Genomic DNA, 60,948 nt, shown 5'->3' with positions numbered 1-60,948 from the left:
TCTGCAAATAACTGATGAAACAAAAAGCCATGTCCACACCAAAACTATAAAAATTTGTATTGCATTGTTTCCTATCTCTATGCACACAAAGAACTGTTGACAGAAGAAAATGGAGGAAAAAAAATTTGTTAGTGCCATCACTTAGCCTGTGTACTTATTTAATTACATATGTATAAAAGTAATATAGAAAACATTCACTAAATGAATTTAACTGCGACAATAAAATTTTAAGGATTATGCAGCATCAAACCTACTGCCAGAAAAAACAGCTGGAATGTTCACTTACAAAATAAAAAATATCTAATACTGGCTTAACAGCACATTTTCAGGAATTTTAAAAAGCAAAAAATGGAAAGAATACAATGAAGGAGCACTGGTGTTTGCTTTTATACAAAGTATCATGTACAAGCTTTAAAAAGTACCTTGAACAGGTACATATGAAATATACACAGTTTATATTACAGAACATTTTAAAAATGTTTAGAATTAAAGGGATCCATTTCAGTGCCACCCTGAGCCATGGTAGTTGTTCTGAAAAGTTGGTGGCACCTGTGCTCTGTGAATGGGGATCTGCCCAGGCACCGGCGACGCCTGCTGCGGCCCCTGCACCGCATGGGGCAGGGCCACAGAGCCAGGGTGAGGGCAGAACCCTGCAGCAGCAGGCGTTGCAATACTGTTTGGTCCTTGAGGTTGGAGGTGAGGACCCTGACCAGGGAGCGGGCAATGAGGTCCTGTGCCAGCAGGCTGATGTTGAGGTCCAGGTCCTAGCGTTGTGTGATGGGGGGCTTGGGAGGAGTAGGAGGACACGCTCGTGTGAGCACTGGAAGGAAAATGGGGGGGTCCTTGATGAGAGGGGTGGTGTAACCCTTGTGCTGATGCTGGGTGATGCCCCGAGCTTAGAACATTGGAGGGTGGGGGGGGTGGGGGAGGAGGTGCAGCGTTTACAACATGCTGGTGTTGTGCTTGCAAACCTTGGTGTCCAGGTGACGGATGGGGAGGTTGGTGGTGGGGGAGAGGACCTGGCGGTGGAGGCGGCGGTGGCAAATGGTGACCAGCAGCTTGAGAATGAATATGCGATCCAGGAGCTACTGCCACGGCATGAACCGGACCGACAACGTGTGCTACAGAGTGCTGCTGATGAGTACTTTGCTGCTGTACAAGGTGAGGTCCCGGAGCAGGTGGTGGCGGAGGAGGAGGTGGAGCAGCAGACACAGACGCCTGGTGATGAATACCAGCGTTCTGAGATGGCAGGAAATGCCCTGTGGTTACATGGTGTCCCGGCACTGTTTGCTGACCTGTGGTGCCAGGAAGTGCTTGATTTGGTCCAGATGAGAACACAGTCTGTTGGGGGATGCTGCCCTTCAGCTGACTGTAACTCTGAAAGTTTCCAGAGGGCTGCTGGTTTTGATAGTAAGTAGAAGAAGGGGGTGGGGGCGGTGGGGGAGGCGGTGCGCTGCTGTTCAGACTTTGTTGGTTAAACTGGCTGTAAGAAGCTGAAGATTGTCCTGAAGTTGTCTGAGTGAAGAGGGGTCCACTGGCCTGCTGCTGATTACTGGGCTGAAGGGTTGGCGCTGCTGGATAGAAGTTTCGGTGTGTTTCCCTCTGGGGTGTTGCAACTTGAGGTGACTGTGGATGATGAGGTCTGTATGGAGATCCCAACTGCTGTGAGTGAGGCTTTGGTGAAAGATAACCATGCTGCACAGTCGCATGAGGGGTAGAGGACTTGGGAGGATTTTCTATGTGAGGCGAAGGGGGGCAATGCAGCTTCAAAGGTGCAGAAGGCAACTTCTGTGAATGTGAAAGTTGCTCAGCAGAACTGCGCAGATGTGATTGAGATGGGTGATTTTTTGAAAGTGCTTGGACGTTATTTGTCAGCTGTTTTTGCTGCAGCTCAGATTTCGGATGATTCGCACACTCGGCCTCAGGGGCATTACCTGCAGCTTCCCAGTGCGAATCTGGTTTTGTGGGTGTTTTCCCAAGTGACTGCGTTGAAACTACAGGACTTGGCGAAGAGGGCTAGAATGAAAAGAAAATATGTCAGTGCAAAACATTAAAAATGTTTTAATGCATGCACAGTTAACAAAAAGAATCTTCTCAGAATATTGTTCTCTCCCCCTGATGGTGAAAAAGTGTTGAGCCACAGGATATATGTTTAGTTTAAGAAAAACAGCAACAGTAGAAACCCTCAACTTAGCAAGATACTATTTTTAGCAAGTATATCTCAATCATTCTTGAGAGTCAAAGACTAGCAAGTATATCTTAAAGTACTAACAGAGTATGACCCATCAGGTCAAAGGCAGAATCTGTTACTTGTTAAAAGATTTAGATTTCTGAGACTGAAAGAAATAATTCCAGACAAGACCATTTACAAAAACAAAGCCATTTTTAGAGTGATTTAACATTTTAAAACTGGCCTAGTGCAACCAAACGGACTAAACGTTACAACCTGAATTGTTTCATTTAATACTGTACAGGCAGCTACTCAACATCTTTCCCCGTACCAGTGCCTCTACTGAGAGTGCCAAACCCTGACATGGCAAGAGCAAACTCCTGCAAAGGTGGGAAGTAGGTAAATCCTGTCACTACTGTCAGTTCTGACTGCCAGGTCTTCAGCATTCAACCTGCAGGACTGCAGTGATACTGAATCCACTAATACAATGTCTTCTCTGTCTACAGAACGCAAGATCATATATAAATAGGTATGGCTACTGAAAGAACAGAACATAAACCAACTTTTTAGCACGTATGGAGTACCACAAATATTCTTACCAATGTTTAACCATGTTGGATTGTTGCACAGGTAAGTTACATACACACATGTTCAATCTAAGTAATAAATCATAAGATTACCTTTTTAAAGATAAATCTGAGATGTACGTACGCATTCACATGCATATTATACAATACACAGAGGCACAAACACGTATGCATCTGCATAACACTGTGCATTACCTTGCTTGCTTTTGACGGACTCTTACAAGTCTTCTGTGAAGTATCTGGGGACGGACATTCAGAAGTAGGCTCTGGATTTTCAGGATCAGGTTCTACAGACATAAAGCAGAGGTAAACATAAAAATGGGAAAACCAAGTCTTCTGCAAAGATCACTAAGCACTTTATATTTGACTTTAAAAGAGCTATTAAAGCTGTTGTAAGAGACTATTCAATATGTCAAGTGTCATACAAGGTCATCTGCTTACTGACCTTCCATAAATTCTCTGAAAGAAGGGACCTTAAGCTGCAACTGGGAAATGAGATTTGAATGAGATGAAGGTGGAGACTGAACATGAGACGGTGAGCATGGGCTACAGGGTGATGCTCCCCCTACAGATGAAGCAGACCCAAACATAACATTAGAATGATTACGGACTACCACGGGGGAAATGGTTAGATTTAATCGACCTTCGACATGATAAATGAACGCACCACTGTCCTTGTCTTTCCTATGATCACTGAGAAGTAAAGCTCGCTGATAACTTCGTTCCCTCACTTGTTCCACAGAGGTTGATGCAGTCCTGGAAGAGAGAAGCACATTTTAAATTTAAGAGAATGTGCTCGCACAGACCAAGTTTAGGACAATGTATATGCAAATACTAGTCAGAGAAAGTTTACAGTGTTGAGTGCATGTAAGAGTGAAACAACAGGCTGTAATGGAATTGTAATGGCATAAGGAATGCCATTTGTTAAGTATTTTGTATCTATTTTCTCCCGCTTTCCTGCAACCTTGTTGCATTACAAGAACTGACAATTCCTCTATATGGAAACATCATCTGTAGATGTGTGGGTCTGAACAGTTGACAAGTCAAAAACTACACTTCAAAAAATAAAAGGTTGCAGGTACTGCTTCACATTCCCCATTTGTAGAAAACTGTCTTCTTCCAAAGCTGAAAATAGGGGGTTTTGGGGTTTTTTTTTTTCCCCTTAAAGAATTTGCTCTTTAATAGTGGATCCACAGTACACTGTGGACAGTACACAGCACACTCCAAATACTGCACAAGTACAAATACTGCTCTGTTTAAACTTCTGTGTTTAACTTGACAGATAGTGGCTATGAAATGACAGTCGTATCTTCTCTCTTATAATCAATTCCATCTGACGATCACAATTTGATCAAAAACAGTAATGACAGCACTCAAAAACTCACTTTTTCTTTCAGGCAAGAACACACGGCATTACAATACCATTGTAACAAAATAAATTTTGGTGCTGCCTGCAGGATTACTGCAAAAACTTACTAATAAATTCTTCTCTGTTTAGCCTGTTTTCCATGTTCTTTGCTCACAATATAGCACACTAGTTTCTGCATAGTGAATTTACAGCCCATCTTCAGTGAAACTTTGAAGACTGCACTTACGTTCTCCCTTCAACTGGCTCTACAAAACCCTTCTGTTCTGGAATAGCTGGAGCATCTGAGCAGAAGGATGCCACGTCCATCCCCAACACTTAGGCCTTCACTACAGCATAAAGAACATCTGCAGGGTTTATTTTGTGCTAGTAACATTTTGTAGATCGTGTCACCACAGTTGACGATCTACCTTAAGGCTCCCAAAAGTGTAGTGGAAAGTACTGTGCAAAGTTTGTACAGACTGAAGTCATTCTATCTCATCCCCCTTCACACTGTATCTCTCCCCAGGATTTTTGGCTGTTGGAGCATCCGGCATCCAACAGAGCATATGGTCTGCACACAGGTGAACCATTTAATGACCATAAACAGTGATGCAAGTATCACCATACGCTCTCTACCTGTGCAGAAGGAATCGTTAGGCAGACTGCATGTAGCACTGCACGCAAATACATTCCAGCCAGATCACTGAAAAACAGACTTCCCAAGTCTTCTAGAAGCTTTTGCTAATCAATACAGGTTATCCTCCTGTTCCACCCTTCTTCCCTACAGTACTTTGGGAAAGGTTTTGAGATTTAAGATGAAAAATAGTCTCTTCAGCCCACAGACAAAGCAGTGGAGATACAAAGACTTGAGTGCAGAGCCAAGGCGACACTGAGAATCGGACTCAAATCTCTCACACCCTCTCCATCCTACTGCTGCTCCCTCCCTACTACACACCCCTTCGCAAGCACATGCTGCTCAACTTGTGCCACAGCGGAGGGAGCACACCCACTCATTGATGACATTTTCTACAGCTTTCCAAATGTACTTTACCCACGCAATTTTATAATCTACAGAACTAAGCAACTTGTCTTGCTCAAACCAATATGTATTTTGCTCTTAGAAAATAAAAAAGCAAAGCAGAATGAAAATAAGTTAACCAGTATCTTATGGGGAATTTTTCACACATTCTCATCTTTATGAGGCATCTGCTGTATTTCTGAGGAAAGAGGTAAGACAACTCTCTATTAATCTAAAAGAAGGGCTTCCCATCAGTAATCTGCAACTACACCCTTATCGACAAAAACTACATTTCAAATAGAAAAGACTTAAGCAAATGATTCTTCAGCACTTCAGTCATAGCTTACCACTGAACTTCCGGTTCATTTTTCTCAGTAGAAGAAGATTCCTTAGTTGCACAGTTGTTGCCAATGTCTTCTGGAGCTGCATTATAAACAGTAGCTGGCAGTGGTAAAGGTAGGCTTGCTGCGTTATCAGTTGGCTCCCCATTTTCACCACTGTTGTTATACCCATCATTAGCACCATTGTTACTACTTATATTTCCTCCACCAGCAGCATGAGGAGACACAGTAACCAGGGGGAAGTTTTCTGTCTTTGAGCCACTTTTTCTAGCTTCTCGTTGTCTCTTACGGTATTCTAGTAAGGACACCTATGGAATTAAAAAAACACAAACAAAACAAACAAACATACATTAGAAGGGAGTTTTACTTGTTTACTTTCCAACATTTTCAATTAAATGTATTCTTTCAGTAAGACATACCATTTACTTCATTCTAAAAGAAAATGGGGATAGAAGATAATATCACCACATTTGCAGTGAATTTACAGAGTACTGAGCAGCTAATGACTCTAAGGATGATGTAAAGAAAAGCTACTGCCAGAAGAAGGAAGTATGCATTTTGGTTCCAACAAGCAGCAGAAGATGACGCAGGTCAGCAAAAGGTTTGCTGCTTCAACTGTTGGTTGAAGCTACAAGGGACTTCACTGTTTTTCCTGTAACTGCAGCATTAATAAGAGTATAACTATACAGTAAAGCTAATTTTAAGAGATGTTGCATCCTGCTCTCACAGCCTGATTCCCTTACACAAAAAAACGCACCCCGCTTCTGCTTTACTCTACTGCATAAATCAAAAGGATTCTCTAAGCTCTTTATGTATTTTTAACATACAGAATTCGAAACTTAAAACATTCCTTCTCTTCCCACTTTATTATGAATTTGTGTCTTTACTGCACTCTAGAAGAGACTGATTAAGAACATATTTTAATGCTAAATTCCAAGTAAACTTTATTACCAAAAATGATGACACATGAAGAGGAAAGTGGTTTCTGCATTATATAAAATATATATACGTATTAGAAATCAGTACACAACCTTCCATAGAATAGAAAACAGTTTAAATGTTAGTAAGTTACCTTCAGTGAGAAAAATTAAATTTTCAAATGTTTTCACTGTATCTGCAGGATTTGAAGCACAAAGCTGAAATATTGACCTTCATATTCAGTAAGGAAACTAGTTTGGTGGAAATTACATTTAATGACTTTATATCCTTTCTTCTAGTTATCAGCAACCTACTCTGAACCGTATAGCATCCAAAACAAGAAACTAAAGTGCAATAATGAAAAAAATTTGCATTTAAATGGCTTAGTCCTCAATGAAAGCAGACATCCATTTCTACACAGAAAGAGAAACCAAGGCAGCCTGCTTTGTTTGCAGTCCTAGGGGTTTTTTGTCTGTTTTTGAACAGTTCTATCCATTAAAGACTCATCTATATGTCAGGGTAGGAACAGTTAAAAATATTTGATTTTTTCATAGAAGAAAGTTTAGGTTAAGAACTGGATCTGATTTTTCACACAAGAAAGTTTAGGTTAAGAACCGATCTTGCTTTGAAACAATTTATATTATTTCCACATCACATGACTGGGATACCTTGAAGTATATTTATTGCTTTAAAGAAAGCTTAAGTGTTAAAAATGGATGAAATCTATGCAGTGTGGCCACTACATACAGGACCACATTGAAATGGGATGAGCTTGTAACAACAGTGACAGAAAACAGGGAAGCAAATGCCCACAGAAATGTTGAAAACATTCTTTAACAACTGCTTAAGGACATTCATGTCATATGTGATCCTAGGGAAAGGCTTCTATTATTCTCCTACAAAATACCTGAATTCTCACCTTCTCCTTAGATGAGATTTCTCTCCTGCCCTTTTTTAGACTATAAAAACACATTCTTTCAGGGGAACAGATATGATTTTCTCTGGTTGTTTCTGGGACTTGAAAATAATTAACTTTCAGACAAAAAAGAATGTGAGACTACAGATATTTTGGCTTTTTTTACCTTTTTTTCTGCTTTGGTAAAGCAGCAGGGCTATAGTAACATGCATAGGATCTATAAAACTCTCAGGGTCAGGACCAGGTAAGAACAGAGCTCCTACTATCTTGCTTCAATTATGTCTCAGTTTGAAGCAAAGTAAACAAAAATCCAGTTCCAATGGAGAACTTGGGAAGGAAGAATGATGAGTACTCCCCAGCACGATGCCCCCAGAGCACAGGGGAGGAAGCATATACAGAGGGGTGCAATGCGACCAAAAAACCAAAAGCCCACTGTGCATGCATGTACACACACAGGAAGTGGCCCCACCCCCCTGATCATTACTTCCATAAAGAAAAGAAATCACATGTTGCAAACATGAAAGATTACTACAGTCTGTTACAAGATGGAACTGGCAAGCCATTGCTTTGGAGACTATTGCCTTCCACATTTGTCAACCTTTCTGCAAGGAGACAAGAAGTCTAACCTGACAGTAAAGCGCAGTCAAACACAGTTATGCAGGGTAACTTCCAATTCTGGTTCGAGTTGCCCAAGACCACACAACTTACCTACAAGAACTGTTTCAGGAGAGCAGCAAATTTAGATTGTGCTTATTTTTCACACGCAGTAGTTCATAAAAGAAGAAATTAAGCCAAGAAAAAGATTTCTTGGAACTAAGAGTTTCCGTGTAGTTGTAACAGTGAAACCAAGACACCTTAAGTATATAAAAACTGGAATTTTAAAGTCTCAGTATCATAGATCAAACAAACGTTCACAAGGTATAATCCCTATGATGCAAGTTTGTATTCTGTATAATAGAATATTGTAATACTTGGTGGCATAAGCAACCATTTTCAAAGCTGAAAAATTATTTATTGAGCAATTCATTTAAGACTCTCATGAAATAAAAGTGAATTTATATCTATTACTTGGAAAAAAAAATTTCTAATGGGTGTATGCAGCTTTACTCTTCATTATTTCCCCTGAATAATGTCTACTACACTGCAGTATCTAAAGATGAGCCATCAGTTGTGTTTTATTATATTGTAGTTCTTTCCGTTATAGAAATATCATTAGCCGACTATGTAAACCAGACCAAACAATTCTTAAAATTATAACCTTTTTCTTTTGTGGAGGATTCTGGGGTGTGCAATTTCCATCCATCAAGTTGTCATTATTGACAGTCCTTCCAAAGCCAGATGCAATTCCATCTTCTGAAGTACAAAAAACAGATGCTTCCATGAACATGCCTCTAGCATCGTCTTGAATCAGGCACTTTGATTCGCTTATTCTGAATCCACCTCCTACCTCCAACTGATGTGAAGGGGTCAAGTCCCTCAAATTAGAATTCATTGAGAAATTTACACCTGTCCTGTCGGGACTTTTTACCCAGGAAGAATAAATTGTGCCCCGTCCACAATGAGCAGTTTCTAATTGGCTGTTTGAATCAGTCCTATCATGTGTGGGGGCTTCCAGGTTTTTATGCAGTGCACTTTGCTCAATTACTTCGAGTCCCAGCTGGAGGTCTGACACAGATTCCATTTCTCCAGTGCACTGCCGTGTGACATCAGTCCTATTCCTTGGACTGGAATATCCAATAGTCTTTATTTCTTGCAGGCCCATTTCTGTCAGGTTGGAATTTCTGAAAGAATTCAGTGCTAGAATCGATGCTCTGTCATATCCCTGCATGAAGAAAAAGCATGTCAACTATTTTTCCATACTGCAACAAAACTGCAACTATTCTGACATTGTTTTGCCTGTAAGTGGGACTAAAGGCCTTCCAGTACCACAACTCTATTTTTAAGAAACAGTTCTACAGCCAGACACTTATTTCTACTATTGCCGTGCATTAGATAAAAACATTTTAATCAAAGGCACATTAACTAAAGCCAAAATAAACTTTAAATGCCAGGTTTTATTTATGACTGGCAGAGGAAGGGGAGCAGCTTCAGCAGGAACAGGTCCCTGGCCAGAAGTTACAAACAACTTGCTTCAATTCAACATAACAGGGATCCTCAACATCAAAACTTCTATTTCAAGAATAAATAAATTTAAAAAAAGAGAAAGAGCTTTTATGAGGCATTTTAGAATTTTCAGACAACATTAAAACCAGTGTTCTGTAGAGGGGAAAAAAAAAATTCTTAAGTTACAGAAACTGACTTTTGTACTTCTTGAAACTGTACCGTGAAAAACCAGCACATTATTTCCATGGCTGGAATTAACTTTCCTAAACCAACATGTTTTAAGGGTTTCATGAATTCTTTTTAATTATTTGTATTACGAAGTGAAACTTCCTAAGTAAAACCCCTCTTTTTGAGCCAGATAAAAATTAAAATATTCAATTACAATAGTTCAGAATTAAATTCAATTGACAGCTCTGATTGTATGAAAAATTTTGTGTATTTCAAAATTTCTTCAGATTTTGACACACATATATATATATGCTTAACTCCCAGGGGAGAGTATTTGCATTGTTCACTTACATGACTCACAAGAAGTTAAATTCTCTGTTAGTATAACCCATTAAATCTTTTTATTGCTACTTGTTTTTACCTACTCCTTCTAGGTGCCACTAACTTTAGGCAAATTGTGTTGTTATCACACTGAATTCAAGCTCCACGTTGCTGTGGAACATTTCCTCACTCTCCCGTGGCGGGCACAAGGGTCCCTTGTGTAAGTTCTCCTTGTTTCAGAGCTGCTCTCTAATGGCCCGGCCACTGGCCTGAGGTCTCGGCCCCCAGCGGAACACATCCACCCCCCAGGCTGGGAGCACTTGGGCACATTCCAACAGCACTTGCTGCTCCTGAAGTATCCATCTAAACCCATTTATTATCCTTCTGCTCTGCGCTCTCACTGTGAGCATAATTAGGCTCAACAAAAACAATTAAGAAATGCTGGTAACAAGGAGAAATGTTAATTTAAATCTAACTACAGCCTGAAAAGCACAAGTGTGTTTTTCTGTTCTCATCTATAAATTGCAGTAGTTACTCCTTTCCATGACAGCCATCAGGATTTTTAAGCAATGCAGAGAGAGAGGCGAGAGAAATCAGTTTAAAATGGACAATGAAACAGGTGAACTGGAAATATACAATAACAAGCAAATAAAACCTGTAGGGAAGTCACCTTGTACATTCCAGGATACTCACAATGGCTGGTGAAAAGCATTTACTAAGAACAGTACAGCCATACAGCTGAAATCGAGATACCATTTCAGTTTTTGGCAAATAACCTTACCTCTTGACTGTAAGCTCGCCTTTTTATTTCTGGGGAACTATCAGGTGAGGAAATATTCTAAATAAATAAGAAGAAATGTCAAGTCAATTTCTTTTTTAGCCTGGAGAAACATAAAACATCCCCTTGTAGCAGGAGTACAAATACTGATTTACACTAGAATGTCTAAACACATTCTCTAAACACACTGAAATTCAGTATAAATCTCACCTCAAAGTGCATGGTATTTCCATGTATACATGGAGTTACAGGAGTAACTGGTGAATAGATGGGTTTGTAACCATTTCTACAGGCTTCATCTTCTGTTTTTACCCTAGGAGGAGTAGCAAACAATGATGGCTCGGAGGCAGTGATGTCAACATGAGTTGGTGTGGCATACGGAGAAGGAGTAGGTGTGGAGGTTTCTGAGAACGCAGACTCCAACAGCTGATAGAGTCTTCTTTTTTTTAGTGGTGTGGTTAGATCTGTGTGTCAGAAGTTAGAAAAAAGCTAGAAGAGACCTAGATACAGTAATCACTTACAGTTAGGTACCTAAAGTAATGAAATTACGGACCCCCCCATTAAAAAATTTGTATTACAAAAAAAAAAAAAATCTCTTAAGGGCAAGCTTCCTGAAAGATGAACTCCTAACAGCCTACAGACTTCCTGAAAAATAAACTCTCAATAACCTACAGATAGATCAGTAACTGAAATTTTGCGCCAAGATGATGGGAAGAACTGTCTATGTTTCCAGAAAAGGGAAAGTCTACTTCTATGCATTTTTAAGACTGTTCAGCTAAGAAGTGGAAATTCCAAGTTCAGGACTGTACGCAGGAATCATCTGATACAAAATGGGAACATAAGGATATGGAGTGTACTATGCCTAAAAGATTACGCAGCTTTTCCTCTGCGTGCAACACAGGCCCGCTGAATTTAACAGGAATTCTGAATACACAGAACAGCATGGAAAATTAATTTATAATCTAACCTCTTAATATTCATAGTTAAAAACATTAATTTTTGTTGACTGTAAACACTATGAGATATGGTTGATACTTATCCAGTACCAATTATACACTGGGGGGGGGGGGGGGGGGGGGGGGGGCGAAATCGCAACCACTATGCAACTAAACATTTCTTTCAAAGTAAGTATCGGGAAGCAGTGCAAATACCCCTGGAACTTTCATTAACTCATCACTTTAAAAAACATGGTCCTTCATATTTAACTACTTCGACACAGCTCTTATGTACTGCTTGAGTAAAAGCTTCACCTGTTAAAGAACAGCTGTCATTCAGTAACAAAGGACTTTTATTTTCACCATTGATGGCTGGACTTCTAGATCTCTCTTGCGATGGTGAATTAAATCTATCAATCGTTGAACTTTCTTCTTCCAAAGCCTGCTTCAACCAACGCTGTAATAAAACAAGTTGAAATCAGTAAATTAACAGTTTAATGAGAAACTTTTCAAAAACACATTACACAGAACTGGTTTGCCAAGCAGCTTCTTTCTGCCTGAATTCGTGCTAGCAAATAAAGACTTATTTTTTAATTAATATGGGATGGGGAACCATAATGAAGGGAAGCATTACCTTCTTACAAGAGCCAGTAATGTTTTCCACAGGTTCTTTTTTCCTTCTCTTTTCTGAAAGGAATGGTGAAGTAAAACGAATATAGTGCTTTGGAGTTGAATATACATGTGGACTGTAAGTGAGACCTGGTAAAGAATTCAGTTGAGTAGCCAGAACTTCAGGGTCGGTAGTTATGCGCAGAGGCCTTTCTGATAGACTGTCTGTAGGCTTCCCTGCTTTATCACTCTTCTCACTTAACCATTCACTGACCAAGTGCTAAACAGAGAGAGAGAAAAAAATTGGTTTATGAGTGCTTTTATCAGTGTTTTTCTAGTCTAATTATTCACTTATACAACTGTTACACAAAACAGCTAGTTTCCAGGCTGCAAGTTTAAGAATACCCAGGGTAGGAATGAGGACATTTTTAGTGAAGTAATAGGGACGGCAGAAAGAAATTGTATAGATTTGCGCTACGTACCAAAGTTTTGGGGATTTTGGTGGTTGTTTTTGTGTGTGGTTTTGGTTTTTTTAGAACTAACATGCAGTTCTTTTGTATTTAATTCTCACTAAACATACTACACAAGTGTTCAGATGTGAATCATACTTATGATGTGAATTCAGTAACGGAATTCCAAGACAAATTTTAAACTTGTGCTTGAGCACCTAAGCTGAGAGGAAGTAGTGCAACATTAACAGAACAAAGTTAAGTAAATTTCCCATCAGATTTCCGTACTGTCTGGACTCTGCTTCAGTCAATGTGTCAGGCAGACATCTTGAACATTCTTCACTAGTGCAGTTGTATTAAATTACAACACATTTACTACGGCATACTTGTCACTTTCCCAGCTAGTTCAGTGTTTTTGAAAAACGTGCCAGTGGATTTTAGTTCCTATTAACAGAGAACCTAACCTCCTAAATGTTACAATGGTTCAAAGTCAAGGACATGCAAAAATAGCACATTAAATATTACTAATATGATATTAAGGCTTTATATACAGATTATCATAATATATTTAACTTGCTCATCTTTTACAAACCTATTTAGATTTATTAACTAATTTTTTAAAGCAGGCCTTTCTCCTCACTTAGGGTACACTGGGTACAATGCAATGAGACATTTCATAGACATTTATCTTTAATACTATGAAACAGCAAAAAACCATAGTAAAATTCAGACTTCTCAGGTTATCTTTGTTTTTTGCTATGCAACATGCAAAAAAACAGGAAGAGATTCTAGCCTCTCCTCTGACAAAAATTTAATAGTGATGCAATAAGCACTGTTACAGGATGATTCAGGTGGCTTTTGAAAATATAGATATGTAAGTTCAGTACGTTTCAAGATAAAACCATCTTGAAATTGTTATCTTTCATTTGACAAGTAGTTTCAACCTATGACTTCCTCCCTCATCCTCTCCACTGAATAAAATTTTCAGAGGAACTTGTAAATGCTAAAAAAAGGAACTTTTTAATGCAGTCTCTAAAATTTTAAAGCAGAAAGTTTTACTGCTTTATTCACACTTGTAGACTTAGGGGTTTTTTTTAAGTGCCTTTAAATATTGCGGCATTTCTTCAAGCTTTTTGCAATGCATCCAATAAAAAAAAAAGTAAGTAAAAACAAGTACTAAAGAGAGTAAAGAATCTTCCCTCCAAACATGCACACAAATTTTGAGTGTTTAAATCCATTCACTTCAGAACAGTCATCTCAGAAGTACCGGAGGTTAATGATTTCCTTTGAGCTATTCTGTTTGCCACCATTAAAATACCTTCTAAAGCATATGATGAACAAAGGAAGGAGAGGCAACTTATTTCACCCCCTTCCCCACCTCCTTTTTAAATTAACAGCTTTAAGTATGGTTTGGTTATGTATATTATTTCAGCCCATTTAGAAAGTACTTCCCTTAGAAAACATTTGTTCCAAAATTCTTCTGAAAGATGTATTTTGGAAGTTTCTTAAAATCCAAAATAACTTCTACCAATGGATGTTACACATACCTTTTTTAATCCATTTATTACCAGTGAGTGCCTATGTAATGGTGATTTTTAAAGAAATGAGTCAACATCTAAAAAAATATATATAGTTGCATATTGATGCAGCAGTCTAATTTTTTAAAACTCTGTTTTAATAATCCCTTAAGAGACATACCTTCTTTGTTTTAGGATACTTAGTAGGGCATTTATTAAGTGCTGGAGCTTCCATTTCAGCAACCATTTCCGTAACAACAGTTTCTGTTTCAGGCTCAGCTACCAGTGCAGCATTCTCAGTTTCATTATGTTGTGAAGTTACTTCCACATCAGGAGAAGATGGCTGGATATCTGAACACATGCTGACAGTTCTGTGTCGTCTACGTTGTTGTCCAATGTGAGTTCTACTTCGTGAGAAGCTTTTTCTCTGTTTAGCTCTATTAACTTTGGCTGGGGTAGGCTTGGTGGCAGTTTCTTCTTTTGCTGGTTCCTGGTACAAAAGTGAAAGTCTAGCAAACAGATCCCACACACATGTAAAACTTTTTCTCTTTCTTAAATCAAAATGTCAATTCTCCCTTCCTTTACAGGTCCAAAAAGCCTCCATCTCACTTTTGCTATTAGAACTAAAATACTTCAGAGATAGTATTTCTATCCTTCAAGGCAAACTACAACATTTCCTGTATTTTCCTCCCAAGCACCTGATATATCATTGGCAGAGTATTCACATACACAAACTATGCCTTACTAATTCAGTTCTTTTAAAAGGAAAGAAGGGACTGTAATCTGTACCTGAATAACCCACTACAGATGCAAGTTGTTCACCACTGTTTATAAAGGTACCCCAGGAAAGCCTGAGGCACCGTGTGACTGAAGTCAGCATTGGTAAACACCTCCCATCCTGAACTTCAAGGCGAGACTAAATTATACAGCATGTGTGTGTGTGCACATTGGCATAAACTAATGTAACTGAAATTCCTCATAAACAAATTCTATACCCATTTTCTTTAAAAATAAAATCAGAAGGTAACATATTCTAATGACAAAAAACCTATAAGTTTTGGTCAAATATATTTGAGTTCAGAGCAAACAAACAAACAAAGGTATTTCACATACATCCTGAAGTGCAGCTTGACATCCAAACTGATAAAATATGCCATAACATGGCTTTTAACAAAAGCTAGCTTCAAAAAAAAAGTTCCAGATAACTACCTGGATAAATTCAGCATCATTGAGAATCTGTGCTTCCTTGCATTCTGATTTAACCTCAGTTTTTGCTGTGCTGATTCTTTCCAAAGCCTGTTCTCTTCTTTTTTCTCTTTTTTCTAGTCTGGCAAAAGCTTGCAGGATAGCTTCCATTTTCCGTTCTTCTCTTGTCTGGTGGGTTTAATAATAATCATGATCATGTTTCAGTCATAATCATTCACATATGTAAATAAATACTGGGTTTTTTGGTAAGTACTTCAGAACATGTTTGCTGTGTGTTGACATGCAGCTCAATTTCAGCAAAAGCTCAGAGGAAAAGGAGGTGTTACAATGACTGCAATTATCACAGACTTCTGAAGAAAGGCTTGCATTCATACTAACCCTGACAAAAAAGAAGAGGGTCCCACTTTGGATTAAAGAACTTGATAAAAATAGTGATTTACTAGTAAGTCACTGGCCTGTAAGCATAAAAAGAATGCATAGCTCTGAGCCAGTTACTTGCATGTATAGTATCTAAAAAACAATGGAACACTAATGACCAAAAAGAATGAAATACTAACACGTGTGAAACGACAACAGAAAGCTCCATTACCCTCTGACGCAATTTTCCAAGTGTCACAAAAACTACATCAAAACACACAGTCAATATCCAAGAATCATTATTTCAAAATAAGGTAACATTAGCTCTTGCAGAGAAGCTAGATTTTCTGTCTATCCATAATTCAGGTCCCAGTGCCATACAGAGATCTGCTTAAGACAATACAGAGGTGACAGAACTGGGGGCTTCTATTACAAACTTTCTCTAATAAATGTCTGCAGCTCAACAGTGCATTGATAGCAACAACATATTTATATCAAAGAAAGAACACCACCCACAAATTGCTCATATGAATGAATGAGGAACCCAGTTTTGTTTGGCCACTGAACCTGCCTCTGTTTACTTGGTAAAATACAGGCAAACTTGCAGTTATTTGCAATCCTCATAACTGAGCTAGAGTAATAATTATATCTTTAACTACTACAGCAACTCTGCTGTAACTAAGTTTCAGAGAGAACTTTACTGAGAATACAAATGTAAAATGCCCTCCAAAAAACACCCAAAAACCAAAAGCAGCCAGCACATCCTCTGGAGCAAAACCAATACATCCGACAATGTTTGATGAGAATCATTCCTCAAAAGCATGACAAGACACTGTTACATGCTAATGTTAGAGCTCATGCTGTCATTTTTCACATTTCATATTAAAATATACTTTTTACTTGAGCAGATTTTGCTTTCTGATGTTTAATAAGCACAAATCTCACCAATTTTGCTACTGGCAGAGTTGCAGGAAATACTGACCAAAAGGAATGTATACCCCATCCCCCTTTATTTATTTATTTATTTATTTAAGGTCAGGGCAGATGCAGATGGTTTTGATGCCACCTTGAACTCCACTTGTCAGAAGTTCTGTGAGCACAAACAATAAAATCAAAGCTCCAAATATTAGTATTTCATTATAGAAATTGGCCAAGATTTTGATTTCACTAGTAATTTCAAGTATCTCACATTTTGAATGTCTAACAAGAAAAGCACTTTTTAAAATGCCAATTTCCAACAACACTGTTCTACCAACCTCCAAAAATTAGGATAAGACAAAATAAAATCACATTACAAATAACATCCAACAATAAAGAGCAAAGAAAATAAAATCTAGATGGTTTCTACAGTGTCTTTTCTAAAGGCAATAGAAAGTTATATGCATTTGAAAATAAAAGCAAGTTTTTGTCAGAAAGCAATGATCAAGCCAGATGAAATGCTCTCACATAACAAGCCTTGCATTTTAAGTTGAAGTTCATGTAAGGATCTGACTTCATACATACTCAGATTCTACAAGCCTACAAAAAGGCAGCAATTAGCATGGGAAGAGCAGGTGTCACTAAGCCTTAGTGACAACTTTAGGCAGCTACTTGCTTCCCAACTTACCATCTTCCTTTTCCTTTCTGCAATCTGCTCCTCTGATTCCATTTCTACTTCATTGCTAATGGGAGTTTTTTCTTCTATATCATCAATAAAATCTGGCTCCTGAAAGATGGAAATGACTGCTTTACAGAAGCTCTACTACTCTTTCAAACTAGGGAAAACTAAAAGCTACAGAGAACTAAGAATCCTCAGATCACTGCATGAGAAGTAACAAATAAACAAACCAATGAATCAAGACAAAAAAACCCCTAATATCCACTTGTACCATTGTATAAACCTGCAAATATCATCATCTGCCTAGATCTTTTCCATTCTGAGCTTAGACACATCTGTACCTTTTTTCTTTAGCATACTGATCTTTCTGAAGTTTTCAGGTTCCATCCCCACTCCCTCACCCCATCGACCAAAAATTAAAACAAACAAACAAACAACAAAAAAAACCCCCACAGAATTAAACCTCCAAACCAATAGCAACTTCTGGGCACTGTCACTGGCCACTGATCTAGCCACTTTATAACCATTTAAAGAATCAGGAGCTGTACATTACACACCCATTTAAAAAAAAACCCACCCACAGTTTTAGTGAAATAGTGAATGTGAACAGAAATGTTAACAGACAATTACATAGAGCTCTTCTCAGCTCAAAAGTATATTCTATTAAAGTCACATTTTCCATTTAAACTCTCACTGTAGAGCCTAATGACAGTGCCATACCATAAGGAAACACAAGAGTTAGCTAAGTAATAATGGTTTTCTGTTTTGGAAAAACAAACAACCAAAAGAACCCCAAAAAAACATGAAACAGTAACTTTGAAAAGACACAAATGTTCACTAGTTTTATATGCAATTTCACTTTTAAATAAATTACTAGACATTTGTCTTTGAAGTACATATACATTTTCCCATATACTTTATTTTAGTATTATGTATTTTACCCCAGAAGAAAAAGATATTACTTGACTGGCTTCTATGTTTAGATATACATTTTTTAACAGCTTTATTCTTCTCACAATTCCTACAGTTTTAAGTTCAGTTTTGAAAAACAAAACCAGTTCTCCTGTGACTGTTCTACTATTGTATATTGCACTGTATAGTATATTAAAAGCTCAAGAGAAGGTTCCAAATACCAGTTATCACTTGCTAAAAACAAAACACAAATACAAAACCCAAAAAAAAAATCACTGAAGATGAGAAAGTTTACATGTTGTCTCTAGAGATCATAATTTCTAAGTCACATGCCATGCCTTCTGGACTTCCAAGCATTTTTAAACTTTTTAGCTACAAAAAACCCAGAACAATTTGATTATCTTACGAAAACTGAGGGTAAATATGCTCATTTTGACCTTCTTTGATTCACTCTTAAGTGACATTAACAGATTAAGAACTTGGAAATGGCTCCCTACCAGAGTAACTCCTGTCTCTCTGCTCAATTATCAAAAAGCATCATTAAGGAAAAAAAAAAAAAAAATCACACCCCCCCCCCCCCCCCAAAAAAGAAAGGACAGCTAGCTCCTGAAGTAACAGTCCTCTCATTTTAAATACTTAATAGCTACTCTGCAAAATTAAGTTAATTATTAATATCATGGATCTCTCCCACTAGTTTGAAAAAACTGACATATTAGAAGAAAGACTAATTTAAAATTGACTACCATGGTATGAGCCCTCAGCACAGGAAAGACATGGACCTGTTGGAGCGGGTCCACAGGAGGGCCACTAAAATGCTCAGAAGGATGGAACCTCTCTCCTATGAGGACACGCTGAGAGAGTTGGGGTTGTTCAGTCTGGAGAAGAGAAAGCTCCAGGGACACCTTACTGCAGCCTTCCAGTACTTAAAGGGGGCTTATAAGAAAGACAGGGACAGAATTTTTAGCAGGGCCTGTTGCAATAGGACAAGGGGTAATGCTTTTAAACTAAATGAGGACAGATTTAGACTAGACCTAAGGAAGGAATTTTTCAGCATGAGGGTGGTGAAACCCTAGCACATGTTGCCCAGAGAAGTGGTAGATGCCCCATCCCTGGCAACATTCAAGGTCAGGCTGGATAGCGCTCTGAGCAACCTGATTTAGTTGAAGATGTCCCTGCTCATTGCAAGAACACCCCTAGGACTAGATGACCTTTATGGTCCCTTCCAACCCAAAGATTCTGTGATTACGAGGTAGCTTTCCCATGCTATCCAACTATTATCCAGTATTTATTTAGCTTTGAAACACACCTTCCTCCTCCTTACTCTCCAAACCCTATTTAATCTTCTACACAGAGCTGCAGCCAACACTTAATATTCTGGGTTGAAGTTTTGTTATAGGAGCAGAGCTACTTATCTTATTGCTGTGTTTAAAATACTACACTCCTGAGTAGCATATGCAGCCAACCAAAAGACACTTCAGAACAGACTGGGAGCTCCTGAAAGCATGACATGAGGCTTTCACCTTAAGAGACCCACAAAGAAATTCAGAGGAAAAAATGTATAGTTAAAACTGGTATGGGAACCAATGTATCTTTAAATACAATCAAATATTATGGGGATGAACTTTTTAGCAGGGCTGGCTGTGCCAGGATAAGGAATAACTTTTAAACTAAAAGAGGGCAGATTGAGACTAGATATAAGGAAGAAATTTTACAACGAGGGTCATGAAACGCTGGCACAGGTTGCCCAGGGAGGTGGTAGGTGCCCCATCCCTGGAAACATTCAAGGTGAGGTTGGACTGGGCTCTGAGCAGCATGAACTAGTTGAAGATGTCCCTGCTCATTGCAGGGGGGCTGGACCAGATGACCTTTAAAGGTCCCTTCCAACCCAAACTATTCTATGATTAAGGAAAACTGAAAATAGTATAAAAAATATTCTAAACACCTTATCCACCATTATGATTTTTGATAAATCTCCATACCCCTTTTCAGTGATTTGTTAAAATTCCTTAAAGTAATTACAAAAGGAGAGTATTTGTGTCTAAAAGCTTTTCTTTCTGATCATCTTTGTGTCAGTACCTGATTATTAGAAATGGACAGCCTGAGGGGAGAGAGCTTCCTCTGTTTATTATCTGTGATTTTCATTTTGGTGGCTGCTCCTTCACAGTCCAATGTGATGTTCTGATTTTGAGTCTCCTTTTCTCTTGAAACATCTTTTTCTTTCTTTCCCTTTTTCCTTCTGGTTTCATATCCAGTATTGATGTTTTCTGTAGGCTCAGAACGTCTGAGAACTGGACATTCAGGATTTTCTTTGAGGCAAGCACAATCCACTTTGTATTTACTAGAAGTAATTAAATGCAAGAAGGCGTATTTTGATTAGGCTGTACAGCAACAAGACTTTTCAATACTAAATCCACAAGCTGATACATTTCACATTAAATATCTGTTACAATGCAAACCATATTAAAAGCAGTTGACTCAAGTTTTCATCAAGATACACAATATTGCTATGATTCAAAAATCTCATCTACAGGTTAACAAAATTTGCTTAGAAGATGGAAGACATCTAAAACCTGAGTATATTCTGAGTGGAAATATAACCACCACATTAAAGTAATGAACCGACACACACAAGGAAAGTTTTTGCTTTATGCAAAGACAGCAGACAGTTTATAGAACAAGCACACTGGAAAGAACTTGGTGTCACTTTGCACAACTTTAAGTTCCACTTGGATACACAGGAACTGTTATTCAAACACATTCAACTTAACACAGGCTGTCAGCTGCAGGTACTAAACACAACTACTACATACTTTTAAAAGGATAAGTAACAAACCCCCAAAAACCTACCAAGCCAGGTAATTTCCCAGGTTGTCTTCATGTGAGTGATGTAGGACACTACAACACTTAACAGTGCGAGGCATCATGAGCTAGTCTGAACCTAAGTTGATTAATACAGGTAGTAATCTATGGACATAACTAGTTCAGGTCCAGAAGTAGTGAAGGCATGCCTGCACAGCACTGCACTCGAGCTGACTTACGAGCAAACCACAGAAAAGTGTACCTTCGCATAGCAAAACGTGAAAATGAAAGCTGGGCTGCTGTTGCACCCAACCAAGTGCACACACAGAAATAAGCCCTTCAACACTTCAGTTTCCAAGGTCAGTATTAGCCTAGACATTCCTGCACAATGTACCTATACCCTAGAACATTTCCTACTAGTCAAGAGAAATCATTACTACATTATATCACTCAAAGGCCCTATTTTGCCATCAGATTTCCAGGCAGCGTTTGAGTAACAGTTCCTATATATGTGAGTGGAACTTAACCAATTATTTCCTTTACTTAATGGCAACAGTTTATTAGACCCTTCCCCAATTCACCAAAGGAGCAGCAATTACATTCAGGAAAATATGTAATAGGCTATAGAATCTAAAGCACTAAGCATTCAGTGTATTTGAACATTCTTAAATCACACATTAAACAAACATGATTTATAACTAAATTCCACAGACACTGTCTCGATGAAATCATACTACAGAGGCCCTCTGAAATAAACAGGGCATTACCAAATAGCTCTAGATTTTCTTGCCTCTGCTCTCCCCACACAACAGGACACCTATACCTATATATGAGATTTTCATAGTACACCTTTATTTACATTCATCTAAGTTTGTATCTTAAGTAACTGCATCATTGCTGCAATTGGCAACAGATATGCAGTAACAGAAATACAGAAGAAACACTGCCCACACACACAATGTTCATTGTAAATACAATGCTTAAGGAGGCCTATGTTATTAAAGCATGCAAGAAAGTAAATAAAACAAAAACAAGGCCATGCTGAATCGCAACAAAACTTAATAAGCACTAGGTGTATTTTAGAACATTATGCTCAAATACTTACCAATTTCCATAATCAAAATCAAATGCTATAGTAATCTCTGCTCCCTTTGGAATGTTACGGATGGAGTAAATATAAAGATGAATTGTTCCGTCTTCAATTACATGCCTCACCTAGAGAGAGTTCAAGAGAGCATTATTATATTACCATGAATTACTTCCGGGGTTTTTCATTTTCAAATGATCAGCTGGGAAACCTCAAAAAAAAGGGGACTTTAAGTAAATGAAACCTAATTTAACTTTATGCATATGCTCACCTCCGCATTTGGTGTACACGAACGCCTGATGAATCGAGCTTCATTTCCAAAAGTCCTTGCATCAACACACATTTCTAACCCATGGAATTTAGAATAGAACAAAACAAATGGGTATGGCCTGAAAAAAAATACAAGAAAACCAGAGTTTTATAATTTTTAAAGGTGCTAAATATCACTTATTTCTCACATTAGTTAGCTTTGTAATACGATGTTTGGCATGATACACCAAATTTGTGGGTTAACCTGAGAATGACTCATTTTTATTTAAGCTTCATGATTTTTTAACTGGTATGTTCTTCCAATGTATTCCCAGAATACCAGAAGTTTGAGTTACAGCCCTGAATGTAATTCTTCTGCATAGGATCTAAAGTGAGGAATAGTAACAGGGTAAGCACTAGCGATGGAAGACAAGGGTAAAATTCTTCATCTTTTTTAAACTTTTCTTATGGCAGGTCCTAAAATGAAACTCAGGTAGAAATTTAGGTGCATCACAGAATCATCCAAAATAATTGAATAAAGTAACACTTCCACATCCCTGCATGACACCTGCAGTACCACTAGCATCCAACTAATGTTGGATAACCATCTTGAAGAAAGGGGGCACCTAAATACTTTACCAAGACACGCTTTAAGTTCTGCTATTACAGGTGCCAGGGAACCCTTCCATCTTCACTGAGCAAAAGCTCTGTGTTCGATCTCCTCGAACAGGCGTCTTGCAATTTCCCAACTAGGTGTGTCTGCAGTTAACAGCAGCACTGGAAATCATCCACAGGAAGAAGGAAGCAGTCACACATTGCTCAGTAGCTTAATCAACTAGAGAACTGTGTCAGTAAAAAGGCCCCAAATTGACCGGTGTCCAATTCTGTTCTCGGCCTGAGGGACTTAAAAATCTATTTCCCTCATAAAAGATAATGTCTTTGCCATTACCTTCTGAATTATTTTAGGGTGGCAGAACTTGCCAATCTCTGCTTTAAGGTGAACAATTACCCAACTGAGAATGCAGGAATCCTGTAACCAGAGCAAAGGAAGAGGAAACTAACTCCTGAGCAGATCTGTAAGGATATCCAGAAAAGAAGGGGGAGAGCAGATTCCAGCTGCAATTACTTTTAATCAGACAACAGTAAAATGCAAGACACTGCTGTACTTGAGGCAACAGTCTGGCAAACCAGCATTTTAACAGTTACCTTATTAAAACATTTGGAATAAACAAACCTTTTAAAGAAATAGCCGTTAGCTTCAAATTGTTCTCTCAGCATGAACTTTCCTCTGTATTCAATAATAAGTGCATCAGGAGGCAAGTCTTTGGCAGCTTTTAAAATTTTCTTATTTTTTTGCACGTAACTCTATAAAGACAGAAGTTAATTTATGAAGTATCATTTTCTACCATTTTTCCATTACTATTAGCACCAGATCATACTTTCACAACTACTAAGCAATTCTATATGAACTTAAAAACACATCCTTTTTTTAATTAAACCTCCAGGCTGATTCAATCCAATTGTCCTGTTCCTCTACCAATGCAACTAGTTATGAATTTAGATTCAAGGAATGCTTCAGCCCTAGTTCTCCAGTATGTGGCTGAAAACCAACACATTCACGTTCTCATAATTCAAGTACTGTATCTCTTAGTGCAGGTAACTCTCACCAGTACTAGGATGAATTGCTGCATTGTTTTGCATAACACTTTCAAAAGGCTTCCTTTCCTTCAAACAAAACAAAAACATGCAAACATAAAAGATGCTCTGTTCACAATTCATTCAAGGGAAAAAAGAACAGGAAAACAACAAAATAATTTTAAAAAAGAATCCTGAGAGAATTTCCAAATGTCTTATTTCCGTATCTTTAGATGGAACGACGGCTTTTAATTAAAAACAAATACATACCCTGACAATTAGTGAACTCACACCTCATAAATGTCAACGGCAATCAAAAAAGGAAGTAGCCTCTATGTAGGCAAAAGGTTCTGTAAGCAGGGATATTCCTCTAAGGAGGGTGTCCCATATGCCATGATGCTCTTTGAGGAAAAGAAGCAAAGATGCTTCTATTAATCTGCTACAGTAACTACTCCCCAAGATCTCTGCTACAAAACACTAAGGTCTGTTATATGGCTCTAATTTTAAGCTGATAAGTTAACTGATGTTAAGGTGAGAAAGAGACAGTGCACAATTTCTTCATAAACTAGAAACTACAGGATCACAACAGTAAAAAAAAAAAATCAGTATCAGACTATCACCTACCATCAGAAACATTCTTCATGAGCTGGTAAATGAAATTGTATTCTATATGAATACCAGACTTACCATATCATAAGAAAAATGTCCACAATTAACATGTTGATACACGTAGCAGAAAAAAAAAAGATTCCAACTTCAATGCTTCTATCTACTCTAACCACTCCTGATACTCCTCACAGAGCAGAGACAGAGCAGCAAAGTTTACTGTGTTATGACCACCACAAAAGACAGTCTAAGGAGAACCCAATGTTCAGGCTCAGACTAGCACCTTAGTTATTTTATGAGAACTGATATGCAAGTGTAAACATAATCAGGCGTGATACAGGATGTATGAAAATCAATTACAAATTCTGAAAAAGCTGTTAAAACTCTGTTCAATCTGGTAAGACAAGATGAAGAAAATAAATGTGAAGTTGTGTGTGTCTCCCTTTTTTTAAAGGTATCTAAATGTATACCTTTGTAACGGCACAAAACCAGCATGCAATAACACAGCATGGCACAGCTCATTACCTCTACTGGAGGTTTGAAAATCAGATTGCTGGTGCTGACTTCTTTTTTGTCATTTCCATTGCCTAATCTCAGAGCTATTTTTTGTGCCTCCCTCTGGACACCCTCACTGTACTGGTTATTATTTGCTTCTTCATAACGATCCATCCATGCCTTGATTTTAGTTTCCCAGCCGAAGTTCGAACTGTCAGTAGGATCAATTTCTGGAGCTGAGCCCTAAAAATTAAAGTGACCAGATATTACAAGGTAAGAAAAAGATACTGAAAAAAAAAGTCTACAAGAAGACACAAAATGAAGGGCAAAGGTATGCCATTGACTTAAGGTGGTTTTCTTTTTAGAAAGTCTGGTATAAAATTCTGCATTACTTAAAAGCATCAAGTTGAATTCAGTAGCATTACATTTGTCCTTTTATGAATTTTATCACTTCATAAATATTGCTCAAGTTCAGGAATACATTCCCTCTTTAACAGGGATTCTAGCTTACAGTGGTATGAGAATGGAAACTGACATTGTTTCCTCCCACAACTGCACTGCATCATGAATCTATGAGTGCAGGAGTTGGAGAGTCAGATCTCCCTTCCTACTCAACTTCTGTGAACATATGCAGATATAAAGAACTCCAGCTTTAATCCTGTAATACACAGATTTGATTTTCCCCTTTCAACTTCAAAGGTCATGCTGTATCTTTTTTCTACTTCACATCTTACTAAACTTTACTAATCCTACACCTACTACATTAAGGTTGTGACTCTAATGTTACAGGCTTTGCACAGATCATTTTTCTTCCCTCATCTGTTCCTCACTGAACAATTTTTTTTCCTGCAGTGCTTCAGATCCTTTCACTTTTAAAGAAAGTGCCGTTGTACCTCCAGACCTCACAAGCAGCAGCCAGGCTGCAGCCAACCAATGCTCCTTATGGACAGCAGCAGCCAACCAACGCTCCCTTTTCTATCCACCTGAGCAGAGACACTATTAAACATTAATAAAACAGCAAGTAGTTCAGTAATTCAGTTTACCTGTTACTGATTACATTACTTTCGTGCATCAAGAGAACCATACACACAAACAGCATTAATAAAAGGTGTGATGCTAAGAAAACCATGAAAACACATAATGGAACCAGACAAACACCACATTCAAAAACCACAAAACAGAGATTTTCTTTCCCAATTCTCTCTTCACTATTGGCAAGTCACATCTGACACACCTGAAGTGTAAATTGTGTTCCACTTGTTTTTTATATATCCCAAGGATAAACAAACTATGGGAAATACCTACTTTTACACCATGCATGTTTTTCTCTCAGAAAAATTTAAAGACTGCTGTAACACTTAAATCTTACAAACCAGATATCCCAACACAATTCCTTAAACTATGCCAGCACTAGTGAGTAGAGTCCTGCCAGATACATGGAGTTATGACAGTGCAGAATCACTAGTTTAGCTTTCAAATGCAAGATAGCCATTTCATTCTTTTGCTGCTTAGAGCTATGAAAAGCTGGAGCTACTAAGTTCAAATGAGGTGTGCACTCAACTTTACTCCCTTGCATAGCACAAATGAACCCTAATTCCTCCAGTGGCTCTTGAAAACCAAGTATTCTCAGAATAAAAATTTAGCACTATACTATTTTGGTTAGCTTTGAGGGACATAAAAATGTAGTGCTTATAGCTTAATTTAAAATTACTATGATGCGTACGTAGTACATTAGTTATTAGAGTATTTTAGTGCTTAATGTATAGCCCCAATTGCACTCTTGATGCTTCCTGTTAGTTAAGTAATGGCCAATTAAGGTTTAAAAGAAAAACCAAACCTGAATCACATTACCTTTACTCGTGAAGATTTCCTGGATCCTTCTCGAAATGCCTGAAACAAAATTAGATATTTATATTCTTTGGAGGAAATACAAAATCTCTTACAGACTTTAAAATCTATAAATGACTTAACAGCTTTTAGTGTGGACCATTCTCAATAAAACATGCAAGACAACAACAGAACAAGCTACGTTGAAATCTCAAGAAGGCAACAGGTTACACCTCACAAAATACATCTAAAAAAACGATTCAGCATCCAAGCTAAGGGCATACGGGATGTCAGAGCTAGTGGTCCATGTACCCTTAACCTTTCTCCCGTATTACAACATGACTCTCTAAAATTCCAGAATTCAAGGCAAAGTAACCGTAAAGTCACTTACGGAACACCCCGTACTCATCAGGTAAATCTGTAAATTGCCCACATCCTTCGCTACACTATTTGTGGAAAGAGGGGAGGGGGAAGAAGGTGTCACAGATGTCCTATAATGTCAACTTTTTGAAGAAGTTTGCCATTCTACAGCAAAACCTCCTTCTTTAAATCATGTCACACAACGTTGGGAGATAACATAATAATGTTAATGGTGTTAATTGTTAATGTGTGGTAGTAAATCTATATTCAGAACCATTCATTCAAAACGCAACACTTTACTCAAGATTTTCAAAGAGATACTGGTAACTAATCCTTACTTCTATTTGTAAAAGGCAAAATTCTCATCCAAGACAGTGAAACTGAACTGCAGAAAGAACTCATTAGTTTAGGAAATCCCATGTACTTTACTTCTTCACCTATATTATACTTGTCTTCACATAAATTTTATTGTTTACACCTGTAGCTAAACAGTATGATGTCAATATCCTGTTTACCAAAGTAGTTTAGTAGCTAACTTTCTGACAGCACACTTTCATAAAGTTGCAACTCAAATAAATGGACATGAAGTTACATCAGAACAACTGAGAGCAAAAATTTCTGAACTTAAAACCACCACAACTGAACAATTTCCTACAGAGAATTCTTCTTTGGGTACCCAAAGTCTGTTCTGCCCCACCTCTAATGATATCAAGTGGTCCAGTAAATGCAATTCCTCCTCACAAATTCTGCCTCTATTATAATATTGAGCTTTCATGGCTAGTTACATATTAACTTGAAGTTAAGAGATGGAGGGAGAGGGAAGAGGCAGGGAAGAGGCAGGGAAGATTGTATCATTTGCTGCAGAATATTACATTTCAACCTAAATCCAGGTAGTAAAATACTATTAGCAACAACATCCTGATTTTTAAAACCAGTGTCTCTTGGTAAGAGGTGTCACACAGCTATAATTTATAAGACAAGAGTTATAAAAAGAAAAATTACATTCACTTACTTTTTTACATTTTGCTATGTTCTGTTCCTTTTCTCCACTTTTTTTCCTTTTCTTATCATTGACTTTTGTAACTCTTGTAGCAGTTAAAGTAATTGTAGTTGGTGTATGTTGAAAAGCAGTATACAGTTCCACAGGAACCTCATCACCACTCTCTGTTGCACTGGTATCCCCATCTTTAAAAAACAAAGAACATTCAGTAAACAATCAAATACTGTAGAAAGAACATTCACTAGTTACTCTACACCTGCTTTTAAAAAACAAAGATGTGTACTGACAAATGCTTCAAGCACTCACACACAAAATTTGCCAACAGTTGCAACAGTATGAAAATGAATGACCAATGAGAAGCTGGTAATTAACAGATGTTTGTAATGCCAGGTAAGTAAAAGAAAGCAGATTAATTCCATTCTTTGAATGGAATTACATTATCATATTCCATTATAATCAAAATCAGAATCAGAACAAAAATGGTGAAAAAATTATTTGTTAACTCATTCACTTTATATGTAGCTTTTACTTGTAATACGGCTTTAGAATTCTGAGATGACTGTATTCTAGAGGGGATTAAAATTAGTGACTGCCCAGCATTTCTTGAGGCCCTATTACTCAGTCATAATCAACTCTTTTGTCTGCAACTTGTAGTGTCAAGTGCCTTTTTCAGGATAAATATATCCATTTAGCCAAAAGCCTTCTCTCCTCAAAATCCCGTAACAATAACATTCTGCTACTCAGGGAAAAGGGAAGTCTATTTTACTCGTTACAACAAGATCACACACAAACTGACAGATATTTTTTTCTTTGTGCTGCACCCGCAGACCTAAAAGTCAAAGCCTGAAATTTAGCATACATCAGCATTTATGTCAGACAAATACACTTCCTGACCTGAAACAGGATTACCCTAGTTCCGTCAAGATGAAAGGCTGTGAAGTATGGGAAGGATCGGAAGAGAGATAGTGCACATAGATAGGAAACTGCTGTTCACATGCGCTCAATACAGACTTCTTGGATTTCAGCAGCTTTTCCAAATATTCTGCCTTCAGTAAATATACCTCACACTAAGGAAGACTTTTTCTGAAACTACACAGAAACAGACTTTACAAATACTTAATGAGAGCAGAGAAAACATTCCTTCTGAGCTCAGAAGGATGTTGCCTTAATCAGTGCACTCAACTGTCCTAATTCTTGAAACCTTCTTTACTAAATAAAGAACACCAGCTATTAGTTACTCTGGATTTCTCTTGCTCACAACATTCCTTAACAGGATTCTTCTGTGCATTGTAAGCAATCCAATTTTACCATCTTGGTTGTTCTTTTGAACAATTTATTAGGCACATAATTATATTTTACATATTAGGAGATGATGATGTTTCCTGAATTTGTTTACATCTCTGCTGGGACTATTTTCTGAACTAGCATTAAAAAAACACATAGAAAGGAGAAATGTCTAATCAAATAAGAATGAATAGCAGAATAACCAACGATTGAGAAATGAAAACCCAAGGCCCTCTTGAAACTGTCAATGTTCGTCGTCCATACACTATGTCACAGCCAAACACCTCCCCCCTCCCCAAAACACTGTCATCCTTAGGGAAGCAACATTTCACTATTGTTGTCTACACTGTGCCCTAACTTACTGTAAAGAGTAATTATCTCAGCTGAATGTATAATTACAGCGAGTTGTTTTGAGACACTCCTTCCTAACCTACATAACCTGCTTTCACTTTGGAGAGCCTTAGCAGAGTACACTAAAGGAAGATTTTGCATCTTGGAAGGAGAGATACAAACTCCAAATTTCACAAGAAGTTATGGGCCCGGACTCATTTTCCCATAAGCAGCAAATTATTTCAGACAGCTTGAAGCAACATCCTTGAACAAGTTACACATCTAGACACCATATCTTAATTAAAAAAACCCACGAACAAAAACCCCACCAAACCCAACCCAACCAACCCAAAAAACAACAAAACACCAAAGCCAAAGCGTTCAGGATACAATTGACTATGGGCTTAACAAAGGTGCTCACTGCACTGAACCACAGTAAACAATGCAATGCCCAGTAAGCTGCATCAGAATTACACTTTTACACCAGAATGACGAAACCAACACCACTACATACAACCACAGGCCCCAGAACAATGGGCTATAAAAAGTTGTCAGGAAAAAAGGCGATGTGTTTACACATAAAAGTTTAAGATTCTCACCAAATTTCCTATCATCTGAAATGTTCACTTAAAAGCTTTTTTCTTGAGGCAAAGCAACTGATCTACTACTTGCTCCCCATTGTCTAGCTTTGGATACAACATGGCTAAATTAGAAATCTTTACAATAAAAAACATTATACTGTAAAGTATTCTCATATCTAAATGAAAAGCCCTATTAATCATAAGCCTAAGAAGAAAGCCCTATATATGTATTTACTCAAAGAACATCCAAATAATGCAATCTTACCTTTAATCAAACACCTGTAACTTAGTAATAAGTTAAGTTTCAAGTAACATTCTGCTGCTGTTCAATACTTAAAACATTGAACAGATACGTTCAAATTGATACTAATTTTGCTTTTCCTACTTGGACTCATCTATGAAAACTGGCCATTTTTACTAGTGTTTCATGGCAGACAGCTCATACCCAGAATTACTTTAAGTCTGATTGAATCATATCATATCAGTCAACATAAAAAAGCACATATAGCCAAGCAAATGCATTGGCTAGATGAAAATTACCTAGAGATGCAAGCACACATTCATTTTAAGTTATGTATCATAAATCATAGTGATTAATATTGCACTTCAACCAAGTCTTAGACTAAACAGGACTAGAATTCATCTTTGTTTTTACTGTTTTGATACTTAAGATTTACCATTTAGTACTTTCCCTATTGAACACAAAGAACAGATTTAAAAGACTGATCATCAAGATTAAGGAGGGCTGAACGCTAACTTCCAAGGTAAAAATCTCTTCAGCTCCTGCTAAGATTTTGACTCTCTCTCTTGTCTTAAGTTTATAGTGAATGATCACAGAATGGTAGGGGTCGGAAGGGACCTCTGAAGATCACCTGGTCCAACCCCCCTGCCAAGGCAGGATCACCTAGGGCAGGTTGCACAGGAACACGTCCAGTCGGGTTTTGAAGGTCTCCAGAGAAGGAGACTCCACAACCTCCCTGGGCAGCCTGTTCCAGTGCTCCGTCACCCTCACAGTAAAGAAGTTTTCCCTCATGTTGAGGTGGAACTTACTGTGCTGCAGTTTGTGCCCATTGCCCCTCATCCTATCACTGGGCACTACTGAAAAGAGACTGGCTCCATCCTCCTGACAGCCACCCTTCAGATATTTATAGACCTTAATAAGGTCCCCTCTCAGCCTTTTCTCCAGACTAAGCAGACCCAGGTGTCTCAGCCTTTCCTCATACAAGAGATGTTCCAGCCCCTTAATCATCCTCGTAGCCCTCCGCTGGACTGTCTCCAGGAGCTCCCTGTCTCTCTTGAACTGGGGAGCCCAGAATTGACACAACATGAGGCCTCACCAGCGCAGAGTAGAGGGGGAGGATAACCTCTCTCAACCTGCTGGTCACACTCCTCTTAATGTACCCCAGGATACCATTGGCCCTCTTGGCCACCAGGGCACATTGCTGTCCCAATGATCAGAAAGTGTGGCTATAAAATCCTATGACATGACTTACATAGCTCAGACCATCAACTTCCCTTATGCCGTATGCAAATTCAAGTTAATTCTCACATCATCATACCACTCAGTGAACTCATTAACTCCAAATGAATTATAAATGTACTACTTCTATTATTTTAATAGAATCAGCAAAAATTAATTTTAAATTAAAAAAAAATTGCACTATCTAGCAGGTCAGCCAAAACTTACCAAGTAAGTTTGGTTTTGTTAAAATGAAAACGGACAAAACAAAAATTGATCATGTCATTTTAAGTGAGTCATTAATGCCTTTATGGACTTGAGGCAGGTTAGCACTGGACAGCAGAAAGTGTCAGCTGCACCAAGAAGCACTATTAAGCCACACACACTTCAGAATTTTCCGAAGGCATATGAAGTAGGCAGCAGGACCTTATCTACATGGTATTTTTTAAAAAAATCCTCACACACACACACTTGCACATACCCCAGTATTTCAAAGACATGATTTGAAAGTAAAACATGTTAATTTTAGGAGGAGGATTTCCTCCCAAATTATCACTTTTGTAATAGAACTTGAAAGTATCACCTGTCAATCAAGAAACCCATAACACATTTTGGTAATATCTGGACAGAACTCCTGACAAGCTAGGCTGGCTGAGTTTTAAAATTCTATCAACAACAGGAGAACTAATTTCATAAAATACAGAGCCTGAAATAGGTACTTGCACTCTAAGTTTCTAAGTTATCAGAGGCCAAAAATCCTCAAAACATCGTGTAATTGTGTTATCAAAGTTCAGCAATTTCTCCTCATCAAAACAAACCAACACACACATCCAAATCTACTGCCAACAAATCAGAATTAGTATTCCCTCTCAAAACTATGCTAGATTGTTTTAAATCTCAATTATGTAATTCTTAAGAGACAGGTGTATCACTTGCAATGGAAGAGTTTTAAGAAGTTAGTATGAGGATATGCGCAGTCTATACTATGAAAGAAAAAAAGTGAGACCTGTGAAATATTTTTTTTTCCAAAAAGATATCTCGTCACTGAAGAAAGTTGAACCTTTTCCATCATATCTTCACTAGCTTTCTCATAGTAGTCTAGTTATTATAAAAGCTACATTCATTATTATGAAACTTTAACAATGTTCAGATTGAATTATTCCACAATAAGAAAAAAGGCAGTGGTACAACCTTTAATAAAACACGTGGAACTACAACGATTCTGATATAATGTTATCTTAGTAACAATAAAGTCAAGTAAAAGGCACTGATTTACCGAACTTCAGTTTATATGCTGAAGGCTATCAAAATTGCAAGAACTGTGTATATGCTCTTAAGCCTATACAGTTGATATATACTTATTTTATAACCTTTACTAAGGAAGAGTCTTTAAGCTTTACTCACCTGACATATTTTCCCTTTTCCTTCGTTGCAACAGCACTGCCCTTTCTTTATCTAAACTCCTGAAATTAAAAAAATAGATTTTATTCCATTCTTCACACTTATGCATCAATACACCCAAGTATTAAACCAGACCTTTCCATAGCTATCACCTTCCATTGACTATTACAGAATAAACAGTAGACTACCTGAATGTTTAGATACATAGAAAACCAGCAGTTGTGCACTGTTCCATCTCAACACAAAGCACATACAGGCATCCAAAGCACTTGAAAATGTAACAAAACTTTATAGCTCAGAAGAAAGATTCACAGTTGGTCCACGGATTACAGATAAGCAGGCATTAAAACATCTTCCTGCAGAGTCTTCAAAACAATTGTCACAATAAAATACAAACCAAATATTCTACAACAACAAAGTCCAAACTATTTCTCAGAAATTAAGGAATCGTTTATTGGCAGTTAAATGGTTCTGAACACGCGTGTCTTTTATTCACTGTTTAATTAACAATCCACAACGTAAGTTAACAGGTAGCATTTCATGCGCTACATCACAGGACAACGATGATGACAATCAGGTATAATCTACCCACCACATAGTCAAAACAAAATGCCCTCGTCATGTCTTATGACTTCAAGTTTGAGGAGGAACATACAAATACTCATTCCAGAGCAAGAAATCTTTCAAGTGAGCACTGCAGCATATTGCAATTGGGCCATAAAAACAAAAGCCACTGAGAAGTACTGGTGGGGCAGCTGTCCTGAAAACACTGCTAAGGGTTCTAAATTTATGACAGCCATGAATGGATTGTCGATGTACTGGTCATCCTGAGAAAGGATCCAGGAATCACTGCTATTTTGGTAAGTGTTTCAAGGGTTTATCCCTGCTGTCTAGTGAGGTGAAACAATGACTACTGTGAACAAGGGAATGGAGACTGGTAAGATCATCTGTGTCAGAACTGTAGCTCCTTTGACTAGTATTGTCAGGATTATGCTACGTGATCTGTGTTTTATCTGTTGTTTGTTCCAGTACCTCCTCTTTTTATATTCTCTACTCAATTCTAGTTCACAAGTCAACCAAACTACTCACCTTGGTTGACAACGTTCACACAGATATATGTCAGGAATATGCTGCCTGTCAATCCCCATACAGTCAATGTGCTGCCAGACGCTTTAAAAAAAAAAGAAAAACAAAAACATAATTTATTTTAAGTGAAGTTTTAAATACTGTGTGCATAATATACAGACACACACACACAGAGAGAGAGCGAGCCATTCTTTTTTTCATCATGATCTTTACTCAGATTGAATACTGCCTAAAACTACATTTCAATCACTGTCTTCGCCACCACTTTGCTAGCTGATTTTCTATTCCACTGATCACTGTAACTCCAATCTTGTGGCTGTCTCCCGGTGTCTCTCTGCTTCTTTAGACTCATTTTCCCTCTTGGAAATTTTTCTCTAACACTGGAAATAAAAAATGGTAAATTATCATAATAGAGAACAAGATAGAGACAATTACCCTCAGCAACAAGACTTACGCTTTACATAGTAACAGGAGTTTTGTTTTTAAAAAGGATTCCTTTTCCTTTTATAAATATATACATAAAATTATTTTTCTATGTAAAAATACATCTACACAAATATATGATTTTATTTACTTACGTATTTTTAATAGAATGTGTATGTTTTTATACACACACCCCATATGACTGGTAGCACATGACAGCATAGCTTCAACTACTTCCCACACTCAGGGAAGAGAGGCTGCTTGCTTGCTAGACTGAAGGCTAACCTAGGACAGTAGTTTATGCTCATCCCCACATTGCTAGAAGGAACTGGGACACAGAAATCGTTGTCATCTTCCCACTTAAGAATTTATCACAACTCCAACTCCTCACAGAGAATCTCTTCTTCAGAAGAAGCAGACTCTACCTAACTGGTGACTGCCTACAGCTCCACTGCTGAAATAACATCTAAATACATTTCAAAATAAGGGAAAAGGTTATCAGAATCAAGGACCATCAAAAATTAACAAGAAGCTTGTTACATAAGCACACCAAAGAACGGAGCTCAAATTCATGTTTTAATTAGCCATAACAATAATTTTAGATATACACAATATTCTAATAAATTCAGCAGCATTTGTTAAGCGTATTGAATGTAAAAATACATGTTAATACCAAAGTCCAGAAACATGAGATTTGTCTTCTCTTGTTAAGTATATCAGCTCTAAAAATTTCTAAGCCCGTTTTTCCAAGTCCAAACATTCAATAGCACCTGCTTATTTTACTATCATCAAGCAGGTGCTTAAGCATGAACACAGAATTTCAAACATTTAACTTCAGCTTCTCCAGCAAGAAGCTGGTTAGTCTTTTCATAGTTATTAAAATTCTTAAAACTATGTCCTCTGAAAATCAAGCATTCTTATCAGAAAGATCATGCACAGAGAAGTCAATATTTGAGACATTCCTTTCAGATTATTTTGCATCCTGCAAGTTACTTGATTTACATATACATAATTTACCAATATGCTTTATTACTCAGTGCATGCAGATTAAAAAAAACAATCCCTAGGTCTTTATTTCACCATATTAACAACTTCAACAAAACACCAAAGAAATATCATTTTTAGAGGGGAAAAAGATACAACCTTATTAAGCAACAATGCACAAGTAAACACATGAACAAGTTAATGTGAGTAGTCAAGACAGACTGGAATAAAGTACAAAATACTCACTGGCCTTAACCAACTACCTTGCCTATTAGAAAGACATACAACCTTCAAATACCGTTTTGACGGAAGGAAATTTCCCATGACTCAACATAATTTAAAACACTATTTGGTTACACTTACTTTCAGCACAGCTTCATTTTTTCTGAGTAATTTTTACCCTTTAAATTAGTTTAATTTTCATTACCTGCATTTGTCACAACAGATCATATATCCATCATCATGTGTAAAGCCACAAATGCATCTGGTAATATCAGTTCCATAGCTTCCATCCTCTGACGTACTGATGGTAGTAGCACTGGAGGTTTCATCAAAGTTGGGAGTGGTAAATATGCCTACTTCATTCTTGCTTATAAGCACTGATGGAGGAGGAGAAGCTGGAGGCGTTGGAGGAGGCCGAGCACCATAGTTATGGTCCTAGATTTTTGTTGAAAGATAAGTTATAGCTCTTAAATGTTCGTACACTGATGGTTATTTAAGCCAAAGTGTAAGAACTCACTTTGTAAAGAATTTCAGAGACTTATTTTTAGTAACAGTTTAGAATTTTGTTTGTCATTGCTCATCCTTGTTTTTTACCTTCTTAACTATGTTTTACATATAAGTGCACTATGTTCTGTACTCTGCTTCTAACCAACTATCTTTAGTCAACTTAACCAAAACTCAATAATATATAAAAGTATAAGCATGAATCGCGAGTTCTTCCAGTTAAGAATGGTAGATTTTACATAATTTATTTTATACAGAATACTTAGCATGAAACTTACTGCATAGGGCAAACCAATGTAACTGTGTGAATGCGAGCTGCTGGTATACAACTGGTGCGGATAACTGTTCGATTTTTCAACTACCACAGGGCTAGCTTCTACAGATTCTGGTCTGCAAGGCAAGACAGAAGAATACATACAATTACTATGTAATTTATATTAATAAAATTACAAGTACTTGTTGCACAACTTCTAATTAATTGTCTGCTGTTCCTGTTTAAAGGTGTATACAACAGAGAGGGGTGAGAACAAGCTCACACAGACCCAACTGCCCCCTCACCCCAAGAAAAAAAGAAACCCAACCCTGTTCTTTCATGTAGAACAACACTTCTGAAGTGGAAGAGAACTTATGCCTCTGTAGAGTTACAGAATTTTTTCTCAAAAAACTGCATGCTGAATCACATGACATAAAACTGCAAACCAGGGACACAAAAGCATGTTACACAGTTTGTCAAGGAGTCACTGGTCTGTATGCCCAAGTCTACATCAGCTATAACAGAAACTGCAGAAGGGACTTCAGCTGAATCACAACAGAAGACTGGAGCAGTAATTCAAAGGGCAGCAAACTGGTGCGATCCCACACCACCATCACCACCCCCAATCCCACTGCATTTGGCAATGACACCTAATGGTGTCAGCTCTGTGCCAGCCGCAACCATCTGTGCAAACCAGTACCTGCGGCAGCAGAGTGCTGCTTCTACAAAGAGAAACCATCAGTAGCACAAATCTGTCTAAAAAAGGCAGTTCATCGATTTATCTTTCAATAGAAAGAAAATGATAAAAATTTGTGAGAGATGGTTTTGTAGTGAAAGGCCTTCTTTAATACACAAACCACGGTCTACATGCACTAAACCACACATGAAGGACAAGAAAGAGAAAGGAATGCTAAAATAGGAAGAAATTTTACCTTCACTACCTTCCCTCAGCAGTTATATTCGTGTGTGTGTGCATGCAACCAGATATATATACTCCCATGACTGACACACTTTTAGTCAGCAACTTGTAGCTTTTTCATTGCACCATATGATTCAACCACACCAGGACAAACTTCACATGAACAGAGAGATAACTAAAGTTGCTTTTTGTTTGCTGGGTTGGTTTTTTGCTTGTTTTTTGCGGTTTTTTTTCCATTTTGGATTGGGGGGGGGCGGGGAGTTTACATTGAAAGGCAGGGCAAAATACCAAGTATCTAAACCTGAAGTGGCTTTTGACTCGCATTCCAAACCAAGCCCGGTGCACTTTTCTAAATTCAGTTTTATCATGCATGAAGTGTACTTCCCCATCACAAATATCTTAATAATTCTTTGAACTGATTTTTTGAATGAAGTTGGTATTTCTGAATCTTAAGTTAAAATACACATCAGTGTTTTTTCTTAGATACTAAGATATTAACTACAGGCTTTTCTGTTATGCCATGAAGTGATACTAGTTTGATTTAAAAGGACACCAGTAACTTATATTTGTTGGTAACATTTTTTGCAAGAATATACTTAATCATTAGTTTTCTGAAAACTACAGTATTTCATATATATTTGAAAGCATCCTACTAATATTTTTGGTGGCCCATTTCTTCTTACTAGCTTTTCCCCATGTGAGGTTACTACATGATAAAATTGTTTAAAAAGAAACACTCATTAAAAGCACTACTGGGTGAAGACTTTAGTTTCTAGGGTCCAAAGAAAAAACACCTTTAAAACATTAATGTCTCTAACAGTCACTGCCTTTTTTTAGAGAGCGAGCAAACACGAGTGCACAAATCGTGAAGTACTAACATCAGAAATACAACTTCTAACTAGCATGAGACAAAACCCAACTCTGACACTTGCCCTTCATTACCTCGTAAACCAGAAAAAAATCCTCATTTATTCTCTTACACCACTTCTCAGCTTGAACGTAATTTTATTCAGTTTGTTGTGTTTATCTTTTAGAAGCAGTTCAGAATTTGCCAGGTTCAAACCCACAACTTAAAACAAAAACACACATGAAAGTTGGAAAAGCTGTGCCTTTCCAATAGATTTGCTTTTAACTATTTACTGACATAATGCATTTGTGCAGCAATCATATACCATTAATATGATCCAGTTAATCCTTCTGATGATCTAGCCAATCAAAACACCAATGAACGAGGCACTGACTATCCATCCATCATGGCTATTGAAGAAATTAACTCATCTTTCTCCAGCTCAAGAGACTTGCCCACTGTACTGTTTCTACTGCTACTCTTCAACATTTATGGAATAGGAAAAGCAGTAGCACAGTTACTCTTGTGCACTCCGTGTTCAATGCTCAGCCTAGGTCTTGTTTGCTTCAGTATATGGAAAATATGCAGTTTTCAGAGGAAGAAGGCTTACTGATACAGCACTGGGGAGGGGATAATTCAGGTACAATCCATCCTTCAGCAATGCCACAATTAATTTAGGAGAGTTTCCTTCATTAAAAATAAATATTACCACAACCTAAATACCAGATACTTCAATATGGGAGCATTCAGTAAAAGATATCAGAATGGAAACATGCTAAGAAAGGTAATGCCTATTTCATCAACTGAGTACAAAAATTAAGAAGGTACTCTAAATCTTTTGCAAAACATGAGGCAAGACAATACACCCTACTCCCTAAGTCCATTTCTACCTACTCTGGCAACGTATAAACCATTTAAGAGAACAAAGTTTAATATTTAGAGTCATAACAGTTATGGGAAGCAGAAGCATTAAGCTTCCAAAAACAAAATAGGGCAAATGCATTTATCCTCAACTATACTTGAGCAAGGAAAGCCAGTAAAAAGGGTGGGAGAAAATCAGGTAAGACACAAAGACAATTTTATCTTTGTATTAAAAAAAGTTTTAACATAAATACCAAATTAGAGATGAACCAGTTTTCAGCAAAGCTTTTTTCAAATGCTTATCCACAGAGGCCACTGATACCTCTTTGAATTATAACAGATGCTTACCAGAGCTTTGCATGTAACTGCTACTGTTCCATTTATCCACTCAAATGCTAGACTGGAGTGAGGAACAGTGTGGAGAAGACTGAGAAATATGAGAATGAGGTGAAGTATTCACTGAAGTTAATCATCATACGTTTCCTTTACAGTCAACAGAAAAGTTATATTCATCCCATAAGCAGTACAGAATGAGTATCATTTCTCCACAGAACTGCACACAACTTTCTAACTTTGGCAGACAGGTCTGCCAGCACTTTAATGTGCCTGTCACCGAATTCCTTGTTACTCCTCTTCTACCCGCTATGCGCATGACCCTGACCTTAAACGGAAAACACATCCTCTATACTCTCACTTGTCCAAAGGTCAAGGCCTTCTTCTCAAATAGACATCTCAGAACTGGAGAGTTTTGTGAAGGAATACTTCTCGGTAAAATATTTAATTGTACAGTACAGTAAAGCCCGAGATACCACTGAATGTAAAATTAAATTTAATTTTCTTTTTTTTTTTTTTTTAACTCAAGTAGCAGGGCTCAATTAGCAAGGCACTAGCTATTGTAATTATAGCCACCTCCCCTAATCTCACCATTGGCATTCTTAAGGGCATCCCAAAAAGCAAGTTTCAGGAAGAAAAGACTGGGGCACTAAGCTTGTCAGTCTTCTGAACGTACCACCTTTTTCAGCTTCACCTCAAACATCTGTAGCTTTAGTATCTAATGAAGGGAGAGATTTATGGTATTTTTAGCTTTCATCAAAACTGAAATGTTCGCATCACAATAAGTATATCTGAAGTTAGACCAAAATCCTAGTATCATGCCCTAAAACAAATATTACCATGATAAAGTGACCATAGCATTTTGCTAAAACATGATATATATTCATTAAATGTTGTGGTTAGCAATGCAAAAACTGTGCAAAATATCTACAAGGAAGAAAATAAAAAGCACCACAAACAGAACCTTCCCAATGCTCTTGGGCTGCAGTGATTTAAGATATTCCTGTAACTTGAAAACAGGAACATAGTATTTTTGCAAATGAATAAAAAGCGGCAAAAATACCCGTATTTTTTTAAAACCCTCAAATCATTTTCATTCTGCAAGTGAAACAACTGTCATGTTCTGGGTCATTTCCTACTGTTCATATTTAAAAGTACAATGCAAACTGAAAAATATTCTGTACGTTGCCAGCAGATGGCATTAGTGAAAAATTAAATAAGCACACATTAGATCAGAGCATTTACAAAAACTCCATCCCTACAAGCTTACAGTTAAATCTTTATTAAGGGAATCAACTATCAACCATCCTAAGCAACAGTCAGTTCTTCTTTTAAAAGAAGTCCTGTCTCCCCCGCCCCATTCCTTTTAAATACTTAAGTACTTATTTAAGAATACAAATCATAAATCTCTTGAACAAGACTACTGTTGATAATCTTTTCTCCTGGACATTGAACTCAATACAATGATCCACATACCGTGGTTGTTAGGTTGATACAAGCCTTCTCTCTAAAAAACATACACATACTAAAACCAGCAGAGGAGTATCATCAATGACATTTCCCAGTGTATATCTTATACTCATGCTCTAAGCTAGACTAACACTCTTAATCGGGAAGTGCATTTTGAACCTTCCAAAATGGCTGGCTCTGCTTACTATTACAAGGTCTTTGAAATAAGTCACACATTCATCTTTAGTAAGCCTTTACAAATAAAGGCAAAATAGATGAGTTCTGACTACTATGGCACTATGAAGATTAACCCACCACTGGAGAGCTCACTTAGGTACAAGTAACGGAAGAGACAGACTATTTCACCCAATTTTTAAGGTGTTCAAACCTTTTACAGTTATTCTCCACATAGATATTTGCTACAACTATTAAAATAATATGTGAAACTATGTAGACACATAAACTATCCACCTGTTTAATAGCCTTATCCATTAGTTTGAAGCATAAGGAAAAATCTCTCAGAACTAAGAGAATGCACCAAGCTCTGAGTTTTTTCCTGGACTGCTCCTCCTACATCATCAGGTTTGCCATTCCTCTGTTCTTATGTTGGCTGATGCTTCAGCAACTGATGAAGCATTATCAGCCCTGTCGGTCACAGTGAAGAAATTCCAACTCCTCCCTCCTGGGAAAACCCTTGAACTTGCTCAAAGACAGTCTATGATTGCTATCAATACAATTTATAACGAACACGCTACTGTCTGGAAGAAAACATACAAAAAGCATGTAAATCAGATAATGAAAGAAAAGTTTTACAACTGTGTAAGCTGGTAGGTTAGGGACACACCTTTGTGTCACACTTTAGACAGTGACATGGCTTTTAAATCAGCATAAGCCAATCACACAACTACACATTTTTCATCATAAGCATGGCAGAGTTGGTATGAATTACTCTGCTAACAGTCACTTAACATCTGAAGAAAAGCAGCTCCTAACTAGGTTGCCATGCACCAGTCTCAAGCAAATAACATACTGTGAAGTCTACCTTGTTTATACTGACAACTATATTTATTTAATTTCAGCATGGCATGCTGTGTCTGCAAGGAACATCAGCAACCTCACGAATCATGACCTTCTCTAAACACAAAAGAAAACCACAGGAGAAGGTAACGAGGAGCTGTGAACAGGTCAAGTTAAAAAATTTTCTGCACCAAGCAAACCGGTGTTCATGATATAACAGAACAACAGAACAACTTTTAAAAATTTAATGTGACAAAAAGCTTCAAATTTCAATTCTCAGTTTTCTTCAGATAAAGGATGCTATGTTAGTATAGCCTCATGTATAACTGAAAGCACAGGAGAGAAACATCCCCTTAAAAAGCTGTTCAAGAGTTCTGCTCACAGTGTATAACACTTCTTTTGAAGCTCGGAACAAAACCCACTCGCTTCTTAAACAGGTTAATATTATTTAGCATACACTCTCAAGCAAAGGCCACATGTAAGCTATTTAAGTTTGCATTAGTTATTCAATGCACCTGTTAAATGAAGGAGCACTTTATGAAGTTTATTTTTGACTCATGAAAGATTTCAAGCATGTATGTAAAATAAGCCTAAGCCATTGTTTCAATACCTAAAACAAGCAAATGTATTTTTGTGGTAACCAAAAATAAGGAAAGTCTTTAATGTTACTACAGAAAGGCTCAGAGGAAGGCAAAGAGTAACAGCACCTCAAGTGGTTAAAAAAAACCCAGCGAAACCCCAAAAACAATTTAATATAAATGTTGAATTTAACATTTTTTGTTATAGCTAAGAAACGAACTGGGTTTTTTTCCCCTATGCATATGCGAAGTAGTATACAAGATTCCCTGTCACTTGCACAAACTCTCTTGATCTTCAACATGACCCTTAGTATCTTTTGACACCCATCTCCTCCCGAAGAAGTTACCTGTCATATTCTACTAATACAAAAGCAACATGAAAACAGGAAAAAAAACAGTCCAGATACTATTCTGAAATATACAGAGCTCAACAGGATGATGTACCTATGTACACTGGTACAAGCTGTAACACCATCTTGGTCTTTTACCTCTCAAAGAACTAAGTTGTCTAAAATGCTGTTTCTCCTCTCTTAACACTGGACAGCCAGGACAATACTACACATATGGAAAGATGCTTGTTTGACAGGAAAAATCTCCCGTTGGAGATCAACAATATCTAAACTCTAGCCTATTGATACTCTACAGATACAGACACCACCAGATGGGGGGAAAAAAAAACAAAAAACAAAACACCAAAAAACCCCCACAAACCCACCAAAAAACCCAAAACCACCAACCCCCTTGCCAAAACAAAAAACCCAACTCCACCACCCAAAAAAACCCCCCATACAAACCCCAGAAATTCACTACGCTTATTTCATGCAAAGGAAGAATTTCTTGAACTCAGGATTTCATTGGCTCTTTGTAATCCTTTATACACAGTTATCTACAGTTACTAACTGAAATGAATGATTAACAAGTGAATTTCTACTAGCTTTTCAATATAAAATACCTTTGTGAAGACGTCATATAAGACAACTAAGCTAGGCCTTCAACTTTCAAAAATAAAGGTACCCTTGTATAATTACTATGACTTTCTTGCAATTTACCGCACCAAATGAATCTAACACAGGAAGAAGATGAGACTGACTGAAGAATAAAGCGACAATTAATGATTTAAGTAATTAGAGAGTCAATAAAACTGAAGACATGCCTAAGTCCTCTCCAACTGTATTAAAAAAATACTTGGGGGAAAAAAAAATAAAGAGTAGGACTTACAAATTATGTTCCCATACTTACTCTGAGCCTGCAGCCATTTCCAAATAAGAAGTATCTGCTGTGTCAACCCCCAATGGGATCGCTATGCTCATGACGTTCGTTTCTGATAAATTCGATTACTACGGAGTCCTATGCATTGGTATCCAAAACACTGGGGCATGCCAGCCACAGTGCTCATTGCAAACATCTAAGTGCATCCACAAACCCTGTCAAAAAAACAAAAAAGTAGAAGACTGAGACAGTTCATTTTAAAACCAGGCAATTTTACATCATGTATTAAAAAGAAAGGAAAAAAACCCTTTTATTTCTTGCAATTGCATTAGTTTTATTTTACACACACAAAAGAAAACATTCAATCTTCTTTAAAAGCTGTTAACTTCAAATACTCTTATTTTAAGAATGTGGTGATCTTAAGGCCTGAACTTAAAAATATTACAAGCTGACAAAAACATTATAATTTAAATTGGTGATTAAAAAAAAAAAATCATTCATCACCTTCAGTGAGGTGACAAAGGTTCACTTTATGGCAGACTCATTGAATGCCATCTACATTTGCTTACTGCTCTATATTGTCAGAGTCCAGTTGCTGTAACTTTCAGTAGAAACCTGGTTACAGAATTTTTCAAGCATTTCTTACAGCCCATTGTTCATTTTTGTGTTGCACTTAAAAAAACAACTTTCAATGCCCACAAAACAAACTAAGGATGTCAAGAGAAACCATACCGTAAATTCCATACTGTATTTTTTAAAAACCAAAATGATTTTAATAATTCACAATAAGTATATGAAACCATTTCCATCTCATTTTAATAGACCACCAGAAGATACTATACCCATCAGGTGTCAGTTTTAAAAGTTCTTCCTTTCTTTTGTTAAGTAGCAAACTAAAAAGAATCAGTAGCAGTTTTTAACTGTAGAGCAAAGCTACAATCTGCTTGACTTGCAGAAGTCAATATGCCAATCCCACTTGTATGCCAGTTATTACTAGTCCCCACTCCTCTTACCAAGTAGGGCAGAACACCTAACCAAGTATAGGAGAGATGTACATTGCACCTCAGCTGCCTCCATTCATAGTAATACATTTTTATAGCCTAATATAGCCAACATCTTCCACAAGTGACTAGGTAATTGAAGGAAAATACCCCTTCTTCAATACTTGCATAATGAATAATTGCAAACTCCTTCCAAAAATGTCAAAATTACAAGAACACGGACTACTTTGCAATGAAGCACATACAGTGTCTAATAAATACACTCCTCCCATCTGACAAAGTGCAGTATCTTAGTTGAAGTCTAAAAAAGCCCAACAGTTTTGAGAGCAACATATTTTAACACAAACATCCTTGCCAAACACTAGATTGCCAAGGAAAAACTAACAAGACTCCAATGGAAAACGGGGTACTTTATAAAAAGGACTTCAGAACAGCATCATGGACTTAAATCTGAATTTGCTCCTTTTATTGATAAAGTCAGTATCTTCAGGATGATGAAGTGGCATCTACAGGGCATCTCTACGGTATGGACTGGCACCAAGTCCTCATCTAACTTCTTAAATTTTATCTCACTACAGCAGTCTGGCAATTAACATCAAACATCTTGGCATGCTCTTAAGTGCCTAAACCTTTTACAGTTCATTCTCCTTCTAGGCAGCAAAAGTTGTGTTTTGGTCCCACTGCACGAGTCGCCAAATACAATGAACTGGAAAGCAATCAGGCCAAATAGCCATTGGGCTATCTTGCTTTTCTCTTTTAAACACTTAGTGTTTTCTTATCAAATACCACAGAAGTCAAACTATATCACTACCTATGCATAAAATTAAGGAAACAACATACTATTTTCATGAACAAGCAGCAAGAAAAACCCATTAAACCAAAAGCAGGTATAGAATATTTTTAGTATTTTTAGTAGCAGGCATAAAAGAAATCCCAATCCCCTCTTACAGTTTAAGTGAGCACTCATTCTGCCACCACATAGTTTACTCTACTCATAGGGTAGAACCTCATCTACAACTTACAGGAAACATCAGCTTACCATTTACTTCTGTTCTGAAAAAGTAAAAAAATTATATCAATTCCTACACAGTAATTGAAAGGAAACAATCAACTTTTTTAGTGCAGGTAAATTCTCTATCACAGGTTAAGGGTTGTTCCACTACCAACTGCAGTGTCACATACGCTAACAAATCCTTAGCATAATAGAGATAATTTATGCTTGTAATCTGATAATTCTAAAAAAAACAGTTTTCGTGTGTTTCGAACTAGGTCTAAAACACACAGGGGACACCACCACCTGGGATCAAGATCCTCACTTAGATATTCTCATACTTAAAATTGCTTTTGGTGGTGGGGTGGTTTTCTTAACTAAATTTTCTTTAAACACTTATGACCAGGTAGAGTAGCAACTGGAAATCAATGTAGGCAAAAATGCCCAGAAGTGAAGAATCCACCTCAGCTGCCTCATGGGCTATGACATCTCCAAACTTACAGAAAACAACTGAAGTTACCCGATTATCCTATATTCCAGTGACCTTCACTGTCAACACAGAAGAGATGTGGTTACCAAATCTGAGAATCAAGTGAAATGTGGGGCTTTTTTTTAAGTAATGCAGAAAAAGAAAGAGCGCTATACATATGTTTTCAGAGCTATGTATAGACAGAAAATCAATTGCTAGTGCATGTCCCAATTAATGCCATCATCTCTCACCAAGCAAATACATCACCACTCTTGTAAGAAAAAAAAAAAGGGGGGGGCGGGGAAGAAGGTGGAATAGAGCCAAGATAAAACTTCTTACCCTACTGCAAGCTATTGAAATACACCTTCAAGCCTTAAACCTTAGTCAGAATTCACTCAAATTCTAAGAGACTAATCTACAGTGAATAAAACCAGAGGCTTGACGAACTCTAATTTATTTTGCCACAAAGCACTGTAATACTACCTCATTATTTTTTACTACCTTAAGATTTCAGATCTTCACCATACGCACGTGCACAAAACCCTCCAATGCTTTTCCTGTGCTTATAGTAAAGTATGGCAGAATGGAGGCAGTCACCAGCTTGTAGTACCTACATAGTCAAGTTAATTCAAACAAACATAGCTCATTATCAGTAACCATCCACAACAAATTCTGGGTAGGGGGAGAAGAACATAAACACACGGACAACAAGACAGACATGACCCAGGACAAATTTATTACACTATGCCCACTTATTAACAGAACTGTGACCTCATAGGCTATCCAATGATGAACACCACAGTGATGTAAGATTTGGGATGAAGGAAAATAATTGTTTTCTGTCATGTCAGAACCAGATGTATTGTCATGACACACCAAAATATTCCCAGTATTTTTACTGGATTATACTACAAAAATTGGAATGTTCAGAACAGAAAATAATATAACCATCAGGGAACTTTCTTCTTTATCCATCTTGAAAGTGATCACTTACCCTTTGAAGCTTGGTATTTTAGATGAGTCATCAAATACTGCTATCATAACATGGTACCATTTCTGCAAGTACCCATCTATTTTAAGTCATTATTCCTTCAGATCTCTGACAATGTCACCCATGGCCTGCTAAGAAACTGTTTTCATAGGTGCATTTCATTTATATAATTGGCCAGGAGGAGTGGAAAGAAGGGTGCTAGAGAAGAAGTCTTCCTACAATCCAAGCAGATTATATACAATTTACAGTTTAAGAAAGTCCTTCTTGAAGCAGCACATGAATTTGGAAGTTAGAAAGACCACACTGGTTTGTCCAGTTAATTTCAGGTTCATGTAGTTAAAAGGCCCTATATAAAAACTGCTGGTCTGAAGTTCAACGATCAGCTCTTTACTGGGCAAAGTAGCTCATCTACCATACCTTAACGTCAACAGCAGAGGACCTCCAATTTTATTAGAACCCACTCTATTCTCTTAGAGATTATACACTGTAAGCTTTAAAAGAATTCTGGCCATTTGTTAGATTGAGCAGATTTTCTTCATTATCACCCTACCCTACCAGCACAGCTTTATTATATGAAAACACATCCCTTATTTGAAGAAATCTTGCTTTTATTTAATTATAAAAGTTTATGTAACAGTTCATCTTGCCCCAAGAATACAATTTTTATCTTAAAAAAAACCCAACTTTTTGTTCAATCTGGTTAAAGCCTTTATCTTGTGCAAGATCAACCTCCAGCAAGAAACTTATCACACTCCACCTATCAATCACATTGGTTTGTATTTTCTATGGCAGTTCCTTTTCTCTCTAGAGAATACACAGGAGCTTTTTCACTTAATAGCCATATCAAGTCTAAAATATTCGAAGCCTCACCATACTTCACACGATCCACTTCGCTTATGATAACAGAATCTTTTCTTTTAAATTAATAGTGCTCCAACAACAGAAGTATAAGAGCACATTCCAAATTATTCATTTGTGTGGCTTTGTACAAAGAACGCAATTTATGCATTTGTATTGGGCTTGTATGGCAAGATGGGGGGGGGTAGGGGGTGTTTAGGGGCAGCTTCTATGAGAAGTTGCTGGAAGCTTCCCCTCTGTCTGACAGAGCCAATGCCAGCTGGCTCCAAGACGGACTCACTGCTGGCCAAGCCAAGCCCATCGGCAACAGTGGTAGCATCTCTGGAACAACACATTTAAGAAGGGAAAGAAAAAAAACCATGTGCAACAGCAATTGCAACCAGAGAGAGGAGTGCTAATACGTGAGAGGAACAGCTCTGCAGACACTCAGGTCAGAGCAGAAGGAGGGGAGATGGTGCTCCAGGTGCTGGAGCAGAGATTTCCCCTGCAGCCCCTGGGGAAGCCCATGGTAAAGCCAGCTAAGCCCCTGCAGCCCATGGAGTTCTACGCTGGAGCAGATCTCCACCCGCAGCCCGGGGAGGACCCCACGCCAGAGCAGGGGGATGCCTGAAGGAGGCTGCGACCCCATGGGAGGCCCACGCTGGAGCAGGCTCCTGGCAGGACCTGTGGCCCCATGGGGAGAGGAGCCCAGGCTGGAGCAGGTTTGCTGGCAGGACTTGTGACCCCACGGGGGACCCAGGCTGGAGCCGTCTGTTCCTGAAGGACAGCACCCGTGGGGGGACCCAGGCTGGAGCAGTTTATGAAGAACTGCAGCCCGTGGTAAGGACTCACGCTGGACAAGTTCATGGAGGACTGTCTCCCGTGGGAGGGACCTCACGCTGGAGCAGGGGCAGAGTGTGAGGAGTCCTCCCCCTGAAGGATGAACTGACCACAACCCCCATTCCTTGTCCCCCCGTGCCACTCAGGAGGAGGAGGTAGAGAAATTGGGAGTGAAGTTGAGCCTGAGAAGAAGGGGGTGCAGGTGTGAAGGTGTATTAAGATTTGGTTTTCGTTCTCATCATCCTACTCTGATTTGATTGGCAATATTTAATTTCCCCAAGTCAAGTCTGTTTTGCCTGTGATGGTAATCAGTGAATGATCTCTCCCTTGTCCTTAGCTCAACCATGGTTATATTTTCTCTCCCCTGTCCAGCTGAGGAGGGGGAATGATAGAGCCGCTTTGGTGAGCACCTGGCATCCAGCCAGGGTCAACCCACCATAGCATTAAACAACAGAAAATAAATTACATATTACCCCTGAGGTACTCCACTTACATAACAATATTCTGTGGTTCTAATGAAGACCACACATTTCCTTTCTGCCACATCCTTCTAAGATGAACTGTGTGACAGCAGAATAAAACACTTTTTCTCTGGTACATGGAAGAGGAAAAACACAAATATAGAGGGCTCAACTCTTGAATCAGAAGGTAAATGGATAATCTCCTGAAATTATATCAGTATTTTTGAACCTAATCCTAGAGTGTCCAAACATTCAAAACGAAATCTAGTTGCTATGATCAGATGTTGGCAGAAAGGAACTCTAGGCCTCCTTTATCAGCATGTCTTTTTCCCCCTCCTTCCACTTCCTTCTTGTAGGACCATCGAAAGCTATATAGAACAGTTTCAGGAAACAAGCAGATGATAGATCACCTAGACAGAAAGTACACTTGAAAAGTAAGAACTTGAAGTCTATCCAAACTGTCCAGATGACTCCAACAAGGTTTCATAATCCTAGCTATCAATCATCCTCTAAGTGTCAAGAGCTCAGACAAATTCTTCCATGGTGTTTTCCCATGTAAGTTTGTTTTTGCTTCTTTGCTTCTTTTTTCCAAGGTGGTAGGAAAAGTATTTTTTTAAGTATTTAACTACTTTTACTTGCATTTTCTTTTACAGATTCAGGAACTGAGTTCCCAGTACTTACTTTCAAACAGAAAGTAACAATATAAATCTGATCAGAGAACTCTGACTTACCTTTATTAATAATGACGTATATTTTTCAAGCCAGAAGAAACCAAACAGTGCTTGCTGTACCGGGAAAGGTAGAACTCATATGGTTATATGCTACACTGGTAACTCACCTCTGCAAGACATTTAACCTGCTGTAAGAAGAAAGAAGGGAAAAGGAAATAGGACTACAAAGTCTGCTAGAAGCTATGCTGTATGTGTAAGAATACTAAAGCTCTCATCTGCGTGCAGAGATGCAAAACTTTTCATAAAAATCCAAGGTAAGAGGTGGTGGCAGCACCAGTAACAACTTTTCCCCTTAATGGTAAGAAAATTCCTAAAGAGAAATTAATATATCAAGATAATATCATATACTTCCTACAACAAGGTAGGGGTTTTCCTTTTGGTTTTTGTTTTGGTTTTTAAATCCATATTTACCCCTAACACTACAAAAACCAAAGAGGGGAAAAAAAAATTAATGAAATCTGGTTTTACTAGTCTTCTTAGTACATCTGACAACTTTTTACAGAGACAATGTAATTGTTCCTTATCTTTCTTTCCTCATAAATTAATTTCCAGATTATGCTGTCATGTGATAGATACTAAAGACAAAAAGCATTTAAAACTTAGGGAAAAAAATCCACTATAGCAGATAGGAATAGAATTTAAAGCAAGATGCAATACATTTGTTTTCTAATTTATAAAGGCACATCAGTGAAATAATGGATTAAGCTTACGATTAAATTATTTCTTAGCTCAAATCTAAGAATTTTCCACATACACAAAACACTACGCTAATTTTAGTAAGTTCATCACTAAATCAGTTCAAGTTTCTCACGTCAGTAAGCATTACAAAAAAATCAATTATTTTTTGTTCCTCTTTTTATGACTTCAATATACACCTGAAGTTATTCAATAATTTTTTCTAGCAATTGCCTCTATCAGTCACCACCCGTCAAAAATTACAAGATGAGAAAAAAAAAGTAATTACATAGTTTGGATGTTTCAAGACTTGGGGGATTTCATCACAGAGTGCCTCTCCAGAAAGAATTACCAGGGCCTCCCCTAAACGCAGAGCAGAGGTTTAAGAGAGAAAAATCTAATTATAATTAGATTAGCCTATAATTAGGCTGAGTGTTTCTTGAGAGGAAATAGTGCTGGTTTAAGACAAATAATTATTTAGATTTTATACTGATGCATGCAACTTTACCTCAAAGTCCTTAACTAAGGTCACTGTAGAAACATTAATATGCTAACCAAATCACCATCTCTATACTGTGTCTGCTCTGCATCTTCACAAGGTCTACACAGAAAATATACATAACTAGAGGGGAAAAAAATTAATCAAAATGTTCTAACCTATCTACATATGCCATCTGTCCTTCCTTAAAAGCAAAACAATTTTAAACACATATTACAAAATACGTAACAGGTAAAAGTGATAGTTTACCCGTATTTAGCAAATTAAGAAACTGAAACATCTGAGAATAATTATCACTCCCGAGTATCTGAAAAGTTACAGCCTGTCTTCCCCAACTTATGGGCAAACAGGCAGTTCACCCCATGTTTAAGCAGAGCTTATTTCCCCTGTGCACAAGTACAGAAGAGCCTCTCTTCTGCTAAACTAGGAGTATTGGTAAACCCATTGCCTCACACCCTTTAACTACAGGCAAAAAAATTAGGAACATTTCCTGAAGCAGTATTTAAGTATCAGAACACACACAGTATACATAAAGATTCATTTTTAAGGGCTGTGTACAAATCTAAGGGAATTAACTTGAAGCTTACTGGAACATAAACTGCTGAAACAAAGTGATCTGTACAGTCAGTTTTCCACTCGTGCATGGACCAAGGAAGAGGAGGACGGGTAGAAAGAGAGTTATCAGATTTACAGATAAAAATGATTCAGACATAAACTACACAAACTAGTTGCATGACAGTCTTGAGTCAAGCACAACCTTTCAGTTCAACCAGCACAAAACACTGATCTGGTTGTAACTTCAAGTCAATGTGAATGTAAAAGGAATCTACCTGTACTCACACAGCACTAAGCCCAAAACAGAACTCGAACTTTCATTTGCTCCCAGCATTAAGTTCATGCTGCTGTGGGTCCAGACTGGCTCCAGAGTCACATAGGATCACTCTGAATCTGACTACAGTTTCCCACCTCAACAGGGTCTTTCAGGCAAGATGCAAAGATTTCCAAGATTGTACTATTGCTTTCAGACCCCTGCTAACTCCTGCTGATCTTGTTGTTCATACAAGTCATCTCAGGTAGCAGAGATAGATGACTGCAAGCTAGTATTCCATTTGATTTTTTTTGACACCAGGAAAAAACAGTCTACAAGGTGTGCTGGTGCCTTCCTCCCCCTTAAAAATGCCTTCTTTATAAGGGCAGGTGGATAAAACAGTATTTGAAATGCTGGTACTCATTATAGCACACAGCAACATAATTTAGTACCCTAAAATTGAGACACCAAATCAAGCCTACTACATATACTGGAAAAAAGGAAGAACAGAATTTAGAGGACAAACACTTAAAAACATCTTCTACGCATAAGCTGCCTTTTGTTGAGCAGGCAACCTAAACATTTTCCTCTTCCCTCCCCCCCAATTACATCATATGTGTATACACGTTTTGCAATCATTAGCAAAAGCAATTCTTGTCATGCCTTCCTTCAGATTTACAGGCCAACAACTTTAACCTGTGGTCATGGGAACCACCCTTCCCACAAAAAAATTCACAAGAATGGACCTAAGGAAGGTTGATACATCTATGCCCTAGCACAACTGATACAGAAGTTTCACATCAATAGAGTGTGTCATAGTCCACAAATCCAGTGTGAAAACTACTGTCCTGAGCTGTCACAGATCCAACAAACTAAACTTTCCTACTTGGCCTCGCTGCATACAATCTTTTCTTTTTTCTCCTTTAACTTTTTTTTTTCCTAAATTGGGTTGGGGGGTTACAGGGAAAAGAGAGAAGAAAACATTAAGAAGATTTTACCAAAAGTATTTACATTTTGCTGAACTTCTGCTTTCTATTACTGCTCTGAGCACTCACATCTTCTCTATACAATAGTTATTTGGAAAACTAGCGATAGGAACTGACATTTTAATGGTATACTCTATATATCCTTCCTGTGTGCATGTATGTACACATATGTGTATGTATGTACACATATATGTATGTATGTACACACAAAGTAATCTGGAAAAAATATATGCAGCATATATGTACGTTGCATAAATACGTAGCTCAAAGTAATCCGAGTATTTATTTACTGCTGGCTGTTTCTAAGGAGAAAACACATCTTTAATCAGACCTAGAAGCAGAACACATGAATAAATGACTAATCTTACCCACAAGGAAGTTCTTTCTCTGTTTCCCCCGACATGCTCCACCGTGGTATAGATTTTGCTAAGAGGTCAGAAGGGATATCCAACTTCCAAATGTTATACCACTGCAGTTGCAGTATGTCGTATGCAGGCTTAGAAACAACTATGAGTCCAAATTCAGACCTTTGCTACTGTTTGCCGCTCTCTATGGTAACCTAACAGATAAGTTAGCCGTCTACTCCAAATTTGTGCTGAGGCAAAAAAAAGTAGCAGGTAAAAATAAGACACAGTAAGCACACTCAAATATAATATAAAAATTAGGACCCATTAGTGACCAACTCCTGCAAATCACGTAGAAGAAAATTTGTTCCAAAATACATCTGGTTTCCTATGTATTTGTAGTTTGTGCCCAAATATTCCCACTTGACCTAGGGTTCTCTACATCCCTCTCGTAGCAGTATCTTCCTCCCCATCTTCCTCATTACAATATTAACTGGTCCTAGCCTCTCAAGTCCCTCAAAAACCTCCTATGCCATACACACTGACCTACTCATTGTCAGTTGTCAGGTCCACCTCACCTCTCAGTCTGCCAGAAAACCCATCCAAAACACACCTGTTATGGCCTGGTTTGGAGTTACACACCTGACATGTAAGCACAGAGAACAGATAATGGCTAAAATCATGATGCTTCCTCTCCCTGCTTGTCCCAGGACACTGCTATTTGCAGTATTTGCTGCCCCTTTTGGATTTTCATTAAGCTTCAGAGATCTCAAGGGTATTAAGTTCCTAACTATCAAATTTTGGGGTTTTTTTTAAGTTATTGGATATACTGACAGACATCTAGTGATTATTAGACCAACTTATTTAAGAAACATGCTAGTGCAGCAAACTAGTACAGGGTAAGGCTCCTTCTCCTACTTTGCTTCTAATCCAGTGACAGTATAGAGTAAGAACAAGCATGGTACAGAGTTCATTAGCATGCTTCTAAACATCCTGATACAATAAATACAGGACTTTACATTCAAAGACCTCAGTCATGTTTGATATGACAGCCAAACTTCATGAATTGGTCTTGCACTTTGGAACTAGAACAAAGAAGAAAAAAACAACATGCCTCCTCCATGGTATTCAGGACTCATATATAAAAAACTTGAGCTTCCACCATGTAAGTATCAATTCTTCAGTATACGGGTCTTACATGCATTACACCAACTCTAGTCAGTGAAAAGAAAGCTGCCCTTTTAATTATGAACCTAGAATCAGTCTATCAGTTAGCAAAGTTTCTGCCATGCAGAAGAGCAGTTTCCATTGGCCATAGGCTATCTTCCTGTTAGCATCTGGTCCAAGAGCCCTCTTCTTGTGTATGCCTAAAGAAGTGGTGCAAAGTGATGTGTCTTCCTCAAACATTTATGCCACTCCACTAAAACATGAAGACTTCCCCTTACCTCTTCTCTCTCTTCACTCCTCCTTTTCTTCTCTCAGTGGAAGTTAGACAAAATATGGGACTAGGAAGAAAAAAAGAATGAGTGGTAGAAGGGAAATAAAGGTGAATGCAGTTACAGAAAGAATTAAGTTTATTGAACAGAAATCTAGCAAAGAAGCAGTAAGTAGAGGTATACATAAAAATACCATGCTTACAGATTTTAGTTTTTATATTTACAGAAACCAATCCCCATAACTGAAATTAACTGCCAATCACTTGATGCCTCTAAGTTTACTAAACACCTGCCATACTTCTTAAAATAAATCACACACAGAAAGGCCTATCCATTCAAAAATTAGCAATTATTTGAGCTGGGGAGTCAAGGAACTGTAAAATACAAGACAAATACAGCATATGAAGAAGCCTAAGAGAAAAAAATTGCTTTTTAATAGCAATAATGCTTACTGCTTGGAGAAGTATATACTAGCTACCTAACATCAATGTGTTATACTACATCACTGTGAGATGTAAAACTCCTTTAAATAAAAATCCAAAGGTTAAGAAAACAAAGTAGTTTCCCCAGTAAAAAGATCTTGGCTTTAAGTCATTCTTTGTTATCAGCTGTTTTACTGCAAACATTTTTCTCCATCTACCACAAAGTGATAAATAACCATTGATTAAACATACACAAAATGCCTGTGACTTACAGGTTATTCTCCAAGAAAACATTATTTACACCTGTTACCTTACTATTCTTGACATACACTTCAAAATATAGTGTTTCTGCAAGTACATACAGTCCACATTCTGTAAGAATACTCCATAAATCACATCTGCAACTATAAGGGCTAGGTATATTTGTTTTTTATTAAATGTAACAGTTGGCCTCATGGTGATTCAGTCACTGGAAGGTCTAAACTCTAAGGCCCAATATTCCTCCCAAGAAGGCGGCGGGGGTGTGGGGAGGTGTATAAACACGTGGCTACAAATACATATTGGTATTGCTTTCAACAATAGAAATATTTTGCTAACTTCATGACATCAAGTAAAGTAAGTAATTTATTTTTTCTATGCTGCTTAATACGACTTGGGAGTCTACTGTAATTATTAGATACGTACTACCCATGCAGTAAACTATTTTGACTTATTTGAAATTTGACATTTCAACCAAGCAAACTTCTATTTTGACATGTTTTCACTTAAGTAGATTCCAGAAACTGGTTCCCCTGTCTTATCGGTGGCATTTGACTTACATGAATAGCACAACAGCACTTCTACTGTGAAAGCAGTTTGTAGACATTCACCTAGTTGTTACAGCTATGCCTAGGAATCTTAATGCAAGCAAGTCAGAAAGTTGCACTCTTTCACACAGAAACTTTAATTCTTTCTAGCAGTTAGAATAACTTCTTTATGTAATTTTAACCACAGTTCAACCTGGACTATATTTCTTGGTAACCACTTGATAATTTTTCAATGCCCTTTAAGATTTCGGGGGGAAGAAGGCAAGACAGGGTGAAGGAACAGATGGAGGGGACTATATCCCATTCAAGGACAAACAAAAGCAGAAGTGTAAGATCAAAAGATCCTTCCTACTTTTAAGAAAACAAAACATTTCATTTTCAATTGCAATTATCTTGCAAAACTATATTGACTGATCTGTGTTAAGAAATTTAGATGCCATGCATTTGTAAATTTATACCTTTGTGTTTTCCAAGGAGATCTCAGTATGTATTTTTAATTGTAGTAACAAAGATACAAAATACATAATCTTAGAATAAACGCAACAAAGAAATTCTGCCCAGCAATGGAAGTGCAAAACACAGCTTTTAACTTTCAATACTACTGCCGGGGGGGGGGGGGGGGGGGGAGGCGGGAATGCAGTTTGTCTTATTTCTTCCACTACAGCAGATGTGATTGAAAAGTAAGAGACAGTAGAAAACGAACATTATAAAAAAACCACACTACACTCATTCATATAAATCCTGCATAATGATATTAAAGAGTAAGATTCCCCTCAAGTGTTTCTACCTAAAGAAAAAAAACAAAGGAACAATTACATGTATTTGTATTACTTGGTAAAACATCTGAGGGAGGAATCTTATCCTTCTAAGCAGTAAAATAAATACTATATAAAAGTATTTATGTTTCTTTCACAGTTCTCGAATGATAGGTTTGGAAACCAAATGAAAGGTGTGATCTATACCTTCCACAAAAGCTATAAATAAGTTGCTCTAACTCTCAGGTCTTCACCTTCAGTTTAAGTAGAGCCTACTAAAAACATTCCTCATTGGAATAAGACAGGATTAACTGTCTAGACTTGGAATATCATCTGTCTTGTGATATAGTTTTTAACACAGCCCCATTATAACAATACTAATTAGGAGTTAGGTCCTTTTGTCTACTCAAGTTAAAAACATCACCCACTGTTAAAGAAAAATGTGTCTTTAGACCTAGTGAAGTTAGAAAAGAGTAACGAAAGCTGAACCAGTTTAAATATTCATAGCTCCATAAGGTAAAAGATACAAACCTATCACCCTGTATACATTTTAAATTCTTACTTTGTAAGTATAGGATATTAATTTCACCACTTTCTGTGACTGATGACATAACCAACAATGGACAATAGATTATAGGCCCTCCTTCTTAAGTTGTATGAAGTACAACGTCATTAAAATCTGATCTTATCTTCTTGTCTTTGAACTTGACAGAAATTTATTTTTGAGATAAAGATATAAAAGTGAACGATTACCTAGACTATTATGGCATAAAACAATACAAAAAACACAACTACAAATGAGAATAAAATTTTTAAAAGCTTCTCAAAATATTGTAGTGCAGGCTTTGCTTTAAATATCTACACCTGTTGAAAACGTTAACTTAAAACTAAATTCTAAAACAAGGATCAATACTATTTTGTCATTCCCATACAGAGCCTGATTTAACAAAAGTGCTGGTTCCTTGCAAGTCTCACCTAAGTTTTACGACACTGCATCTCCATCTAAGCAGTGTATGAACTATCACATGAAAGGATAGATAGAATTCTTTCAATAAAATATGCAAAACTAACAAACAGATTTTACTTGCACAGGATGCAACCTGTGTGCTACTTCAATATATTCATTTGTACTTTTTAAATGTATAACTTGAGTGGACACTGTAATTTACCATCATTCTTACCAAATATTTTGATTTTAAAACATAAAGGTAAGCAATCACTTAAGTCAGTTAAAACATGAATAAAAGTCATGTTAAAAAAATACACCTTGTACAACAAAACTGTCTTTAAAGGTTTACAGATAACCTTAATTATTAAGATTTTCTAACAACTGGCAGAGCTTAAAATCTTACCTGTTTCATTAACGCCGTATTAATATATTAAAGATTTGTAAGAGGAAATAAAAATAATCTCAATATCTCTTAGCAAGTATATGAAAACCTGACAAAGTTTCTTTTAAATAACTTGTTTATTATGCCTTAAAGGCAACAACAGTTTTGTCTTGGAACACAACTATAGAAGGTTTTTTTGTAGTATGAAGGTCATGAGCAGAATTTTGGATCCTCAAAGAGATTAGGTTAAATTTTGTGGGTACGATTCTTTGGTTAGTAAGAAAATGTGAACACTGATGTAGTTAGAAATATTCATCTTGCACCACTGAAAAGCCCACTGCAATTAATATTTTAAATAATCCAGTATTTGGAAGAATAAAAAGTGGGGGGGGGGTGGTCTGAATACTCATTCTACCTACACTAAAACATTTTTTTTTTTAAAGTTTCATTCTCAGCAATAAATCAAAACTACTATTTGCACAGTGGAAACACTTAAACACTGTACCTGTTCCAAAAACACCTTCCAACAAAATCTGCTTTTGAGAGATTCACAAATGCTCATTTGTATGGAAGTCACAAGGCAAATAACATAAATGGACTTCCTCAGAATCTCTCCAGAAGTCTAACTAGGTTTTATATCTTCACCAGTCTACACTCCTCCATACAATTTTATTAGAATGTTAAACAAAAACAGCAAAATACTTTCATTAAATCTTCATTTACATTAATCTATTTAGAACAATGCCAGGATTCTACAATTACATACACCACTCCTTAACACTACTCCCACAAGTAGTTCTTACTAAAATTAGTATTAGCATGCAAGCAAAATTAAGACTGTCCTTAAATCAAACTGAGATCAGGACTAGAGACACACTACAGCCTTCAGTGTGATACTAATCCCTGTACTTCTGTTGCTTTCCAACAGAATATTAACAGTTTTGTGTGTTGAAACTGTACCAAAAGACAACAGGGTACCAAAGGAGGTAATGCAACTCCTAAAAGTAATCTGAATTTGGGTGTTAAGAGAAACTTTCCCTAGATATAGTCTAAAAAGAGAGTATTATTTCCCCTCTGAAATTTCCCAGGCGGCAAAAAAAGCTCACTCAAAAGGCTAAGTGACAGTTAAGCAGATTTTTCCTTCAGATATGAAAAGCTTGCAGATACATAAACAGTTTTAGAACTACAGTCGATATTATTGCATTTGTAACACAGTTTGTAAATCAGAAATGTCTCTTGAAAAAAAGAAATTCAGATTTCAAACATTTTCTCTTTCAAGACGTTTTTAGTAGTTTGGTGGGTATTTCATTTTTTATTACTACTACATATCAACATCACTGGAGTTAAAAAATAAAGGTAGAATTTCCTCTGTAATGCTGTCTCCTTAAAACACATCACAGATCTGTTTTTACAAATGGAGAAACTGAGTCACAAAGGCAACTAAAACTCACACAAGAAAACTCTGGAAGATCTCAAAATTCCCAAGAGGTTCTTAGTGTATAAAATTTGGAACCTGCAAGATAAGCTGTAAAATTTGAGTATAAGTATGTCAATCTTTGGGTTTATTTCATTTCCCTCCCCCCCAAAAACTTTTTGTAAAGTGTACAAAATTATCTTTTAATTTTAATCTTGAATCAGATGTCCGCTTGAGAACATGACTGAGACCATGAAGTTAGACTGCAGAGCTGTGTAGCCCTCCAAGTCATAATGTTAAAAAATTATTCACAAGAACAGGAGCTTTAAATGTAGGCAGACGAAAGAAAAAGGCAAAAGGTTTCCAAAAAGGCCCGCACTTACGCTCCTTAGAATCTTATTAATGTACTTTTTAATGAACAGGGTAAGACATGGTTTATTAAAAAAATCGTATCTAAATAAATAAGGAAGGTACGATAGGAGCATACATTACTGGACTATTAACGCATCACTCAGTGGTTGACATCACTCAGCCTTTGGCCTCAAAACTCACGAAAGGCATGCACTAACACCACTCTAAAAGTCTTACTATCTTATTCAACTTCAGGTATACCTTTAGCCACACATCAGTGCTTCTAAATGGTACCTAAACTAAAATTCTTCAGAGATCGAAGACAGTTTTGCCATTTCAACACCCCACTTTTGATTGTTTAAATCCAGAAGGTTCCAAAGCTATATTAGAATAGGAATTCATACCTCATTAAACCAAGGACAAGATTAAAGACAGACATACCAAAAAAAAGTGACAAATTAATTTCTTTTTTTCATTGCTTAAAACATACAGTTCGCAGCCTTTGTAGTTTCTATCAAGAGTGCACTACAACTACCAAATAATAAATCCTTGTGACCTCCCTTCCCCCCACCCAAACATATTTATAGTAGTGATACCAAAAGGTTCATATTTCATTTAGGAAAAGAATTAGAGGTTAGGAACTGCACTTTCCCTCAGTATTTGTATGCGTATTACCATAGACACAATTTACATGGCAATATACAAAATAAATTGAAGAAAAAAAATGTAATACCAAGACTACACAGTGGCAG

At 37.4% G+C, this 60,948-nt stretch overlaps 1 protein-coding gene across 2 annotated transcripts; it reads right to left on the bottom strand.

The window, feature by feature from the left end:
* Positions 1–501: 501 nt before the first annotated feature.
* On the bottom strand, positions 502–44,804 carry KMT2E (lysine methyltransferase 2E (inactive); the record flags this gene model as incomplete). 2 transcript variants are annotated; one of them, XM_082012391.1, is made up of 25 exons in its annotated part: positions 44,079–44,804; positions 36,861–36,972; positions 36,284–36,513; positions 34,453–34,533; positions 33,367–33,425; positions 28,321–28,493; positions 26,973–27,011; positions 25,152–25,364; positions 23,620–23,750; positions 22,408–22,525; positions 22,155–22,264; positions 20,327–20,588; positions 17,348–17,446; positions 15,388–15,552; positions 14,360–14,668; positions 12,238–12,492; positions 11,919–12,060; positions 10,879–11,132; positions 10,672–10,728; positions 8,557–9,120; positions 5,471–5,772; positions 3,425–3,513; positions 3,203–3,322; positions 2,953–3,044; positions 502–2,016 (listed from the first exon to the last, which is right to left on the bottom strand). In XM_082012391.1, the coding sequence occupies exons 1-25, from the start codon at positions 44,147–44,149 to the stop codon at positions 502–504; spliced, it is 5,562 nt and encodes a 1,853-aa protein (XP_081868517.1). In that variant the 5' UTR covers positions 44,150–44,804. The 2 variants fall into 2 exon arrangements, with proteins under 2 accessions (XP_081868517.1, XP_081868518.1); XM_082012392.1 differs by lacking the exon at positions 3,203–3,322.
* Positions 44,805–60,948: the final 16,144 nt, after the last annotated feature.

The sequence above is a fragment of the Phaethon aethereus genome (genome assembly GCF_964289735.1).
Source record: "Phaethon aethereus genome assembly, chromosome: 1".
NCBI lineage: Eukaryota > Metazoa > Chordata > Aves > Phaethontiformes > Phaethontidae > Phaethon > Phaethon aethereus.
Note: the sequence above shows the minus strand (reverse complement) of the source record. Positions and strands in the feature narration are given on the sequence as shown.